Source organism: Candoia aspera, chromosome 3 (assembly GCF_035149785.1).
Source record: "Candoia aspera isolate rCanAsp1 chromosome 3, rCanAsp1.hap2, whole genome shotgun sequence".
In the NCBI taxonomy this organism is placed as follows: domain Eukaryota; kingdom Metazoa; phylum Chordata; class Lepidosauria; order Squamata; family Boidae; genus Candoia; species Candoia aspera.
The window spans coordinates 87027565-87099653 of NC_086155.1; the positions used below are offsets into that span (position 1 = coordinate 87027565).

Consider the following 72089-nt stretch of genomic DNA (forward strand, 5'->3'; position numbering starts at 1 on the left):
TTTATTCTGTAGTATAAAAAGGGGAGTGTTAATAAGTTTTCTACCACAGATTAAGGTTACTATGGTAACTAATCATTTTGGCAGGATGAAGAGGTTGAATTTAATTGTCCTCTTTTCGGATGTTAATTTTTGCACCTGGGGGGAAGAACTTGCCTGGACTTATTTTAGTTTCAGGTTTCCCTTCTGTGTAGGCATGTAGAGAGTTAAGCAGCTCTCACTGAGAGCCTGTAAATATGTTTGCTTTCTGTAAATAAAATTATTTTTATAGAAATGCCTGGTGTGTGACTTTTCTGATCTCTCCTGGGCCAAAGGCTTTCCTAGCAATCTGCCAAAATTTCAATTACTGGAGAGGTTGGAAGTGGCTGGCACATTTATAACACAGATAAGGAAAGAGGCAGTGCTGCAGGGGCCAGGGCATAGTGCTGATGCAGAAAAGCAGCAGCAGAGGAACTGGCTGAAAAACCCATCCTACTCATATTTCTCTGCAAATAACATGCCAGATCTGAGGGAACACATCACTTGTGAAGTTGAGGAGCACTCTCATCCATCATTCAACGTTGCCTGCTGTCAAGGAGTTGTGGGTACTATAAAAGTCCTATATTGTAAAAGCTGCAGCTACTCTGTCACAATCCAAAGAAGTCTGTGGGTAGAGATCAGACTTAATGGAGTAGGCAGGGAGGGGGCTGTAGTCAGATGGGGGACTGTGAGTTGAAAAGCATCAATCACATGCTGCATATTCAGCTTGATCAGACACAAACAGGTTAAACAGCAGGGATACTGAGGTAGATTTTAATCAATTTGAAGGGGGAAAGGGGGAAAAGAATCAAAAGAAACCCCAGTTGGATGCTGCTTTTCCTTTTAACTTAATTACATTCTTGTTTCTACGGTTCACGCCACATCTGAGCACATACAGACAGCTTCATGGTAGAGCCTACAGCTAGTAGCAGACAGGCAGTTGCACAGTCAAGCAGACAACAAAATGAGAAAGTCAAGACTGCTGATAAAATCCCATATTTCAAGATCTGAAATGTTGCTACTGGTATACTGATTATTTCCTGCAGGAGGGTCAAATACAGAAAACATACCTATTATGTTAAAGCACCCATCAGTATTTAGCTCAGAATGGGAAGAACAATTTAACCAAGATGCCTTAATGTATGTAAAAGGTTTCTGAGGTAACCCCATTTGCACTGCTGACTGCAGGTACAGGGAGTTGTGTGCAAATTTTGTACGCTTCCCTGGGGAAAGACAGAACTTCCCACTCCTAGTCAATTAACATGTTGGAGGAGCCTCTCCTATTAACAATGAAATGTCCATCTGTGAAGGCTTTTCACTGGAATGCAGGACGGGGTAGTATTAAAATATGCAAAATCGCACACATCTGGATTGCAATGGTACAAAACTTTTATTACTTACTTCAGCTGATTGCATTAATCAGTCTTAACTATTTAACATTTCCATAAAGTCTCAGGTGTCTGAAAATCCTGTGGGTATCACACCTATTTAAAGCAGGTGTGGCCATCACCTCCCTTTTTGGATCTTTTGAGAAAATAAGGGCCAAAAGGCAAGGAATGCCTCAAACAGACTATTTTTATGTTGGTCTTAAAATCTCCCACTACCCCCTCAAATGGAGGGGGAAAAAAGGGTTCACACACACACTTCCCTGATACCATCAGCCAGGCCCAGTGGTCCTTTGAGTTTTTAAAAATTAAAAACAAAGTCCAGCCCCAACCACAAAAAAGCAGCATGCCACTGATCTAAATGCATTTCTGCCCCAGCATTTCATGGATTGAATCAACTTGTGTTCCCCAACAACATGGTTTGGTTTGTTTTGTTTTGTTTTCTGGTTGTATTTAAAGACTGTAACCCTCCAAATAGGACAATCGAGTTACTCACTTCAGTAACTCGCTAACAGGCTTTCCACTCTGATGTATATCCAGCTCCAGAAAACAGAAACCCTGTTGTCAACATACAACTACTCAGGTCAAAACAAAGCCACTTCTGTTGTAATGTCAGACTGCTTTATACAGGAGCTCACAAGATACCCAGTAATTATAGCAAATAATAATATATCATCTTAAGTTCATTAAATATATACTGTATGGGTGTGTATGGTATCTCAGAGACACAGACACACACACACATATATATACACACACAGTATATATTTGCATGTTATCCTGTTGCCACACCTAACCTGCTTCCACACTATCATGATTAACCTGCTCAAGGTTGTATAAAGTGCCTTGCCCTCAGGATTTCAAGATTGGTATCTACCATAATTACAAAAATCCACACTATTTTAAATCTTTGCAAGCACAGAGACACAAACCATCGTGGCAATCATGCCAGTTTGATTACTAACTGGTTCCACCTAAGTCCATGAGTAGTTTATCGAATAAATTATACAGATAGTAAATTACAGCATTTTTTAAAATGGCGGACTTGTTTTAAATACATGTTTTTTGTAAGTAACTAGTGTGGGAGAGAAACTTGACTGCTTAATTTTGATGCTGTATTTGCGTTCTGCCTTAAGTCAGCATCTTGGAATGTATATTTGAATAAATGCTTAGGACTGCATTATGTACGCATATACACTTATATACTGGCATAGTTAAGTTTATTATAAAACCCCCAGCTGTGGTGGATTTCAGTGCTGCCCTGATTCTCAGGAAGGAGGCAGCATATGCCAAGGAGATAAGAGGACTCACAGTCTGGACAGTGTTTGTATCAATAGGTGGAACTAAGTGGTAGAATCAGGAGGACAAAGTTGTTAACACAGAGAAAGGACTGAGATTGAGGAAGCACACCCTCTGCTGGGAAGTACATCCTTTGGCCCTGGAAGTAGTTCATTTTATTCAACAAGTAGTTTGAACAGGCGGCTTGTATGTGGGAGTTGTTAGCTAATGAAGACCTTTAGTATAAATGGACCTCTGACTCATTATTATTGGAAGAGACTTTGAAACAGTGTTGGTGGGAAAGTGAAGAAGTTCAGGGTGGCCCTGCTCTAGTGTCTCCCCAGTTATTTCCCCTTAGATTAGTTAGGGTAGCAAGATTCTGTCTGTATAGTGAAAGCAAATAAAGAACAGGAGTTTGGAATACACTGACCCATCATTGTTCTTGGGCTGGGCCTGACACCAGTGAACTGGATTGTTAATTATTGGTCTTTATTTAGAAGAGTATATGAAATTTATTGTGGCATAGTTTTGACATATTTTGATTTGAGACTTTTTGGATAACAATAATCAAACATAAATAGAATATGCAGCCAGCTTAATTCCTTTGATGTACACTCTTAACATATTCTTACATAATACAACACTTCTATAAAAATTGAGCCCATCCATGGTTACTCTTACTATAGTTAATAGAATTTTAATGTAGTCTGCAGTCCAAAGCATACAAATACAGAGTTATTGACTTATAATTTATATAGAATAAGATATGAGATCATAAATACTCGATACTATACATATCAAAATGTATGTTATTATATTGTATTGTTTTTAATCCTTGTAAGCCCAGAGTCATCAATGAGTAGGTGACCCTAGAAATTTAAATTATATTAAAATAAACAAATAATTCATGCCTCTTCAAAAAGACTGAATAGCCTCCCCAGCCTGGTGCCCTGTTGATGTGTTGGATTACAACTCCTGGAATTCTCAATCAATCTTTGACCATATTGGCTAGCCATTACAGAAGCTTTAATTCAACACATCTGTAGACTACTAGATATGGAAGGAAGACAATTCAACAATTTCAGCTTGGGGAAAATAATAGACATGGAAGCCCTAGAAAAACACAGAACAGTGATTTGAAAGCAACAACTTACAGATGCCCTGCAACAAATGAGTGAAGCTCAGAGTCCCTCCTTGCAGGGAGAGGGGCGGTAGTACAAATTTGAGACATAAATAAATAAGCATTATATCCAGTCCAAACCAATATCTCCATGACATCTATATTTTAAATGCAATTGCATTTTTAGATAATTGATTTTTACCACTTATATTAATTTTGTGCATAAAATCAACTGATCTTTGCTTACTGTCAAATTTCACCCTTAAACATCATGCAGGCAGGCAAAAGTATCTTCTTTTGGCAGCTGCAGTTTGTGCTACACCGTCAGAAACAGAAACTTAAAGTCAGCCTAAAAGCCTACTTCTAATTTTCTGGTTTCTGTTTATCAAGAATATTGAGAGGGAATACAAATTAAACCTCACCCAGCACTTCAGACTAAGTTAAGGAATTACAAAGGTTTTGAAATGGGAAGTATAAATTACAGGTTTAGGAAAAGGGTGTGTAAGTTGTTCAGAGCCAAGGATTGCCCTTGGCCTTGGCATAGAAAACTGAGGCAAAAAGTGGAGCAGCCCAAACAAAAGCTGGGCTTAATTAAGACAATATTTAAATTAATTAATTACAATGGAATGTATTTAATTTAAATCTATTTAATTTAAAATATTTAATCCCCACATATTTAATAATTTCTATATTTTGTAAAGTTAAAATAACAATTCAACAGCAAGTTTGGGAGAGCTCTGGGGCTATACCTGAGGCTTTCAAGAGGAAACTATGGGCCCCTGGTACAGAGCTTAGAATTCTGTACTAAGGTAAATCATTACATGGTTATGGAAGATACCATAGCATCTTTCTGTCTGTCTGTTTCTCTATATATCTGATTACAGGTCCTCTCACTGGCAATGCTGGCTAGGGGGCAATAAATGTCTAACACAACAAAAGGAGGATGAAGTGCACTTCAGGCATACAGCTTCCAATTAGTTTATTTCAAACGTTCACATGTCTAGCCAAAGCTTTCACTGATCAGCTATTACGATGCATTAAAATGTCTGTTTTCATAAGTGTGTTTGGGTATGTGTGTAGGTTGTGAATTTTTGTGAGGAAGAGGTATTGAGTAGAGATGTTCTAAACACCACAAACCATTTCCTGTTCTAGAGCATTGCTGGCGCTCAATGAAGGATGAACTTGACCAAACATGGGTCAGAGCGCTATTAAGGCCTACCTTGTGGCAATAAGGGCAGGAAAGCATCAGTACATCTTTGCCCTTATCACGTCCACGGATTACTGTCCCACAGCCCTGTTTCGGGTGACACATGCTTTCTTGGTAGAGGGGGCTTGGAGAACCTGTTGCAGGTGCGTGCAGAAGAATTTGTTCAGCATCTATTGGACAAAGTTGCTCAAATTTGCTCAGAGTTGAACGCCAGCTTTGTTGCAGGTCCAGAGGAGATGCCTGGTGAGAAGTCTTGCCTAGTTATCTGGGATTGGTTTGAATGTGTTGGGCCTGAGGAAGTGGACAGGGTCCTTAGGACTGTGAGCTCAGCTACCTGATCTTTAGATCCATGCCCCTCCTGTCATGTGAATGGGTTCTAGTGGTGTTGTATGAGTCGGTTTTAGCAGTGGTGAACTTCTCCTTGAGTGAGGCGGGTGTTCCTTTACTTCTTAAGGATGCCTTGGTTTGCCTCCTCCTCAAGAAGCCATCGCTGGACTCCATTATACTGGACAATTTTCATCCAGTATCTAAACTTCCCTTTCTGGGGAAGTTGGTGGAGAAGATGGTCACACAGCAGCTTCAGAGGACCTTGGATGAAGCGGATTATTTGAATCCCTTTCAGTCAGAATTCAGACCTGGGTATGGGACACAAACAGCATTGGTTGTGCTTTTTGATGATCTCTGGCAAGGGTGGGATGGGGGTTGTGCATCCATTCTTGCCCTACTTGACCTCTCTGAAGCTTTCAGTACCATCAACCATGGTATCCTTCTGGATCAGCTTAGGGGATTGAGGGAGGCGTGGCACCATGTTGTGCTGGTTCACTTCCTTTCATCAGGGTTGGTTCCAGTTGGTGGTGATTGGGGAGGAGAGATCCTGGCCCCTACCATGTGGGCTGCTGCAGGGTTCAGTGCTCTCTCCATTCTTATTCAACATCTACATGAGGCCACTGGGTGAGATCATCTGTCACCATGGGGTGAGGTATCCAATTATACATCTCTGCCCCTGGCGAATTAAGTGATGCTGTGGATGTCTTAGCCCAGCATCTGGAGACTGTGAGGGTCTGGATGGGGAACAACAGGCTTCAGCTGAATCCTGGCAAGACTGAGTAGCTTTGGGTTTTGGGTCCTGCCGGTTCCTGGACTATGCCATCTTTGGTGCTGGATGGGGTTGCACAGCCCCAGACAGACCCGGTATGCAATCTGGGGGTTCTCCTAGACTTGTGACTCCTGTTCAAAGAGCAAGTGGCAGTCAAAGCTAAGAGGGCCTTTGCACAGCTTCATGCTGTGTGCCAGTTGCACCCATTCCTGCATTGGGAGGCTCTGCTCACAGTCACTCATGCCCTAGTCACCTCCTGATTGGATTACTGTAATGCACTCTACATGGGGCTGCCCTTGAAGAGTATCCAGAAGCTTCAGCTGGTGCAAAATGCAGCAGCGCGGGCAGTTATATGTGCTTCTAGAACTGCTCATGTTACATTTCTGCTCTGCAAGCTGCATTGGTTGCCAGTCTGCTTCAGGTCCAATTCAAGGGGCTATTTTTGACCTTTAAAGCCCTTCATGGCATGGGGCTGGGTTATTTGAGGGACCGCCTTTCTCTGATTACTTCTAACCATCCCATCAGATCTGGCAAGAGAGGCACGCTACAGGTCTCATCAATCAGGGAACTACACTTTTTGGGCCCAAGGAGGCGGGCCTTCCCTGCAGTGGTGCCCGACTTATGGAACATTTCCCCCCCCAAAGTGAGGTCATCTCCATCTATAGTTATTTTCCAGAGGTCCCTCAAAACCTGGTTATGTCATCTGGCCTGGGGATCTCAGGGGACCGGTGAAATCTTGAGGTGGCTTCCGTTGCTGATCTAATCTCTTGTGTGTTTTATGCTTTTTAAAAACTTTTTAATTTGACTGCTTTTGAAATGTTCATTGTTTTTATATTTTTTGCTGTACACTGCCCAGAGTCACTTCTTGTGAGATGGGGAGCCATATACAGTAAATTTGATAGATAAATAAATAAATAAATACTTTTGTAATTGCATGTAGCGCTGCTGGAACATTTGAAGTGGACAGTTCCAGGGAAAAACAAAATGTTTGGGAAAAAAACGTTCTGGTGTTGGATTGCTCTGTTTCACACATTCAAAAGAAGGCTGCTCCTTAAATAGATATGAATTTATTACTGATTGATTTTAATGTCTAAACAAAGAGAAGAAAAACATTAACCAGAAGCAAACATTAAAACATTTTTTAAAAAAACTGATAAGCAAAAATGAACTCTCTCTCTCTCTCTCCCCCTATATATATATATATATATATATATATATGTTGTTGTTTATTCATTTAGTTGCCTCCGACTCTTCATGACTTCATGGACCAGCCCACGCCAGAGCTTCCTGTCGGTCGTCAACACCCCCAACTCCCCCAGGGACGAGTCCGTCACCTCTAGAATATCATCCATCCATCTTGCCCTTGGTCGGCCCCTCTTCCTTTTGCCCTCCAATCTCCCTAGCATCAGCATCTTCTCCAGGGTGTCCTGTCTTCTCATTATGTGGCCAGAGTATTTCAGTTTTGCCTTTAATATCATTCCCTCAAGTGAGCAGTCTGGCTTTATTTCCTGGAGGATGGACTGGTTTGATCTTCTTGCAGTCCGAGGCACTCTCAGAATTTTCCTCCAACACCACAGTTCAAAAGCATCGATCTTCCTTCTCTCAGCCTTCCTTATGGTCCAGCTCTCACAGCCATATGTTACTACAGGGAACACCATTGCTTTCACTACGCAGACCTATGTTGCCAGTGTGATGTCTCTGCTCTTAACTATTTTATCGAGATTTGTCATTGCTCTTCTCCCAAGGATTAAACGTCTTCTGATTTCCTATCTGCAGTCAGCATCTGCAGTAATCTTTGCACCTAGAAATACAAAGTCTTTCACTGCCTCTACATTTTCTCCCTCTATTTGCCAGTTATCAATCAAGCTGGTTGCCATAATCTTGGTTTTTTTGAGGTTTAGCTGCAAGCCAGCTTTTGCACTTTCTTCTTTCACCTTCATCATAAGGCTCCTCAGTTCCTCTTCGCTTTCAGACATCAAAGTGGTATCACCTGCATATCTGAGATTCTTAATGTTTCTTCCAGCGATTTTAACTCCAGCCTTGGGTTCCTCAAGCCCAGCATGTCGCATGATGTGTTCTGCGTACAAGTTGAATAGGCAGGGTGAGAGTATACAACCCTGCTGTACTCCTTTCCCAATCTTAAACCAGTCCGTTGTTCCATGGTCAGTTCTTACTGTTGCTACTTGGTCATTATACAGATTCCTCAGGAGGCAGACAAGTTGACTTGGTATCCCCATACCGCTAAGAACTTGCCACAATTTGTTATGGTCCACACAGTCAAAGGCTTTAGAATAGTCAATAAAACAGAAATAGATGTTTTTCTGAAACTCCCTGGCTTTTTCCATTATCCAGCGGATATTGGCAATTTGGTCCCTAGCTCCTCTGCCTTTTCTAAACCCAGCTTGTACATCTGGCAATTCTCGCTCCATGAATTGCTGAAGTCTACCTTGCAGGATCTTGAGCATTACCTTACTGGCATGTGAAATGAGTGCCACTGTTCGATAGTTTGAACATTCTTTAGTGTTTCCCTTTTTTGGTATGGGGATATAAGTTGATTTTTTCCAATCCGATGGCCATTCTTGTGTTTTCCAAATTTGCTGGCATATAGCATGCATTACCTTGACAGCATCATCTTGCAAGATCTTGAGCAGTTCAGCTGGGATGCCGTCGTCTCCTGCTGCCTTGTTATTAGCAATGCTTCTTAAGGCCCATTCAACCTCACACTTCAGGATGTCTGGCTCTAGCTCACTGACCACACCGTCAAAGCTATCCCCGATATTGTTATCCTTCCTGTACAGGTCTCCCATATATTCTTGACACCTTTTCTTGATCTCTTCTTCTTCTGTTAGGTCCTTGTCATCTTTGTTTTTGATCATACCCATTTTGGCCTGGAATTTACCTCCGAAGTTTCTAATTTTCTGGAAGAGGTCTCTTGTCCTTCCTATTCTATTGTCTTCTTCCACATCCACACATTGCTTGTTTAAAAATAAGTCCTTGTCTCTTCTGGCTAACCTCTGGAATTTTGCATTTAATTGGGCATATCTCCCCCTATCACTGTTGCCTTTTGCTTTCCTTCTTTCTTGGGCTACTTCTAGTGTCTCAGCAGACAGCCATTTTGCCTTCTTGGTTTTCTCTTTCTTTGGGATGTATTTTGTTGCCGCCTCCTGAACAATGTTGCGAACTTCTGTCCATAATTCTTCCGGGACCCTATCTACTGAGTCCAGTCCCTTAAATCTATTCTTCACCTCCACTGCATATTCCTTAGGAATATTAGTGAGCTCATATCTAGCTGATCCATGGTCTTCCCTAATCTCTTTAGTCTGATCCTAAATTGTGCAATAAGAAGTTCGTGATCTGAACTACAGTCAGCTCCAGGTCTTGTTTTTACCGACTGTATAGATGTCCGCCACCTTTGGCTGCAAAGGATGTAGTCAATCTGATTTCGGTGTTGTCCATCTGGGGAAGTCCATGTATAAAGCCGTCTCTTCGGTTGTTGGAAGAGTGTGTTTTTTACTATTGAAAGTTCTTCAATATCTATTGAAAGTTCTTCAATAGATTCCAGAATACAGAAATTGAAAACTAAACTTTATGGCACATGTTTTGGAGTGCCTAATACAAAAAAAGGATTACTTGTTAACTTAATTTTATCTTAAGATCATAGGACACTAATATTCTGTAACATTCCAGCCTACTGATTTATTAAAACAGGTAATTCCAATTCGTTGTTCCAAATCACCTGCAGGTTTTCAGTGTCTGTTTTACCACTACTTTTCAGTTGTACATACCAATTAACTGTACACTTGGGAGCCTCCAAAATATTTTCCAATAGTATCAGGAATTTCAGGCACTGCTAATGCATAAAACTTAAACTATAAAATCAAAAGATGGTTTAAATATAAGTATTGCCATTTAGCAGTTTTAGACAATCCAAATTCTTTTTGCAAAACATCACAGGTTTTAAATGAACTGATCCAAAGTATTGGATAACGGACAATGAGCTGATCCAAAATATTAATAACTCTTTTTTGCTCATGAATTCCAGATTTACCAGCAATTTTGGGATTATCCCATAACATCAATCAATCAATCCCATAAGAATTAGAATTGAATTGAATTTCCTTCCCAATATTATCCATATATGTCTTGCAGACTTTAGCACAGGAAAAACATCCAACCTATAAACTAAAACAGGAATCAAGTCTCTTCGAAGACTCTAAGGGGGTCAAATAATAAGTTTCTACTTGTGTTCATAATGGTACTTCAGAAACATTATGTGAAGACCTAGCTCTCCAGAGAAAGTTCTAATGCTGGGAAAGGTGGAAGGAAAGAGAAGAAGAGGATGATCAGCAGCAAGGTGGATGGACTTAGTTAACAGTGATGATGGGTGCACCATTGGAAGACCTGAAAGACCAGGTTAGGGACAGATTGTCATGGAGAAAATGTATCTATGTAGTCTCTAGGCATTGAAAAAAACTTGATGGCACATAATCAATCAATCAATCAATCAATCAATCAAAATGATATAGCTGGAAACAGGGAAATAAACCAGGTCTAGAAAATTTGAACAGACCTGATCCAGGAAAAAACAGAATGTTCTGGAGAGACAATGGAACTTTGGAGTTGGATCACTCTGTTTTACACATCTGAAAAAGAACAGTTTTTTAACAGACATAGATTCTCTACTTTTTTCAGTTGTTTTTAAAAAACGGAACATTTGCAAGCTCTAAGATCACTTTTTCAGGAGCAAATTTCCTCAATTACTACAGAACTGTCTACTGTAACAGTGTACTTTAGGGCTCATCCTTATGGCCAGGTTAACCTGCTAGCCATTAAACTGAGCCAGCAGAAAATCATGCTGGCCCCACTAGCAATCCCTGTCTTGCCACAGGTACAATGGTAGCAAATACTGCTGCTTTTACAGCTAGTCCTTGTTTAGCAACTGACTTGTTTTGCAACCATTTGTAGTTACAACAGTGATGAAAAAGTAACTTTGCAACCAGTCCTCACATTTATGATCTTCACAGGTCTGTAAAACAAAGGAAAGCTGAAGTAAGATCATAAGCACAGTTGCAGTTTCACTTAGCAACTGCTTCGCTTAATGACCAAGTTGCCAGTCCCAATTGTGGTCACTAAACAAGGACTATCTGTATTTACAGTATACAAGGTGTCATGCGCTGCCTACCTCCGAGTAACACACAGACACTGATTCCGTTGAAGCAGGCTCTGGTTTATTCGTAGTGTAGATACAGTGGTAGAAAAAAGCTGAGAGTGACAGGAGCGCGCCGGTGCGGGGTTTAAATACCCCGCGCCGGTCAGCGCCCCCTCACTCGAGGTTACGTCACCCCCCCTTTGTCCAACATGCTGTCTTGCCGGTAGGTGAGGGGTTGCGAGGCCCCGCTGGCGCTCCGGGATCGCCCATCATCGGTTTCCCTATTCCTCCGGTGATTGCTGTCAGCTGGGCGATCTCCGTTGCGCTAGCGCTAACAGCTTGGGTGTGCCTCGCGATCCGTTTAGCCATTGTATCTTGTTCTTTCGTCTTTGTGAGTTGATGGCTGCTTATCTTGAGCCCCTTCCCCTGTTTCCTTGTTATTGTCATGTGTGCCATTGCGCTGATGTCTTCAGCTCAACGGCACTCATGACACAAGGTATGTTATGGACAGGGATTGGTGGATTTCTCCAGCTTTTTTTCCCATCCATCCCAACAAATGGTTCTCAGATGACAGATAAAATACCTATCAAACACTCTTTTTATTGTGGGATTAGTCTAGGATTCAAGGAGAAGGCAAGTTCTGACATGTGTCTAGATAGGCAGGGTAAGCACCTTTCAAAACTTACTGTGGTTTTTCCCAGTACTTTGCATAGGTGTATACAAAGGATGGATCTGGGGTATCTTTTGGGTGCCTAGGAAAGATTAAGGATGGGAATGGGAGGAAGAGCTTCTTAGAGACAAGCTACTCCATATTCCTCTGATCCTCAAAGAGATCTAAAATTGCACTTTCAAAATTTGGCTATTTGCTTCTGAGGTGGCACAATTTGGGGGTTTGTAGGTGACGAATTTTAAAAGTGGAAATGCAAGCAGCTTGCCTCCCAGAGGCTTTCTACTTCCATTCCCACCATTTAGCTACCAGAGTGGTAAGAGGTAGCGTTAGACCCATAGGCTGTTCATCTGGCCTCAGGAAACCATGATTCAGTAACAGGGAAACATACTGGAAAGTCCAAGACTTTAGATAGTACCAAATCATAGATAATTTTCCTGGAGAAAACTCAGGTTTTATTTGGGTAACACAAGAAATCTCAGCAGAGAAATCTTTTTCATAGCTTCAACAAAACTTGTGGGCTGCTCTGTCTAGATGGCACGCCAATTTAGGGGATAAAGAAACTCCAGTGACTCATTAACCCACTTGTGTGGAAAGACTCTCAGTTCAAATCTTCAGTCTGCTGTTGATCTTGGAGGGTAGTCATGATGTCTGTCATTGCTGGGTCCATATGTCACACTATCCCATGCTTGTTTAAATAAGGCCTTGTTCTCTATAATTCTAAACTACAATGGCTGGTTCACCTATAGTGCTAAGCCAGGAGCAGACACCCTGAAGTCCCAGAGCTACAGGTAGCCCACAAGTACCTTTTATGGCCTTCACAATCTCCTTTATACTGCTTCCTCTACTTCGTGGTGAAAAATAGATAAAGATCATAATGTAAGCCAAAAGCAGGTACATCACAGTTGCAAATAAAAAAAAAAATGCCCCAAAATCCATCCCCCTCCAACTGTGATGATGTGCCTTAACAAATCTAGGGCCCTCATCTACATCCCTTTTAAGTGCAGCCTGTAGCCTTCAAAAGGTGACTCATCACTGTGCTAGGTCTTAAAAAATAGGACTTGGTTTAGGGCCATTCATTATTCCCCAGCATAACCTATGTTTCAAGATTCTTTTAAAGGTAAACTAGAGGAAGGAAGGAAGGAAGGAAGGAAGGAAGGAAGGAAGGAAGGAAGGAAGGAAGGAAGGAAGGAAGGAAGGAAGGTTTATGCTGTCCTGATCTTCTGGGGGAAGGACAGGATAAAAATAGAGTAACAACAAGCTATCATAAAATAGGTTTGGGTTTAATCCCAGCAAGCAAAATGGCTGTGGCTACAGAAGCCTGCCAATACCAGAATCTTTGGTTTTGTTTGGGGTTGCAGCACTTGAGGTAGAGCTAGGTCATAATCTGTGAGTCCTCCTGGACTCTCAGCTCCTGCTTAAAGGGCAGGTGGCAGCTGTGTCTAGGAAGGCTTTCACATAATTACATCTTGAGCATCAATTATGGCCTTACCTAGACTGGAAGACATGCCTTAGTCCTTTCATTTTTACTATTGTGGCTTGACACCATCAGAAGGGACACTGGAATGACTTTGATGGAACTAAAGGAAGCTGTAAGAGATAGAAAGGCATGGAAAGCATCGATCCACAAAGTGACCGAGAGTTGGACACAACTGAACGGACAGACCAAAAACAAAATGTGTTTTACATGTGGCTGGCCTTGAAGACTGCAAAGGCCAGAATGCAGCAGTCTGAATAGACATTCCCATGTAACACCTCTGCTTTGAGATCTGCATGGTGCACCAGCTATTTTCAGTGTAATTCAAGGTGTTGACTGTCATCTAAAAAGTCCAAGGTGCCTTGGAGCCTGGATATCACTGGGGCTACCCATTCCCACTAGTTTCTGCCCATCCAAAAGATCTGGAAAAGTAGGTCCCTTCTTTAAGAGAATGCCATCTCCAGGGATCCCAGGGATCTTCTTTGGAACAGCATCTCCCCCCTCTCCCCCAAGATGAGATTAGCTCCTTCCCTCTAAACATTCCAGGAAGCAGACAAAGTTTATTGTAATTTGTTGTTTCATTTTGTTATTCCTTTTATTATTTTGATGCATTGTTTGTAATCATCTTACTGGAGAGGGTCCTGTGAACTATCCTAAAGCTCTGGGGATTGCAGAGACATTAAATCCTAATGAATAAATGAATAATAAATAAAAAGAAATTTGGAAGGCTGAAATGAAGAACAGCAAATCAGATTAAGATGTAGCATTATGCATAGTTAGGCATACTGAGTTTACACATGCAGTAAAACCATTAGGTAGTTTATTTGCTTATAGTTTAGTATAATACTGTATTCCCTCTTTAATTTAAAGACACTTTTTAGGGAAGTTTGGCTCCTGATAACTGCATTCATGCTGTTTTCTTGGCAGCACAAGGAAAGAAGCATTGCTCTTTTGTTTTTTTAAATGACCCTGAAATTCCCAGGTGGTCCACCATACAAGACATAACCAGAATTAATCCTGCTTAGCTTTGGAGATCAGCCAAGCTCAGCTAAGTGCTGCCCAGGCTGGGGCATTTCCTCTTTATTTTAGCACATTATTGCCTTAACAAAATATGGCTATTCTTTGCTCATCATACACTGTATTTTTACATATGACATGGAGTGATTGTGAGAATGGAATTAGGACAGCACTGATAACATTTTACATTTAATATACATAATTATAGAGAGCAAGTTTGGTGTGGTGGTTAAAGCATCACCTAGAAACTGGGAGACCATGAGTTCCAGTCCCACCTTAGGCACGAAGCCAGCTGGGTGACTTTGGGCCAGTCCCTCTCTCTCAGCCTGAGGAAGAAGGCAATAGCAAACTACTTCTGAAACACCTTCCAAGAAAACTGCAGGGACTTGTCCAGGCAGTCTCTGAGAATCGGACACAATTGAATGGATTTTAAAAAATGTAATTATAGATGATCTCTGTATAAGAACCAGGGAAGATAAAATCCAGGAGAGTAACTTGTTAATTTTTATAACAAATCCGAGAGACTCGTGAAGCCCAAACCTATGTCTGTTTACATTAGAAAGGGAAGAAATTATACTGTATTCAAAGGAATTCACTGTAAGCATGCCTGGAAGTGTAATCATCTACCTCTTTAATCATATATAAGCTAATTGAGGTTAATTTCTGGTAACTATATAAACCTCCTCCATGTAGTCTTTTTGGCTACCATGCAAAAATGGTTTTCTATTTTTTTCTGGGACTATATTTTATAACATCTGGATGGATTAGATGATCTGGGGATATCAAAAGTTTGCAGAGTTGCCTTAATAAAACCCATGCCTTCATATGAATTAACTAACAAGTATGAGTCAGTATTACAACCCTATAGCCACTTTATCTCCCATAGAAAAGAGTCTACTTCTTGATTTCTGGGGCAAAGTAAAGACAGCTCTGCAAAAGCAGAGCTGACAACTGCAGCAAAGACCAAGGAACTGGTGAGTAGACTGGTTCCTTGGAACCTCTTTGGATAAAAAGAGGGTGGGAGATCACCCACATGTGCTCCAGACTGCTGCTCCCCATAAGGATACCACAGGACAGCATTTTTCCGCAGATTTGAGTGCCGGAAGATGACAGGATCAGCCATCTTGTTTGAAATTGTGGCAGAGCCTTTTAAAGGACACTAAATTTGCAAACCTCACTTTCTTATCACTTTTGGAAATTGCCTATTAACCATCTTAAAGCTATTAGAGACCTTCAGAATGACAGGTTTGAAAAGTCTTCATCGAGTGAGTTTATCTTCAACTTTGAACAAAAGAAAAATTAATAACAAGCTTAAGAACTTAAATAATTTGAAGTAAACAGCAGAAAGCTAAATAAGATTATAAATGGATTAAGGGTCCAGATAAATTTGGAATATTGGCTTTTACTATAAGATTTTTGAAATAACTATAAAAAATAAACAACTTCTCAGAGACTGCTTGAACAAGTCCTTGCAGTTTTTTTGGCAGGTTTTTCAGACTTATTTTGGTTATCCTGGCAATTATAAGTCATAAAAAAGTTAAGTGATGATTTTAGAAACTGGACACTAGAGGAGACTAAAGATTTTTAGCAGAAGAAAAAAAAAATACAAGCCTGTCGTCAGTTAATACTGGAACTTACAGAATGATACAAAAGATTATAACATTGGAAATATTAAAGATCTTTGAAGAATGGAGCCAGAAGTTAGTAACTACAATATCAACACTGTCAGTAATGATGTCTGCTTCTATGGATAGATTATGTCTAAAAAATGTTAATGAAGGAATGACAGATGTGGAACAAATTTTATCTGATAAGATAAAGTACAGAATATGGAATTACAAATGACATGCCAAGAGAATGATTTGGAGAAGGATGCTTTATTGGATATACAAAAGAAACTGGCTAAAGTTTTAAAAATTAAAAGGGAAATACAAATGATAAACCAAGATAATGACCTGGACAATGTTTTCTTTTTCTTATTGGATCTACAAAAGAGGCTTCTTAAAGCCTTGAAGAAATCTTTGTGATGGAATAAAGAATTGAAATCAAATCCTATGAAAATATTTGATTGAATTAAAGATTAAGACTGTTAGAAGTAAAAGGAAGGAATATAAAGTTTGTTTATTTGTTCAAGTTAAAATACAACTTTTTTTTTTTTTTGCAATGTTCTGGCAACCCTTTATGGACTTTTTGCTGATACCAGGATTGAAAAGTTGATGTTTTATGCATTTGCTTATAGATAAGGGATGGGATATGGGATGAAGAGAAATCTGTTTACCATTATGGGGGAGAAGAGTTATTAAATTTGTTTATACTTGTGATGAAGGTTGAAGTCACTTCTTTATATATTTCTTTTTATTATATTCTTTTTTCTTTTTCTTTTTTCCTGAACTTTTTATTCTTCCTTTCCATTCTCTTCTCTAAGTTTAGTTTGTATTAGTTTTTACTATTGTAATAAAAATTCTTAATAAAAATTATATTAAAAAAAAAGAAGAGTCTACTTCTCCACAGTCCATTTCATACACCTTGTAAAATATGACTTATTTAGAATACAATCATAAATGTTAGTGTTTAACATATGTCAATATTGTGGAGCAAAGAAGTAGCAAAAAAAAAAAAACAGTAGGAAGGTGTGACTCTTCCATTTCTAGTAAATTTACCTTCTTCAGACTTATGCTCATAATAAGGGTTTTTTGTTTCAATTCCACTAAAACACTACAGAAGTACATTGCTATTCTCACCATAGGCTAACAGAAAAGCACACCGGTCTGACACCTGGAAAAACCTAGGCTCTGCTGTCTGCTTATTAATTTCGAGAATATTTTCTTTTTTGAAATAAGTATTGTAGCTATGTATGATCAACGCAACGCTTGAGAAAAACAGGGAACGGTGACGAAAGCATTTTGATGGGATAGGAAGAATGAACAGCAGACGATTCTGCAGTATTTTGAACTGCTTCGGCTCCCATAATCCCCGCCCCCCGCTTCCTACGGTAGATTTTAATTGCGTGATGGCCTGGATATGGAATGGTTGTTCTGGACAAATCTGGGCGTCGCTGTCTTCTTTCTCCCTTTGCTGCTGCTTCTCGTCGTGCGGTTTGTGAAGCCACGTCCTGTCTCTCATAATGGTGCTATCAAACTTCTGGTGGTAGCCGGTTCTGGTAAGACAAAAAACTAGAAACAGTGAACTACATCCGTAGCTGTGGCCATCCGGACTACATTACCCAGAAAGCAAAGCAGCCGCTACAGAAACAAGGCGTTCTTGGTGCTGATTGCTATTCTTGCTAGGCATGCTGGAAATTGTAGTTTTTGTGTAGAGATTTGCGAAATTTTGTTTGGAATTCGGTGATACTTGTCCAGAGAGGAATCGGGTCTTCCGTCGAATATTTTATAGGCAGAATATTACTGTTCTATTCGTAATTTTAATTCTTAATTTCAATCGTAAGGCTTAATTTTTTTTAAGAATAACTGTTAATAGCGTGAGATTGCAGCTCAACGCACAAAGTGTAAATTGTAGAGCGGGTAAAGACTTAGAATTGGGGAAAGGACCCTCAGCCAGGGAGATTTTATTTATCTCAGTTATGTTCTGCTTTTCTCCTAGGAGATCAAAGCTACTGGACCTCAAAGGAGGAAACTAGCTCAGAGTGACCCTGTGAGCTTTGTCACCCAAGGGAACTTGAACCTGGGTGTCCCCAGTTTTAGTCCACTTGGATTCCTTGGTCTAGACTGATACACTACAGTGTACTAAGGTGGAAATGTTGCAATGGCATCTGAGTAGGGGTATCTGTACCTGCTTACCTACAAGTTACATTAAATATGTATTTGGAAAAGGATGTTTAACATTGCTCCTTCTGTTGTAAAGGAAAGCAGAGTAAATTCCAGTCGTTTTTTCCTTTGCCCTGCAGCCAAAATTATAAAACAACAAAACCCCTTAAAACTGCCCCCTCCCACTGCCTTTCTCTTGAGGTTGGGCAGTAGGAAAGTGTGTAAGGAAGAAAAGACAGCCTACCTCTGCTCTCTTGCACTGAAACAGGGAAAATGTCCTGCCTGGAAGCTATGTGCTGGCTGGTATTTGGTCCTCTTTTCTTGCTGGGGAGGAAAAAAAAGCAGCTCTTAATTTGTTACTTGCTGGTAAAGTTCACACATCATACTAAGATATAATGTGGTTTGTTTGATTTTGATTCAGCGTGATGTGTAAACCCAGACTTTGCATTTTGTAAACCATGGTTTTATAGCTTAGTTTGATGTCACCATAGTTTACTCAATAAAGTAAACTATCAAACTGGATAAAAGAAACCATAGCTTAGCACTACATGGGCATTCACTTGCAGTGTCTCTCTGAATTGGCTAGTGTTCCACACCACCTAGTAAGAGCAGTTGATGGCAAGCAAAGGGGAACCTGCTTTGCCACCTCTTGCTTCCTCCCCCCATTTGCTCCTCTTCTTTCTACTACACAGTGAAACAAAACAGGTCGTCCTCTTCATTCCCTTTGGCTAAGTCATTCTGTTCCATTAGCCAAAGAGAAAGTGTTAGCAAACAGTGAGAGAGAATTGGAGTAGAAAAGGACAGGAGAGTAACTGGAGACAGCGGTAACTATTACTAGCATGGTCTTGCTGTTTCATACAACGTAGGGAACCACAAACAAACAAACCACATAGTTTAGCTTGCTGTACAAGCCTGTCTTGTGGTTAGTTTACAGTTCAGTGTCAGGCAAAACAAAGAATTGGGTTAATTAAGGAAACTGTGCTTAAGTTAATCGTGAATAAGCTTGTATGTAAAATCCCGCCAACAAAGGAGTGAGCCTGCTTGGAGGTAAATCAGCAAAATGAAAAAAAAAATCTCATTCTAAAGTCAGTGTAACTTACATAAGCTAATTCTGATTCTGTATTTTTCAGGAGGACACACCACAGAAATCTTAAGGCTGCTTAACAGCCTCTCCCAGAAATACTCTCCCAGGCATTATGTTTTGGCTGATTCAGATAAGATGAGTGAAGAAAAAATCCGCTGTTTTGAACAAAAAAGAGCTGGAAAATACTCTGATTCCTTGGTGAGTTTTTATATCTATCTTTATTAAATAGTAATGTCACATTTCCTGTTAAAATATTGTAAGTTTTCCCAATATGCACTAAATTTTCATATCTAGATTCTTCACTTTTTTCGTTAACCTGGGTTGCCCTTTCCCTGCAGGCCAGAGAAAGCTTCACTAAGCGCCTAACTCCAGAGGAAGGGAGCTGGGTTTGAGACCAACCTCGAAGGATCTGTGCCCTCCAAACACTGTTTAGCTGTCTTTCTAGACCTTTTGGCTCTGTCTTGTAGCTCTAATCCAGTGTTTCTCAACCTTGGCAACTTTAAGTTGTGTGGACTTCAACTCCCAGAATTCCCCAGCCAGCCATTCCCCATGCTGGCTGGGGAATTCTGGGAGTTGAAGTCCACATATCTTAAGTTGCCAAGGCTGAGAAACACTGCTCTAATCCATACTGTTTTGCATGCATCAGTATGGGATATGTCTGATCCCTAGACCAAATGGAGTGAGGTTTCCTATTTAATTGCCAGCTTCTTCCCTGGTTCATGACTATGGAACATTTCCTGAAAAGGTTGTTGCTGGATGAGGCTACTCCTTTTCTCAAGCAAGGATCCCCTTTATGCATCCATCTCCCACTGTGCAATGAAGCTTCCAAACAGCAACAGTCAACACAAATGGGGGCTATGTTAAATACTCCCTGCAGCATAGAAGGTGGGAACATCTTAGAATAAGCTATGAGTGAAACTTCAAACAAACATCTTGGGGTAACATACTTGAACTTGGCTAGTGGTATATAGCCCTATAACATGCCTGCTTGAAACCAATGTGGCTCATTGTCCCTACCCCTGTTCTGAGCTAGACCATTTCTAGCACTGAGCATGGGCCGGGGTAGATGTAGATTTTTTGCTAACACTTCAGGGAGATGTGATGTTGTGTGAGAGTGACCTTGGGAGACAGGAGGAAGACCCACAGCCTAGGCAACGGTCTGATAAGAGGCAGCTCAGTCCGCAGGTGGGAGAGAAGCGTGGGAAGCGTTTCAGAAGGGACCCTCCCTAGTTTTCCAGAGGCTGAGAGGAGAGGAGAGGAGAGGGGAAGGAATTCTTTCAGCCTTGCAAGATTCTGTTTAATGTAACCTTACAATAAAGGTAGTGCTGATGCTCCTGGTTGGGCTTCTTGTCTAGACTACCTCGAAAGGCTAACAGATGTTTAAGTGTCAGCTATCTAGTATAGTAATTACAAAATAAGTAACAAACTTCCATATTAATTATAATACTGAAATGAAGAGAACAAAGGGTAAATTAAAGTTGGTTTTTGTTAGGAGAGAGTTCTATCAGCCCAGCTATTCCCTGGACTTAATACTCCATAGTTCAAGTGTACATCTTTTGTACCAAACTGCTTGGTGGACCTTGGGTTCTTGTTTAAAAAAATAAATAAAAGGTTCACAAGCCTGAGTTCTTCTCACCTTTCTTCTAGCAGTAAAGAAAATTTTAAAAATGGCATAGCCTCAGCATTAGAGGAGATTTGTTAAGCATTGGGGGTTTGTGATGTTGAACTGACTCATGAATAATTTCCACTAATTACTCATTACACATTTGTCACTGTGTATTTAAGATTCTCAAGATAATCCATTAAACATATTCAGATAAATCTTTCTTAAAATTTCTAGGCCACAATAAAACAGAAATGTAAGCGTGCATGGACTTAAATTGCTCCGTGGTTTTTTTTGTGTGTGGGGGAGCTGTAGCCATAGCCTTTTATATGTTGCAATTTGTTTCCCAGTGGTATTTCATTATTCATGGGGAAGTGAAGTGAATTAATGGAAGCATTCCAAGCCACAAGGTTGCAATCCTATACACACTTACTTGGAGTTACATCCCTTTGAACTCAGTGAGTCCAAGTAGACTTCACGTAGGATTACACTCTGGCCCTGTTCACACATCAAGATTAACAAGATAAATTAGCATAATGTGCAAACCCAAAAACAGCACCAGAGCAGGGAGATCAGTTTCCAATCCGAAGCAACCCCAGGTTTGTTTGGGGTTCAGCTATCCTGTTCAGCCATAGCTGTATGACAAAAACATGGGCTAACATAAAGTGAACCCTCTCTTGTGGCTGTTTTACATAGAGATGAGAGCCTAGAGTGCCCTCCTCCAAATTATGCTTTTCTAGCCATTCCAATTTCATTGTTTTGTTTGTTTGGATTACCCACCCTGGTAACATAGAATTTGCCTGCAGCGTGAACAGAATATTACATTTGTGTCATGGCATTGTGATGGTTTTGTACAAGCATTAGGATTGGTAGCCACATTCTAAAATCACTTTCTCCAGACTGATGCTTCTTAGAAGTGCTAGACTTCCATAATCCAGCAACATGACCATTAGCAGATGTTTAGCACAGACTACTATAACCTGATGAGTTCCAGATGAGTTGGACTCCAACTGCTGTAATCCTCTGGGCAGCACGGCCTTTGGCCATACTGGCTGAAGACTACAGAAACTGATCCAACACATTTGAAGAGTAATAGGTTGAGGTGTATATATTTATCTAACAGGCCATTGGAATAGGATGTTACACACACATTTCTAGTTTTGTACCTGATTCAGCACACATCCAAACTTTTTCTCCTTACGGCCTTGCCAGCAATCCTTTTTTTACTTGAATTAATATGGGATATAGGTGATTTCCAATTCGTTGCTACAGTGACGATAAACTGGGAGGCTTGGAAGTGGGTAGATTGAAGATCCACAAAAAAAAAATTCTTCAATCTCTTCCAATGCAGAATTATAGAAAAATATCAAAAAGAGGAGTGGATTTTATCTGGTATATATCTTATTAAATGTATATTAACATACATCTGTTTTAACTAACAAGTTCTATGTAACAAAAATTCAAGAATATGAGAGCTATGTTTCTATTGGATTGACTTCTGAAGTTTCCATACTGTGAAATACTTTTGTTTCTGAGATATCAAAGTTGGAGATTTTGTTCCCTTTGAGGTACTAATTTTTTTTCCCCCTCTCTCTGTTTGGAGACATACTGTGAGTTCTAGTCCCACCTTAGGCACAAAGCCAGTTGGGTGACCTTGGGCCAGTCACCCTCTCTCAGCCCTGGGAAGCAGGCAGTGGCAAACCACTTCTGAAAAACATTGTCAGGAAAACTGCAGGGACTTGTCCAGGCAGTCTCCGAGAATTGGACACAATTGAACAGATTTTTAAAAAAATCCTGTACTGAATCCATAGAAGGTTTACTCTCTCCCTGTCTTCCCACCTTGTCCCTAAAATAGAAAAAAGAATAGTGTCTGAATTACATTAAACAGATGAAGATGTAGGTTTCAGAATATTTAGATATAGCTATATAAGCTGAGGCAAGAGGCAACGTAATCTAGCATTCGGTGTAATCAGCCAGGTCCATTCAGAAAGCCACAAACATGAACAGGTAGGCACTTGTCACTTCCATAGTTGCTCTATAGCAGCTGATACTTAAAGCATAATGCTTGTGATTCTAGAAGCTGTAATCAGTTGTCAAGTTTAGTAGCTGTTCATAGCAATCTAATTCATGGAAACCCAGTTTAGTTCTTTTTTGTGAAAGGAGATGAAATGTGTCTTCTAAAATGGGATTTTCCATGCATGGTGTTTATAAGTACTTGCATTACCAATCATTAACTTTATTTAATCGGCTGCTAGGTTGAATGAGAGCACAAATTGAGTTAATTAAATTGCCTTTGAATCATTTGGCCAATAAAATCAAACAGGGATCTAATATTTGGTGTTCAGGACAGTGGACCACCATTCTAGTGTGTGAAAGGTGTTCCACCAAGTTTGGTGTCTTACTTTTAATCTTTGCTTTGGATCCATATATACATACAAAAGGGATGCTGGACTGGGAGGAGATAACATTTACAGATAAGGATTTTATAGCATTTTCTTTCTCATTAGCATTACTACATTTTCTGTTCATTTTCTCTAGAACAACATTCCAGAGATCGGACATTTTTTAAAATAAGCACAAGGAAAAATGACTTTGGGTATGAATCAGAGCCAACCACCAAGACATCTTGGATTGCTTGGTGACTTTAAAGAAAGATTAGGTCAGATCCCAGAGGATGGGTAAAAACCAATGGGTCCCAGAGTGCAGGATACTATGGGATCTAGTGTGGCCCCTGAATATCCACCTGACAATAAGTCCAAATTTCCCCGCTTTCTTACCTTGTTACACTCCGTACCTATTACTTCTGTTTTTCAGCACTTTGTTTTCTCTGCCTCTTTCTTATCCTGCTTGCACTACCTGTTCCTTGCTTTTGCCTTCCTTTTAATCTTGCTTTTTAAATCTCTCTTTTGCTCCTGAAAGTATATTGTCTCCCCGTTGTTGTTTTTCTTTTATCTTCTCAGCACACAAAATTTGGGGGCCTCTCCCTGAATTTGAGTCTCAGTGCCATGGTGCCCTCTCCTGAACACAAAATAAGCTATTGCTGTAAAAGTGTATATACATCCTGGTTTTAAATCTGAACAGAGTGGAAGCTGTGTATATGTGCAGGGAAGGGGGGTAGAATAGAGATAAAGGTGAAAAGTTCTTGATTCAAGCTTGACTACTGGTAACTACATGTGCATGTAGTTTTTTTGGCAACAGTAAGGAAATAGTTTGCCACTGCATTCTCCTGAAATGTTTTTTCAACTTCCCAGGCTAGCCTTCAGTACTGGTAATATCCAATCCAATCCTGTTTAGCATTTTCAGTCAACTAAAGTGGATGCATGCTGCCACCTGCAGTAAGTTGGGGAAAAGTAAATTACTATTTTTAAATTATGTTTAAACTTAAACAGAACTGGAACAGAAACATGTGAAAACTATTTTATAATATGAATAGAGAAGTGTGTTTGTGTTAGGAATGGGTGAACTATTTAATTTTTTTATTTAATGTAATTGGGTTCTTTTTGGCCTACACCCACTCATTTTTGAGTGTAACCCTTGACCTGCCACAAAAGCTAATGCAGCCTCTTTTCCATGGGAAACAATGTTGAAAGCAATTTAATTAAAAACAGTCAGAATATACAGTAATTGTATAAATTCAACATTTCCCTGATACTATATCTGGAAAGAACAAAACATAATTCAAATAACAATCCAAAAAAGATACATTTTATGCAAGGCTGAATGTCTCCAGAGCAACTCCTGAAATTTGATGGTCCCTAAGTACTCTTGCAGGAAGGACAATTTAATGTAGATTGCACCAGTAGGCATTTCCCTCTGACCAGCTGGAAATGATCCAGACAGAAGACCAGGGACTAGCAACCATGTGGTGGCTTTTCTGTTCCCTTTGGAGCTTCCCTAGGCTAGATTCTGGGCAGTAATGGATTGTTTGGGGGTTTGATCTGACCCAGATCAAACTGCTTGATGTGTTTTAGGCATGATTGCAGAGATACAAAGCCTGCTTTGATGTGGTTTTGTTTTGTACTTGGAGAATCTGCCTGAGACAAATAGAAGATCTTCTACTAAAAATTAATCCCAAGTAATGTTCAAAGCTTGGCAGGTACTTCCAAGAGGAGGCTAGAGCAGGACTCTTAATATGAATTCAGAAGATTTAGTTTCACACCTTTAATCCAGGAGTGGGCTAAAGGTAGGTCAGAACATACAGACAGAGCTATTTGTAATAGCTCAAAAAGCGTCTTAAATTCCCAAACTTGTTTTACAATAAACACTCATAGATTTAGATGGGGAGATGCACAAACATACATGGATGTAAGTTTGTACGGAGGGTGGGGGAGAGAGAGAGAGAAATTAGGTTCAAGAAATAGGTGAAGAAATTTCAAGGTAACCCAGAATGGACTTTTTTTCTGAAAGACTCTGAATTCAGTTCTAGAAAAAATTGCTAAGCTGATACTTTGATTTTAAGTTTGTGCCTTTGGATGATTTGGGGATTACAAGAGGAACATTCTGAAGTCTTGCTAACAGTTGCATCTTATTGTCCACCAGATGGGGCACAAAGCTAAGTCAGTTGATCTAGGGCTGCGTGATACATCTATGCCAGCCTTGTTTAAAAGCACTCAAAAGTTGTTTTTTTTTTAGTAACCTGGGGAGGCTAATAATGTCATACATCCCCATGTTAGTTACAGGAAAGGTCACAGCCTCCATGGCCATACAGAAAATGAAGTAGGCTAGCAAAAAACCAAAAATAGCTTACTGCCAAAGAAGCTGTTGGAGTTACTGTAATATGTTGCTGAGAAATAGAATCACGGAGTTGGAAGGAACTTTGGTGCTGGGTAGACTTTTTTGAACCTGTGGAAATTAAGCAAACAGCAAGAGATGCCAGCCCAGTTACTCCCTGCAGAGACATTGCTGGTAGCTGCAAGTGAGCCGTTAAATACAAGATTGCTCTATGCTGCCTAGCTCTGTATTTTTCCAGGGTTTTACCAAAAGGTTTTTGTTGGATGCTGCTTTGGAGGAAGAAGAGTCTTGGTACAAGAAATTCAGTGTATATTCATGTTTTATTTACCTGAAAGGAAGATTTGTTTCTTTTTCAAAGAATTTATCTTTGAACTGGAAAGGTTGTCTTAAATTAGCTGAGATCCCTTCCATTTTGGTGGGGGGGGAGTACCTTAAATATGAAGTTGGATTTGTTCTCCTTTGAGTTATACAGAATTATCTCCTGTGGTTCATAACAATTCGATACAGGAAAGCAGCAAAAATAAGTAGGAGCCAATTCAAATTGAAATTTCTTCTTTATCTGTCACTGTTTGTGTAGCTGAGAGTTTTACAGGAAGTATGTTTAGTACCCAAATGATACTCATCTGCAAATCTGTCAATTCTTTCATTACTTTCCCAGTTTACCCTCCATCGCATTCCCAGAAGTCGGGAGGTCCATCAGTCCTGGAGCTCTTCAGTGCTAACAACCGTTCGTTCCATATTTTATTCTCTTCCTTTGGCCTTCAGGCTCAAGCCAGATTTGGTACGTAAAGTCGCTACTATAATGAAACAGTAAAGAAGCTAGCCAGTTCCAAAAGACGTAGCTCAGTGTTTGTCAATCTTGGCAACTTGAAGATGTATGGACTTCAATTTCCAGAATTTCCCAGCCAGCCATGCTGGCTGGAGAATTCTGGGAGTTGAAGGCCACACATCTTCAAGGTGCCAAGGCTGAGAAACACTGATGTAGCTACTTGAAAATAACAAGTCTTCAGTACTTCCATGGATGTGTTTAGGGCTGATTTTTTTGCAGGATTTCCTTGATTTCAGGCATTATGAGCCATAGTTTGTCATGACAAGTAATAAACCTATGCAACCTATGGATTCATAGACAGTTGCCGCTGCCACCTTTTTTTTGTTGGCCATGACTGCAAAGAGCAGTTTTCATTTCCCTTTATGTTTTACCACAACTTGTTATTTACCCAAACCAGACAAACTATGGTCAGACTTAATTATAACAACCGCCGGCCCGGTCCGTTGCCGCCCTGCCTGGTCTGGTGCCATGCCGCCGGCCCGGTCTGCTGCCGCCCTGTCCTTTGGGGCTCGCCTTTTTGTCAGGGCCCAACCGAGCTCGCCACACCCTACCGCCCGGTCCACTGCTACCACTCCCATCCGCTCCACTCCGGGGGTTCTACACCCCCCAGTCCATCCAAGGTGGGTGCGGGGAGACCAGAGTGGGGTGGGGGATCAGACACTAGAAAGCTGTTAATATAAAGCATCTCCCACCTAAAGCAGCGACCGGCGTTTGTTCTCGGTTGCCATCTTGGATAATCACCAAAGGACAAAGGTAATGGCAAGTATAGGTAAGAAAACTTTAAACCAGGATATAAATGTTAGCAGATGAGATTAAATTAACAGCAGTCAGATGGAATTCTAAATGGTACAATGATGGTTGGTGTTATTTCGTACTGAGTGGTATATTTATATTTATTTATCATATTTACAAATACACTGTAAAATCCAAGCATCCTGTTTAGGAACATTATCTGTTGTTCTGTGTTTTCTTTTTGAAATTACAGTAAGAGTAATTAAAAAAAACAAATTTAACAAATAAAAGAAACAACAACAAGATTCTATAGATCCCCTTATGAGAACTAGATCTTCATCGCCATCTATTTTAAATTCTTCAAATTTAAAAATGTCTATTCGGTTGTAATTTATGTTTTGGTGACTGGTTGTTAAATTGATAGGAATAGCTAGTAGTATTGCCACAGATGACACATTCTGAAAAAATGGCCACTGCAGGAAATCACTGTATATTTATGAAGCTCGTTTTTTTCAACCGGCCCTTCCCCTCCCCCCAGTCTTCCACAGATCAGCTGTGGAAGGAGAACCCTTAGAAACAGGCTTTAGTATATTACGTTTTATATATCTCCAAATTGTAAATTATCAACAGGACCACCTGCTTCCAGGAGGTGCCATACCTTTTTCCTTCCCTATATATATGCTTGTCCAGTGACATGTAGAAAAGTTGAAGCAAATACAGTGAGATTTGTGGAAATAGCCAGAGCCCTGGCCCATCACTCCCCATGTCTCTTCAGAATTGCTTGCTCAACTCAGTGACTGCAAAGCAAAGGAGCGGTTTTTTGAAATCACCTCTGTTCTATTTCTTTCCTCTCTATATATTGATTTTTTTCCTGTTCATTAAAGAGGAAGTAAAATACCTTAATTCTGATTAAAAAGATAGGCTTTATGAGGGAAGTACATTACAGCACTGGCTTGTTACAGAGATGATTTCATTTAATTATTGACTCTATTGAGCTTTCATCATAGGAGAAATTGTCTGGAAAATCAAATAGAGGGCATTACTGAGATGTGTGGTAAAGTCCAAAGGGAGGTAATTCAACTTTTTCTTAAAACAATCAATCTTTTGCTTACAGGAGAATACTGTTGTGACAGATGCAAGGAATAGTGATAAAGCTTGCTCTGGCAATAGTTTAACTTTTATGCATCTTTTTCATTTGAAATAACAGTGCCAAAAAAACCACAAAACCTCAGAGCAGTTGCCAAATGTCACATGGACTTTGCACAGGAACCTTTTTTATGATTTTTAAGAGGTGTATAGCCACACAGTAAATCTGTATCTGTCATTGTGGTAAATTATGGCTTTATCAAATTTATTTTCACTCTGCGTTTAGCAGCTGTAGGTGAAGCAATCACACTCGGGGACCTGGATTTCACTGGAAACCGCACTGGTTTGTGAGCTGGATGTGTGATGGCCTGAAGTCAGTATGAACTGCAGTTCATAATCCCCAATTTAAATCTCTCCTCAACTACAAACTTTCAGGAGTGGGGAACCTATAGTTCTCCAGATGTTATTGCACTGTTGTTTCTAACATCCCTCACTATTAGCCACATTGGCTGGGACTGCTAAGAGCTGCAGTTGAGACATATCAGAAGAATGCAGGCCAACCACTCCATAGGAGATAGTCTAGGTGGTAATTGTTGAGGATGGGAAGACAAACAGCGAAGACAATCCAAAAGAAATCCTTTTTGTCCGTGAAAACTCTTCCTTTTGCCATTAGATCAGGAAATCCTGAGTAGTGTTGTCGTACGTGAAATGGGCAGCAAAGAAATTTAACGAATGAATGAATGAATAAATAAATAAAATGCTGCATTTGCCTCATGTTCCAGAAAGCCATATCCTTCAGCTAAAGATCTTTGATTTAAAAAAAATAGTGAATTTGAAAGGAGAAACCCCTACTTCCATTTCTGGTCAACTGATTTGCCTCATGAGAGACGTTAGCCACTTCCTTTGCATGAAGTCCAATGGAATGAGAGAGTTATGTAACATTTGATCATACTTTCCCCAAACATTTGCTGCATTAAATCTGTTGTTTTCTTTAATCTCATTATTATATAGTTTAACATTTTATCAGAATCAGACTACAGTACTAGCTTTGATCTTGAAAATCGCCTCAACAGCCTCACATATTAATCTGCCTTTGGGTGAGAGTGTGTTTACAGAACCACTAAGCACCACATTCTTGGCAGACCACCAGGTCCCGTAGGTTTACAAGCCTTTGGAGGAGAGGAACAAAAAGTTGGTGCTGAATTGACAACATTTGTCAGAGATGTCTGCCAGAGAATTCAGAAATTAAATGTTTAAAATAGGAAGTACCAAGAAAACCAACAAATGAACCCAAAATTACATAGTTGCCAATGATGGAATTTATGGAGAGTTCAGGCATTAATCAGCGTAGGCAGGATTATTTTCCCGTTTGTGTTTCTACTGTATTGTTAACAGAGACCGATGTAGGATTTTGGAATGCTTTTAAGGAGTCCTTTTATAGATTAACAACTGATCATGCAAATTCTTGTGCCCTCCCAAACCTCTCTTAACTACAGCTGAGAAATCCTAGGAATTTGAGGAATGTAAGAAAGAGATAATAGATTAACTTCTACATTGCTTTCACCTTGTAGGAATTGGGGACAGAAAGCTTAACCCACTAGTTTGAGCTCTGCTGGTGGGCTAAGATAATCAGCTACTAGAGTGAGCTGTTGCACAGCCATGTTTATGTCCCAACCACCATAGATTAATAAAACTTAATGCTCTTAAGAAGATTGGTGCACATAAGTGTTTATTCATGTATTATTTTTGTATTTGGGCTCATTTGTCATTCTAAGCCAAAGCCAAGTAATCACATTATGGCTTGGTACATTGTATGAGCCCAACCAATGGCTGCCCAAAAGTCACCCTTGATTGCTTACCTCTGTATCACAACATGGTGGCTCATGCCTTTACGTAACTGTTTGTTCTTTCTTGTGTCAACAAAGTAACGAGTCAAACAAGGCTGCTAAAGTAATCTACTAAACTGTTTTACTATCCCATGCTTCCCCTTGTTCCATTCTTAGACATATGTAGTTTAATAAAAAGGAGGGAGGGAGTAAAAGAAGGAAGGGAAGGGAAGGGAGAAAACAAACATTTCTGTTTTGCTGCCTGATCACCAAGAGATCATTTACAAACTGTCTCAAGAATTGGGATGAATGGACCATGGTAGATCTAAGGTTTTTTATTCTTATTAAAAACCTCTAGAAAAATCCACCAGAATTTTACCAGAACTAAGATTGGACTTACTTTTTAAATAATTTCTGGGGTGGCTAAAGGGTCTTTTCTCTTCATTCATTCCTGGAAGCACCAGGATGAAGCTTCTGCTTTTCAATGAGGCAGGTGCTGCTGTAAGTGCAGAGAGGTTTTTTTTTAAGCTTAAAAAGATAAAAAAGATCACCTCAGCCGCTTTATATGTATTAGAAGATAAATACCATCTCCATCTGTTCCTACCACTTTTTTTTTTCTGGGAATGGCAAATACTAGGTGGATTTCATTTTGGCCTAGGGTTCATCCTGCCATGGATATGCTGGCAGCAAATGTCCCAGTTCTTTCCAGAAATGATCTGGAATAGAATTACTTTTAAATTCTATTCTGGAGCCAGAATTAGGCTCTAGAGAGTAGAGGAAGAAGTGGAAGAGCCAGTGCTGTAAGAAAGATGGTGTGCTTAAAACCTTGGCTCTTTCTGTGCTTTGGTGGAATTTCTAAGCAGCCCAAGGGATCAATTCCACTTCTGTTCTCTTCTGCTAATTCTTCCTGCTCCATTACTATGCCTGAGCAACAGGTTGGGCATGCATGGTGAGAGACAGAAGTGCCCAGAAGCCAGGTTGATGATGATGAGATGATGATGATAATCATGAGATGATGAGGCTGATGATTATTATGATGGTATAATCCTTATACTTAATGCATTTTAAAAGGTTTCCTAAATGTTGAGTCAACTATGTTATGACAGCCTTGGAAGCTAGGCCAAACTGTAATCCCCACAATGGAGTAGAGAGAGTTGGATTCAGTGACACTGTCAGAGGAAAAGGCACTTGCCTGTAGGCCTCCATGTTGGTTTGTGGTTTAGACAAGATTTAACTTCAGGGCTTTCTAACTCATACTCCTCATGGGCTTAATTTTTTAAATATTTTTAAAGAAATTCCTTCCATTTACTAAAAGCTTTCTCTTCCCCCTCCCCATACACAGAGAGCTCTTATTTCCCCTTTTCATCAAAGATGCTTTTCAAATGGGGCATGTGTATGTTTGCAACCCAATCTGCTAAAGTACAAGAAAAGTTGTTCTACTTGATTCTGGTTGATTGCTATGAGGCTCTTCAAGTTTTCCTGCCTTTTGTATCAGAAAAAGTCTGGTAGCACCTTTTCAGAATAACACAATTATGTCTTTTTTGTTAGTCTGAAAAGGTGCTATAGATTCCTTCTAATTTTTGGCTACTATAGACTGACACAGCCCTGCTCCTACAGTGTTTGCCTTCTGTAAGTGAAAGAGTGATATAGTAAGGATTACATCTGGTCCTCTGAACTTCATGGGTTTCAGACTTGTTTACAACTAGATGGGTAGAAAATAGCCCTCTGACTTGAGTCTGACAACAATAATGATGATCAAGGATGCAGCCAAGTCTTTCAGGCCACATGATTACCATATCTTTTAAAGATGTCAGATTAAGTACTGTAAAATGGAAAGATGAAGGAGGTATCCCCCTGTTTTTATATCCTACTTTTGGAGGTAAGCTACGTGCCAAATTCATGTGCTTATAATCACCGTAACAGCTACATTTTGTTACAGAAGCACTCAGACAGCAGAACTATATTAAAAGCGTCTTTATTTCACTTAGCTAAGACTTTCCGTTCTCTTTCCAGCTTTCAAAATGTCTTAAGTTCATGGCACTCAAATAGCATGCTAGAACGGATAATGTGGCATTGTTCCTTTATATTATAATTCCTATTAGACGGTCTTTTCTCTTCAGTGGTAGAGTCAGACCAGTATTCTAAGTCGTGTTCCAATATAGTCTTACTTTCTTGTGTCACATTTCTGGGTTGTTTTTTCATATACAGATACCTTAGATAAGCTGATTTTTTTAATTAAAAAAGCATAAGTAGACTATATTTATTGGAAGGAATCCCTTGTATGGGTTTTTTCCCCAGAACAATACTTAGATTTTATACTTATTTTCTAGATTGGAGAATGGGCATGTTACACTTCTGTTGAGAATATGCATTTGATATGTACAATTAAATCATTTTGTATTTATAAATCTTGTAACTGTAATTTTGGTCATATTTTTACATAATGCTTGGATTTTTCCTGACATACATGGATACTTTTTCCCTTAACAAAAGAAGTATATTTTTATTTTCACTAACACATAATATTTTGGGCAGTAGTAGCTCAAGAGTTAAATGGTGGACTCACCATTGGCAAGGAGAACCTTCTTCCATTCCCACCTGCTGTTTCTCTCTATGCCCCTCTTTCCCATCGGCAGACGCATCACTATTTTGCCTGGGTCAGGCCAGCCTTATCCATGTCACTAGAGAATATCCTCAAAATAACTCATTGTGAGGTTGTTGTACTCTGCACAAAGTGGATTGCAATTTCTAACAATTGTTGCTCTGAAATCCTCTCAGTGATACATATTGTGTGATCTGCTGTGGTAGCAAGCCAATCAGGAGTTCTCCATTCTTGAGGAACAAAAGCACCTGTTCCAGATGTCTTCAGGAAGTTAGCAATTAAATGTTTGGCTGGAATCCACTTGTTCCATTGCCTGAAGTTGGGAGTCTACTATGTTAATTGTCAGGAATCTACTATGAGATTATGGCATATAACAAAATGAGAAATAAGTAAGCGGGTGCTTCATTCCACCTACTTACAGAAATGATCCTATTTTTATAAGCAACTTTTGACCACAGAATTGCAGAATTCAGAAATAAAAGTATGGAAAAAATACATCCCAGGATCCTTTGCAATGTTAGAGAATTATGGATAAATCAGTAGGTTCCTGCTTAGGTCAAAAAACGGGCAAGATATAACATACTTTCAGCAAAGTATCAGCCAGCATGAGAGGGTTGGTCTTTTATTCTCCACATAGAAATTCCTTCAAATATATTGGGCACATGTTCGTGGCAATGATAAGAAATGGGTAATGTTAACAAAGTGTTCCTATAGACTAGAGGAAATGGCGAAGTACTCAGTTAATTATTTTTATTTATTTAGTGGATTTATAAGTTTATTGACTTTTCTGCCAATAAACGATCCTCAAATCCTTTAGCATAAAAATGAAATCAGTATAATAAGAATCACAAGACATGATTAAAACCCCAGTGGTAAAACTAACCCTCCATTAAGTAGGCAAAGCCTTCTATAGCAACTTAAATAAAGCATTTTTGCCTGCTGATATAAGGATAACAGTGGAAGCTACTAGTTTACGTTCCCTTATCAGGGAGTTCTGAAGCCTATAACCAATGTTGAGCATTACTTAGGACTACATGTGGAGTTCTGTATATGCTCGCACTCCTTTCTTCTCTACTCACACACTCTGACAGTCTGCTCTTGTGAATCTTGTAATCCGGCACAGCAAATTTGGGAGCCAAAAAATCCATTGGTGGATGGAGACAATTGGGTACAATTCCCATTTTAAATGAGCATAATTTAAAGGGGTTAAACTTTCCCATTGAAATCAGTGAAATGTCAACATATTTAACTTTCACTGATTTATTTTAAAATACCAACTAGATTGCTGAGTCAAAATCAATTAGATAACCTGTAATAATTTGAGTTGCAATATCAAACAATCCAGTACTGCACAACAATCCAATAAAACCCTAGGTGAAAAATACAGTAGCTAATGCAGAAAAATATAAATACCCAATCACCCATTTCCTCCTGGAGAAAATCTATCTCTATAGTCATTAAGAGTCAACTCTGACTTGGTGGCACATAATCAATCACAAGTCATCTCTATCTTCAGGTTAAAGCTCTGATATTTAATACTGAAAAATACAACCAGTTCACAGTCATTCTTAGATCTTAGTTTATTAGTAATAATAATTTGTATATTGTTACTATTTTGGGCAGGGACTAGGACTGAATTTTTAGTTGACTGTATTTTAATGGTGAAGTTCTTCTGAACCATTGAACCCAGTGCTACCATTTCAGCTACCACTTCAGCAAAGACAAACATTTGACTTACTGCTGTTCTATGTATGGTTTTGGCTCATTACCTTCCAGTACCTCCCTGCAGTCCCATGCAGTTTCAACTGGTTTTGTACAGTGCTGTCCTGAAATACAGGGAAGGAGAGGGAATGATACAATCTCCAGAATTCAGAAAGTACACAGTGTGGCTGACAGTTATCTAAGCAAGGATATCTGATAATGTAAGAGAGAGCTGTATGTTCTTTGTTTTGTCAATAATAGAGATTGCATTCTTTGGAATGTTTGCTTTGGAAATATTTAGGCTTTCTTTGGGTAGATATTTTTTTTAAGGGGAGGAGAGAGCAAGCAATATTTAATTTTCCTAAGTATGGCCATAGTGCACACAATAATTGTGAATGTCTATCCAAAGAGCAGCTGAATATAGCAGTAGGGTACCCTTCTATCCCCACCGTGCTCCTTTGGTGTCTGGGGCACTGCACTCTGCCTAGTATTCTGCAGTGTGGCAGATCTAGTTTTTGAAGGGAGAGTCTCTTACAATGTCACTTTCTAAAATCCAGCCAGTCCCTCTTCTTAGGCTTGCACCAAGTATCTCTCCTGTTTCTACTGATAGGCCCTTGGACTAGCATGGACTCCTAGAGGAGGAATGGAACACTGTGAGTACTGTAGCATATTTTTTGGCTTCAAGTACTCAGGCTTGGCAATGGTAACATGCATGGCTGAAAAGAAAAGATTAGACTAAAACAGCCTTAATTTGATTTATTTGACCATCCCCAGAGAACATGATCCTTGCTGGCTAAGAGCAAACTGTAGTTTAACACATGTGGAAGGTCCCAGCTTTGGGAAGGGTGCAACAAAGCCTTCTGATGAGCTTTCTCTATATATAGCATGGAAGTTTTGATTGAAGTATTAAAGCTTTATTTTCCCCATCTGACCTATACCAACATTTGCTCTGACCTTCAAACAGCTATTGAATTTTGCCCTAAGTAATCTAAGTCTTTATAGCCAGGGAAATCCAGTATCCATCTTGCTTCTCTTTACTATGTATGCCCTATGTTTTATTATCCACCTGATGATGACATGAATGGGTAAACAACATTCTGAGCAGGGTCTTTCTGGTGCCAGAACAATATTCTTGGCCATTGCTCAATATGTATATTTATGACATCTGGAATATTTATTCAGAACTTACCCCAACATATTAGTCTGTTCATTAATACTCATGTAGAAAATGTAACATTAGTTGTGACTTGACTTGCATATTGTCACTCTAATCATCTGTATGCTTCCTGTTTGTTTCTGTAAGCATTTATATAAAGTTCCCACTCCTGCAGTTTTAGGCCATCTTTCATGAAAAATAATATATTAAGACAAGCAACAAAATATTCCCATAGAAAAGGCAGGATATTTACATATACCTAGTCTATTCATTGCTCCTTCAATTACTCTTAAAAATTGGTCCAGAATTTGGATACTAATAATAGGAATATGGTATTATAGTTTGCAATTGCAGAGAAGTGCTTAAGGAAGCTAAACATTTGAATGGCATCCTGATTTCTTGATCTTTCAGCATTCCTGACTTCCTTTTTATGACTTTTTCTCTCTCTTGTTTTTGAAGAGATGTACTGTAATTCAGTGGTTCAGTTCAAAAGGTCCTTCATTTCAAGGCACTTGCAGCAGCAGGTCCAAGAAAGATTTTTGCCTGAGATGCTTTGTAGCCAGCTCTGAGAAATGTTTTTGCCAGTGAGTAGATAAAAAGTATAATAAATATTATTTATTAAGTATAAATATTATACTTAATATAATAAATATTAAGCATAATTTAGCCTTAGATACTGGTGTTAAAAGGGATAGTACTGGACATGATGGATCCACTGGCCTGACCAGATACAAAACAGCTTCATATTTTTATACAGCTTTTATTGTGAATATTTTAACAATGAAGAGGATCAGCAAGTGGCTGCAACTTACATTGAAGGCCTCCTGTTAATCTAAATAGGGTAGATTATATAATAACCATCATGCAATGGGTTTAAAACTGGCTTACAAATGACTCTTGCCTGTGGTAAGGTAACATAGAGCCACAGATGATGACCCAGAATTCTTTGCCATTTTTTCCAGGATAAGTTTGGACCTAGTATGTTAATTAAGTGTATGATCTTTATATGTGAAACTGATAGTTTATAATTTTATCACACAATATACAGTGCTATTACTGTATGCTTTCACTGGTTCTTCAAATATATTGGGCCATAAGTGCTGTCTACCTGTTACAATGGTAATTGGAGTTGTAGACTAATACATGCAGTTGGGAAGGGGCATCTTCTTAGAGAAGGCTGTTGTAGAGACTGCCTTTTATTCTGTTCTGTACCTGTGTATGTGTGTGTGGGTGGATTATGAACATATAACAGTGCACATCTTTCAGGGTGAGCAATGTTATGCAAAGCACAGAAAAAGTATGAAACAGTGAGCTAAAGAAATTAAAAGCATGAAACAAGAAAAAGGAAAGGAAGCACAGTCAAAATCAGTTCACACCAACACCATTCACTATACCTCTTTGAATCCTTCTAAGCCATCCTTTGCTTCTATCATATCCATACACTGATTCGTATGTTGCCTTCAGTTCATTAAACTTCTCTTTTTCAAGAACTTCATCAACTCCATCCAGTGACAGTTTTCTTGGACTTCCCCTTTTTTTCAACCATTCACTCTTCCTTCATATATTTGTTTTGTACTTTGATCCTAATTTACATTCTATATGACCAAACCACCTCAACCTACTTCTTTCCTCTCATTTCTGTATAGCATCCACATTCTTTCAGCACCCATTCATCCTTGACCATATCTCCTTATTTTACTACACACAATTCTTAAGTACCCCATTCCTACTGAATTCAACTTTGCTTGATGTTTCTTCTAATATATCCAACTCTCACTTCCACATAACAAAGTGGGCAGAAGCACATTCTTAGTCATTTTCATATGTTTCCACAAATATGCAGCAAATAACATAAACATTTATGTAATGTAAAACATAACATAAAACTTTTCATCAGCATGCACATTTTAAAAATGTCTCCATCCTTTTTCTCACTTTTGGTAAACATTTTGCCAAGATACATACTATAGTTTTTCACCATTGTGCATATGATTTGCTATTGTTCATTCCTGATTTCTTGTGAAACACCCCACAACCTTGGTCTTTGAACTCTTCATTATGTCATGGTCTGTTTAACATTTGCTGCAAATCATTTAAATTCTGAGCCATAGTATCATCTGCATACCAAAAGCCAGTTTGGTCTAGTGATTAAGACTCCAGGCTAGAAACCAGGAGACGGTGAGTTCTAGTCCCACCTGAGGCATGAAAGCCGGCTGGGTGACTTTGGGCCAGTCCCTCTCTCTCAGCCCAACTCATCTCACAGGGTTGTTGTTATGGGGAAAATAGGAGGAGGAAGGAGTATTAGGTATGTTCCCCGCCTTGAGTTATTTATAAAAATAATAACAGCAGGATAAAAAATCTAAAAAAAAAAAGATTTATATTTACATCCCCAACCAATACATCACCACAAATACTATCTATACATTTATCCATAAAAACATGAAAAGCCAGGGGGACATTTCATATCCTGGTCTTATTTTCTGCTCTATATTGAAGCATTAAACATCTATTTCTGTTTTATTGACTATTCTAAAGCCTTTGACTGTGTGGACCATAACAAATTGTGGCAAGTTCTTAGTGGTATGGGGATACCAAGTCATCTTGTATGCCTCCTGAAGAATCTGTATAACGACCAAGTAGCAACAGTAAGAACAGACCACGGAACAACGGACTGGTTTAAGATTGGGAAAGGAGTACGGCAGGGCTGTATACTCTCACCCTACCTATTCAACTTGTACGCAGAACACATCATGCGACATGCTGGGCTTGAGGAATCCACGGCTGGAGTTAAAATCGCTGGAAGAAACATTAAGAATCTCAGATATGCAGATGATACCACTTTGATGTCTGAAAGCGAAGAGGAACTGAGGAGCCTTATGATGAAGGTGAAAGAAGAAAGTGCAAAAGCTGGCTTGCAGCTAAACCTCAAAAAAACCAAGATTATGGCAACCAGCTTGATTGATAACTGGCAAAGAAAGGGAGAAAATGTAGAAGCAGTGAAAGACTTTGTATTCCTAGGTGTGAAGATTACTGCAGATGCTGACTGCAGTCAGGAAATCAGAAGACGCTTAATCCTTGGGAGAGGAGCAATGACAAATCTTGATAAAATAGTTAAGAGCAGAGACATCACACTGACAACAAAGGTCTGCAGAGTTAAAGCAATGGTATTCCCAGTAGTAACATATGGCTGTGAGAGCTGGACCATAAGGAAGGCTGAGAGAAGGAAGATCGATGCTTTTGAACTGTGGTGTTGGAGGAAAATTCTAAGAGTGCCTTGGACTGCAAGAAGATCAAACCAGTCCATCCTCCAGGAAATCAAGCCAGACTGCTCACTTGAGGGAAAGATATTAAAGGCAAAACTGAAATACTTTGGCCACATAATGAGAAGACAGGACACCCTGGAGAAGATGCTGATGCTAGGGAGAGTGGAAGGCAAAAGGAAGAGGGGCCAACCAAGGGCAAGATGGATGGATGATATTCTAGAGGTGACGGACTCGTCCCTGGGGGAGCTGGGGGTGTTGATGACCGACAGGAAGCTCTGGCGTGGGCTGGTCCATGAAGTCACGAAGTGTCGGAAGCGACTGAACAAATAAACAGCAACAATTGAAGCATTGCACTGAGACTCATGTATGTTTTATTTCCATCATATACTGCTCTAACTGCATTCAGCAGCTGACCTTCAACTGTATATCACACAAAGGTTCCATAATATAGAAATATACATTTTGTCATATGCTTTCTCTAAATCAACTAACATACAGTAACATTTCTTTCTGTTACACATTTCTCAGTAACCTTCTGAAAGTATAAATCTAATGTGCACATCCACTACCCTCCATAGAGCTGCACTGTGCTTCCCAATGTTTGCTCATTGTCATCTCTTAAACCCTTGCAATGAGGATTCTACCAAAGATCTTTCCAGGGATGCTTAACAAACTCTTCCCTCCCAGGTTTCATTTTCACAGTTGACTGTAAATTGCAGCCCAATCCTAAATGTGTTTATTTTGAACGAAGTTTCTTTAAAATCAATGGAATTTATTTTTAATGTGTTTAGAATTTTAATGTCAACTGCTACTGCAGACTTGAAATATGACCCATTCTTTTTACCTGAGCTTACCTGATTGTAAACCTGACACTGCTCTTACCTGTAATAAGCTTCAATTTGCACAGTAGGACTTGTTTTTCAAGTAAGCATATTTGTGGTTGAGCTCTGTGTATCAGTCCAGGCAAAAAAAGGAAGATGTCTGTCTATTTAATGTTTATCTTTCGAAGAAAGAAAGGGAGCATTTCTTTTCTGAAGTTATCAAAAGGCAGAAATGTAACAGCTATTCCTTTGTTTCTTCATCAGAAGATCTGCTATTAAGGATATGAAAAGAAAGGACTCGTTTTAATTTGTAAAACCTTTTTTTAAAAAATTAAAATAGTCCACAGATGTGCAGGCAAATTTGCTACTAAAACTGTGGGCTGATATCCACTGTGAAATTATTTTCCAAGCTTGGATTAGAAATAGTTAGTCTACAGTCATCCAAGGAGGCAAACTATTCTTTTATCACAAACTGCTGAAAAAGATTCAAACAACTTCCTAAATTCTACCATCTTCCAGGGGAGAGAGAAGAATGTGCAGTCACTAAAAAGTAGCAAAGAAACAAAAAAAAAAATCATTTAAAAAACAAGCTCAACCAGAGTACAGTCCAAGCATAATCAAAATTAACCAATTAAAAATTAACATTTAAAATTACAGAAAAGCAGTAGTCAGTTATACACCATGATATATTTACAGTTACAGTAAAAATATCACTTATACAGGGTAGAAGTATCAGCTAGTATTAATATTGATCATCATGGCTGTATTTGCCCAGAATATTTACCTGTGGCTTACTGAATTCAACCTAATTGCCTCGGCTCACTTGGTACATACACTAACTACATGGGTTGTGTTCCTATAGAATACTAGATGAAAATATGGTTGGTTAGTTTGTCACTCAGCCAAAATGCAGTGAATAAAAGAGATTAATATGTGCTTTCCTCTTTGCAAGCCATTTTGAAAGTTTATCTTTATTATGACAAAGTAATCTTCATCTCCTTAGATAGCAATTCCAGAAGAGTAAGGATGGCAGAATTATCTTTCACCAGAACTCTGCTGGTAGTGATACTGCTTCTGGGTGGTGAGGTCCACTGTTGCACTATTCCACAAATGTAAATTACAGATCTGTTGCTGGAGCCCAAACAAAGAGAGTTGGTAGTAAAACTTTGGAGCCACTCAATCTGTGGCCCCTGCCTTATTTGAGTGGCCCTGGAATTTAGGCCCCCTCTGTGCCAGTTTTCTTTTTGCCCTTCCCCCACAAAGCAGCAAAGGTGAAAATTAAAACAATACTGCTTGGGCAGGTTACAGTAAATCTGGTCTAAATGATTAAATTGGTGAGGGTGGAATTGGGAGGGTAGGTGCACAACTCTCCTGGTTTCCAATTTTCTTCCATGTCCTTGCAAATACCCTTCAGAGGCTCTGGGATTCAGAGCATGGGCAATTTGTGGTCTCATTTCTGCTCTGTGATATCCACATCCTCCCCACCACTTCCCATGTTATCAATGCAGTCAAGGACATTTGGATCTGTGTAAGACTGTATGGTACCCCTAAGGACATTTTCGAGTGGCTGTTCATATGATCAATGTGGGGAAAGTCTTCAGTGACCTTAGCATAGCCACTGGCAACCTGTGGCTATAGCTGCTTGCAAGCACTGTTTACATAAATGGAGACAGGATTTCACCAGTAAGTCATGAGCAAAGAGAGATTATTGGTCCTGCTACTTTCATTTTTTTAGTCCTCTTCAGTACAAGGATCAGATGTTAAATAAACAGATATTATTCAACTTCGTTGGCAGCTGAGCCATAACACTTGCCAGTGCAAGGCAAGTTTTGATGAGTCTCATCTTCATCCAAGTATCATCACACATCCCTTAAAATACAAAAATACCTGTCTGTCTATCTGCTGGGGAATCTTTGCAAGGCTGCTAGAAAAACTCGTTTTTCTGCATCACTGAATAGAGTGAGACTCTTATCTTTGACTTCTCTATAGTTGCTATGACACCCCTTGTTATTATAAATCGATTACCTCTCTGTTGCTGGCACGCCAGCTCTGTAGGCAATAGAAGCAGACTATCCTGTTCCTCTCCTCCTTCCTGAAGCTGCCAAAACCCTCCAGAGTTTAGAAGAGGGCACAGCATTGCTAACAGGCTTCTGGGAAAAGGAGAATGTGAGGCAGTGGGGTTTACGTAGAGAGACCCAGAGACCAGTTGAGCTGCTGGTGCTCAGGCTAACTGGTATAGGACAGGATGGAGGGATCAGTACCCTGGGCTAGCACTCCTGATTTCTAGTCACATCAGAAGGTTAGTGTGACAGAAATTATGGGTTGGGACCCTCTTACCTGTTATCCTTATTTTCTGATTTTTCTTAATGAGTTAATTTGGTCTCTTTTAGCCTGTTTTTTACCATATTGCATCAGCTCACCAGTGCAAAAATGTCTGTGCCACATCCAGCAATTTTGTGCATAGTCCTATTACTGTCTGTATGTTCTGCCTTTTGTTTTTTCCAGATCTTGTTGTGGGTGGTTTGGCTTCCACCCAACCATGTGTGTATAGATACAGCACCTCTCTCAGGATAATATTGTGACTAGCAAAGTGGCCTGTAGTCACTGACAGCACACAGCTAGAGCTTTGCCCTGCTTTGAATTCAAAGTGCTTTGGGGCCTGCGGAGTTGCAAGTGAAGCACATGCTTGCAAGCCACGCCTTTCCCCAGGATTACACAGCTGCCTTGTGAGTCCAAGAAAAGATGCACCTGGGTAAGGCATTGCAGACAGGTGCTACCCACATACCTCTACGCACTCCAAAGCACATTTTTCCTTCATATTTGCATTTAAATTTAATTTGCATATCCCTACAAATATTATGTGTTTATGTTCAATACCTCTTAAGGACATTAAGAACAATTTTAATTAACAGGGTTAACACACACACAGACACACGCACACGGCAGAACATCTTCAGTGAGAGCTAGTGAGGATTCTGGGTACAGCAAAAGCAGGAAACAAGTCAGCAGAAAGTCACAGATAATGGAACATTCTCTACCAAAGATACCAGCTTGAGCCTTACTTTGTTGCACAGACCTATGTTTGCTAACTGGGGATTATAGCCAGTGGTGATTTTGCTTTTTACGCTGAGGTACTTGATTCTTGCCTGTATACTGATTTAAAAGCATGTTACACCACATTGAACTGTTCAGCTTAAATGCAGCTTAATAAATCTTAAGCTGCTATCATGGGGTTTTAAAAAATATCAAATACCATAGGACACATACAAACACACTCCTTTCCTAAAGTCCAAGAATAATTTGGCCAGACTCTTTAAACATCCTATGTCCCACTAAAACTAGACATGCGTAACTAATGGCAGGACTGCATTTTAAGCAACCGAGCTGCACACACACCCAGCATTGTAGTTATTTTGCCATGCTGATTCCTTCTGGGAGGGGAAAAAAACTTGTAAATTGAGCTGTGTCCTGTAGGCAATGAGGGAATACAGAGATGTTTGTTAGGTGCCTTTGTGACTTGCTGCCAAACTTCAGGCAATTAGTGGGCTACAAAGAGGCTTTGGCACAGAATGTGGAAATAGATTGTTGCGCTACCAGGATTTAGCTCACAAAGACCAGCCTCTCTTAATAGGTCTCTGCTCCAATGAAGACCTCAAGGCTTCCTTCAGCAAAATGGCACTACATTCAAGACAAGCATTTGCTCTAAGGATCTGGGAACAATGTCATTTTTTGGTTTCATTTAACTTGGGAATATCTAGAGATCTTCAATTTGTAATTAAAACACACTGGATTTTTTTTCATCACATGAGATGTCTGAAAACTAGTGTTCTCCATGTTTAGCCTACTTGGCTGACATTTAATCCCTGCAAGGCTGGAAGCTCTGATTTCTTTACTAGAACCAGTAAATGTCAGTTGAATGCATTTGCTACGTTCAATACACTGAAGTGGCTTTCATCTGGAGACTGTCAAAGTTCATAATGTGCCATGGTTGGGGGCAAGGAGTGAGGAAGGAAAAATGATTTTTGCTACTTTTCTCCAGTCTTCCGGGCAAGGATTAATATACATTAAACAGCTGTTTTGTCTTTTAGTTTTTAGGAATCACATTAGATGTGTGTCTATGTGTACAAAATTGTGCTCTATCTATGGGGAGGTTGGTACCCGTAGTTAATTATTTGGAGTTTTAGGTAGCTTATCCCTTGTGCATGTTTTTTTCTGAGATAAGTTCCCCTGTATTCACCAGGGCATACTAATGTTTTGGATTGTAATTTTGTATGTTCACGCCTGTGGTCTATGCTGTGCATTGCAAAGAACGTAGGGCTTCAAGAGAAGACATATTGGTAAAGTGTAATGCAGTATACTCTTTGTGCAGATGTTTTCATGATTTGTGCATTGTCCATGCACACCTAGTCAGCAGCATGTGCCTTAAAATGCATCTTAAATCAGGATCTGAAATTCAGAATGTGGATCTGAATATAGTCAATGTAGTCACCAACAGTCAAGCACAGCTTGAGGGAAACATACCATTGTTATGTGTAAAGGGCTACAGAAGTTTAATAAAAATAGGACCATTGCCTGTGAAATTTAATCCAATGAATTTAAATTTGCATCAGTCTTCAAACTAGTTATTCTGAAGATCAAAGGATATTCTTTTAGTATTTAAACACTCCTTGGACTTGTCACTGAGCATTATGAGAAGGATTCCTTTCTGTGTGAGAACGACAGGAGAATACTTTTTCCCTGGTAGCCCTGCCAGCTGCAGTTTCTACAGGTATCTATGTTTAAAATGTGTTGGTTGATTACTTGGGGTGCCTTCTTGGTTAATTTAAAAGATTTTAAGCTTTGACTGAAAGAAGAAAATCCTAGTTGTTTGGAAGAATACTTGGACAAGGTCCTCAAGAGTGGCAGTGGATTTCTGTAACACAAATTGCTGGAGCCGGTATTTTTTCTGTGCATTTTTTTTGCTTATAGGCTGGCAACTGGAGATGGGGGAGGAATGGTTGGTACAATTGCAGAGCAAGATTTGGCTCATGTTTTGTGAGATTTGGCCCAGGGACTGCCAGTTCCTGTTTCTTACGATAGATTGTGAAAGTCATTCTATGGTAAGTTATACTTAGGAGAAAATGTAATTTAGAATGGGTAAATAGCACAAAGAATTCTGAGATAATGCTCTATTGAATTAAAAATCATTTTCAGTTCACCCTACAGAATAACAATTAATATTGTGGAATTCAAGATACTTTTCCCATTTATTTCAATTGGAGATTGTCATGCGAGAGACTAAGGTAGACTTAAACCAGACCACTGCTGTTTCTTTTTCTTTCTAGCTATTTATCCCCCATGACCTATGAATGTGATTTTCTAAAGCCGAATTATAACAAATTCATGGATGACTCATGCTAACCACATTCACAACTCCTCTTCTTCCCACAGAAATCTTGGATGGTTCCAATGCACCCTGTCCTTTCCCCTGCTTTTGTCTGGAGACATTGTAGGAGGAGAGACGTGTTAGGCGGTGGTGGCAAAAATCAGGAGTAGTCTGGGAGTACCTTTCCCAGCTAAAAAAGTGTATTAAAAGCCATAAGCTTTTGTGAGCTGCAGCATCTGATGAAATGAGCTGGACCTCACAAAAGCTTATGCCTTTCAATACAGTTGGAAAAGGTGCTACCAGACTCCTCCTGTGTTCTGTTTTTGACTGGTAATTTTCTCAGAAATTCACACGCGTTAGGCTCATATTGAGGGATACATTCTTATTTGATACTTTCATGCTAAGAGTTTTAGGAAGGCCTGGGTTAAAAAAATAGATGGGGAAACATGCCCTCCATCGTATCTTCAGAATTTATGACAGAACTAACTGCATATTAAGGGAAGTGGAGCTAACAGCAGACACTGCATTCCATATTAAGCTGTTCTCCCCCACTTCCCCCAAATCTCGTCGTTGAGTATGTAATAACCTTTACCATCTGCCATGAAATCATGCAGTGTTATTAGAAAAGACTGGTCACAGCCCTCTTAAGTTTATCTTTCCACAGCACTAAATCGTTTGAAGTGATTTTGTTATAGTTTTATTATGTGCCCCCACCCACCTCCCTTTTTCCACATACAATACCTTCCTCCTTTCAGATGCTTTTCTTTCTATAAGGGAGCAGAATTAGATTTCTTTGCCTATCTCAAATTCCTTACACTATTTCACATTCTGTTTCTTTCCGCAAAGATGGGGCATCTCCCTTTTAAATCTTTTTTTTTTTTAAGGGGACGTATACTCAGGAACTATTCATCAGGGACCAGAACACAACTGAGATCTTTTAACTGAGAAGGATTTAAATATGACATGTCCTAGAGTAAATATGAACCTCAGAAATGGCAATCACACATGCCTCAGAGAGAAGGGTTGAATTTACTGAGGGAGAAGACAACCATCATACGTAAAAACATTCATGAAGAACTTAGTGGGAATGTAATAGTAGGTGGGAAAGAGCAGTAAAAGAGGAGGTAACATTCATTGGAGAAGTGTTTAATGGGGGAAACGGCATTCAAAAGAAGCAGTACTGAGGGACAACACAATGAAAACATGAAGACATTCACAAAGCACTCAGGGGAACTAACAGTCCGTGGGAAATAACAATGAAAGGAAACGCAGCTGTCATTGGGAAATAGCATTTAAAACAATAAGCAGTATTGAGGGGATAGAAGTGAACAGGCCCTGGGGGGTAATAGTGGAACAGCCTGTACAATGCAGTTTTAGGAGGGAGAGACAGTGCAATATATGCTCTGTATTGCTACAGAGAGAGAAGGAGAGAGTAAGTGTGAGTTCTGGAAAAGCCAGAGAAAGGAGAGGTATGGATGTCTTGACGTGGGGGATTGGGAGTTGAGAGAAAGAGGGAAAAAGAAATGAGGACTGAGGACCTAGTTGTATGTAACAGGTCACGGGTAGGAGGAGAAGACAACCATAAGTAAGGGCAGATAATACATTAGAAAGGAGGGAGGAAGAGAAAGGACAATTGTTCCTTTTATGGTATGAGGATTTTGAGGATTAGTGATGGACATAGCCTACAGACATTTGCAAGAGGAGGAGAAGGAAGGGGGTTTCTATCATTAAGTACTCATCTTTTTGCCTGAGTCAATCAGTACTCTCCTTGGCTTCCTGAACACAGGAGCTGTGAACTTGGATTAATTCAGGGAGTAGGCATTGGAACACCGCTCCCTTGTCTAATCTGGGTCCAGCTGATGAGACAAAATCAGCTACGTCTTCCAGACTGTGAAGTCCAATTAAGCAGGACCTGCTCTAGGAATCTGGAAAGGTTGTACTTCTGAGATGTGAGGAAGCAGCATGCTAAAAGGAGGAAGTTCTTTGGAGAGCCCAGTGACCACCTTGAAGATGAAACTACTTGTCCAACTCACTGGAAGATCCAGCAGACCTCTGCCCACTTTGTGATTGCACTGACCATTCTCAAGTCCAGTCCATTAAGGAGGGTGGACCTCAGGCTGCTCAGAGAGGTTCCCTGGAATAAGCCAAGGAGGGAAAAAAAACTCAAGAGCTGGCCATCCAGCTGCTACAGTTCATCTCAAGTAACTTCAACTAAAGATGAAGATCTCAGCATGAAGTTTCTCTGCCTGGTTGTCCAAAAAGTTGGGTTTTTTAAACTGTGTTTTCCCAGTGTGAGTTATTCAGAGGGGCAGTGAATCACCTCCTCACTTAGGCCAAAGTACATAAAAGTCTTCCCAGTTCTGATTGGCTTACAAATACACTTGGGACTGCTTATTCAAGACGATCAACGCTGATTAAATATTTAATCCAGTCACCTTTTGAATATAATGCTAAAGTGCATCTTCCCAATATGGAAGCTTTATTCCTATGTCATCATTACCTTTTTATCTTTTCAGTAATTATTTTGTGTTAAATCTGAGTTTTACAGTCCTATTGAATGTATTGTGCATATCTATTGTATGTACATGCTGCTAATACATTTTTAAGATTTCTGGAGGGCTTGATCAACTCTTTTTTTTCTTTTTAGGTGCTGTGCAATGGCCCAGGAACATGTGTCCCCATATGTGTGTCTGCCTTTTTACTCAAGATACTGGGACTAAAGAAAATAACCACTGTGTATGTCGAGAGCATCTGCCGTGTTGAAAACCTATCCCTATCAGGAAAGATTCTTTACCATTTTTCAGATTACTTCATTGTCCAGTGGCCTGCTCTAAAAGAAAAATATCCCAAGTCTCTCTATCTTGGGAGAATAGTGTGACTTGCTAAGAACAAACACAACTAGTGCCAGTATGACCTCAAACATTTTTAGGACTCTGAATTTCTTTCCAGTATTTCCTGATTCATTAGTTCATGGAAATCAAGCTAGACCTGATAATGGTAAATGAAACAGACTGTATGCATGTGCCATCCAAGGTCATATAGTTGGCACCCTGGGAATATCACTACTCTGTTGCTCATTCCTACTTGAAACCTGTCCTAAATCTGTGATCTAATTTTTTTTTTACTTTTCCCCTTGGTTCTACTCCCCCCCCCCAAAAAATAAATAAGGTGAATTGATTAATATGACACCAGTGGAATAGTACTGATGTGTATGAAATGGCATTAAAATATGAAAATGCTTGGCATTTCATGTGAACTGAACTAGCATCTCAGAATTGGGAAATTACTTCCCCATTTCTTATGCTTAGCTAAACTTTTTTTCCACATACAACTGCAAGGGTTTGACAACAATCATTAAAACGGTGATATACTGTCCCATTGAGCTTTATGTGGAAAAAGTCAATTGAGAAAATGCTAGTTGGAGCAAGTACAGCAGTGTTTCTCAACCTTGGCAACTTGAAGATGTGTGGACTTCAACTCCCAGAATTCCCTAGTCAGCCATGCATTCTGGGAGTTGCAGTCCACACATCTTCAAGTTGCCAAGGTTGAGAAACACTGAAGTAGAGGTTCTCCCTGCCAATTGTCCCTCATACCTTCCAGAATAGGTTGGTGTTTTAGATTCAGATTGTACAACCTCATTTCAGATACCAATGATATGTTGGTTTGTGGGTGTGTGTGTATATATATACACACACACACACATACACACATATATACATGCATACATACATATATATTCTTCTTCTAGTATAACAATTCTTGTTTCTTGTGCACAAGCAATAAAATATCTGCTGAATATTTTAAGCATAAAGGGAACAGTCAAATTAACTTGGCTGCGTGACAGTTTTCATTCTGCAGATTTTCCGGAAGCCCAAACTATCCGGTATCCTTTTCAATTTTCCTTTTGGCCTGTCAGAGTAGCCCTGTGATTTAAAGTGCACTTTTTAAAGCCTTGTCTTTAACTGTTAAGAAATAAAAAGGTAGTGGATGTCACAAACAGATGCATCATTTGTTCTCAAGAGAGGCAGATTTTCCAAGCTAAGCATTAAATCTTTTTAACAGCGTTAAATTTCAGAGAACATACTTCCATTAGATAAGCAGCGAGATTCTTTTAGTGTGCTTGGCAGCCCCATGTGTAAATATTTAAATGACGGTTAACAATTCCAGAAGGGGAGTGGGGATGAGAAAGAAATGAAAGAAAAATACCACTTGCTCAGCAAACATGTGTTTTGTATATTTAGGTTTTGTGTATTTAATACTTCCAGACACATTGGGTTAGTACTTGAAATCCTTTCCCTTAAATCAGAAATGGCATTTAATATCAAACACTATTAAAAATAATAGATTTCAGAGAAGACTGAATTTTCTGAAATTTATTGTAGCTCTTTTGAGATTGTCAAGCAAATCCTAATCCAAGATTATTCTGTGTATAAAGCACTGTAAACATTTCAGTCATCGGCATACAGCATTACATAAGTGAACAGATTTGGACTGCAGAAACAAAAACATTGGAGAAAATAATAGAAAGTAAAAACAAATGTGTTATGTGATCCATCCACGAAGCCAAACATTAGCCTAAAATCTATTCTTTTGACAGAGCTAGGAAGACAGTTTCAAAGAGGTTATAGTATCTGCAGTTTACCCACGTGACAAAATCAAGATGTATACTAAAAAAAAAATCTGCTTTTCTAGCATGCCAACTTGATGCTGTTGAATGTTAGTGCAAATTTGGCAAGGGAAAGAACATTTTCTGAAGGCATTCCTTAATTTGGTTGCAAAGTAAATATAATATCCCATGAGATCTGGTTCAGTTTTTTTTTAACAACTTGATTTTCATTTTAACAGAGAAACTGGAAATTGGCATAATTATGATGGCACCATAATAACCAGATTTGGCTTGGCAAAGCCTTCTGATGACACTGGCTTTTTAAAAGAAAAAATAACAGTAATACACCTCTGAATCTTTTAGAGAAGGAACAAGGCAGTTTTGCTGAACAGCTCAAAATTCAGCTAGGGGCCAATGGTGTAATTGAATCTCTCTTTCAAAGTGTCTCTTGTAGAGTATTAAGACTAAAGCAAGCAACTCAGTGTTCTCCAGATGTTGTGGACTTCAACTCCCATCAGTTCTCCACTAGCATGGTCAGTGGACTGTTTGATTTGTAGTTCAGTCTGGACTGCACTGTGTTGCATATCCCTAGGATAAACAGATAAATTATATCCAGTAATGCATAAGATAATGCCATCGGATTAGACAAACGATTTTTTTTAAACCTCAGCATCACAGTTTAGAATTAGCATCCTACTTTACAGGTTGTTGTAAAGACTGCTTCAATCATAAATATGAAGTATTTTGAGCACTTGGAAATACATCATTCAACTACTAAATATTATATACTCATATTCTTTGATTCCCATCCCTTCTTCCAGTGATTCTCATTTCTTCTTCAAGTAATTTCATCAGCTGAGTCCATAATCAACAAAGATATCAATCCTAAGAATATCTATTTGAAGTCATATCCACTTCAGCTAATAAGTTTTAGTTTAAAAAGAAGAATGTGCAACTGCATGCTTTTGGTTAGGCAGCTGTTACCATGGGCTGGTCTTGGTAAAAGCTAAGCAGGGTTGGACCTATACTTGGATGGGACACCACCAGGGAATCTCAGAGTTACATACTATGCTGGGAATTTTTTTTTTTTAGGTTTATTTTATGGCATACGTATCCCATTCCAATGCATACTTCTATGAAAATATCTTTCCTCTGGCTTAAGTAGAATGTATTGTCAAATATGTGTATCTAGGACTTCATTTTTATTCTAATAACAGATTCTAAAAATTTGGAATTAGCATTGAATTGTACAGGATCCTATGTTGCTTTGATAATTTTAAAAAATATATTTGAGCATTTATCCCACCTTTCCTTCAAGGTTTTTAAGTTATGGTACATACTTTTCTTTCATTCTCAAATTTATCTTCACAACAATCCTGTGAGGTGGGTAAGGCAAAAGGATGGTAACTAAGTGTCAGGAATGAGCCAGGATTTAAATCTCTCCTAGCATCAATCTAATCCTCAAACACAAATGATTAATAACAAGAGTTATTTGCAGAGCTGTAAATCTAGGTAACATCTCTAAAGCTTATCTCTCCAATAAATATTCCTATCCAAGCTAAGTTTTCTTCATTGCCAGTTCTTGGTTTTGGTATGCAGGTTGCTCAGGTATGAAATAACTATACATCAATCAATAGTTTAGCTGGACCAGAACTACTTCTGCAGTGTGCCTCACTAATTAATTCTGTGTGAAAGCTTTATAAAGTGCTTTCTTGGGAGCAATTCTGCACAATATCTGCAACAGGATAAATAACCCTGGAAATGACCTGACCCCTAATTTTGACTCATGTTCTAGCTTTTTGCCTAGTGACTCAAATGGAGGTTACATTATCAGGACTTTCTGTAGAACGCTATATTGTTTAATAAATGAGGAAGATGGTGTACTGATTGTTATGACTAAAGCTCTTTCAGTTCCTAGGAACATTCATTAATGAAGCCCATATACTGTACTTAATTGATTCTGCCGTCTAAAAAATTCCTTTCCCATGTTTGCTACATGTGTAAGGATGTCCATACCATGGCTTTTTTCTGCCCAATGCCCCCCAGGTCAGTTGGAACAATATTTTCATCATGCCAAATCAGCATGGCAATTGGATATAATAAGCATTTTAACCCAGTCCATTTAGAGGGCATTGGGTTGAGGAAGGCTACCATAGTATATAGATACAGGTTGGAGAATGTGGTCCTCTGGATGCTGCTAAACTACACCAAACTCAGCATGACCAATGCAGAGGGATATTGGGAATTGAAAGTCAGCAACATCAGGAAGGCAACAGGTATCCCATGTCTGACATAGAGGACTGAATGATTTTGGCTTAGTTTTTCTTGTTTCAACTAAAGCATCTTAGTCACAAGACCAAGAGCTCTACTTGACATACTGGAGAGGGTCTGTACATTTAAAGTATCAACACAAGAAAGATGTAAACTAAGGATATATCCACATGTCCCACTAACATCAGTTTGAAGATTTATAGAATCATAAAATCATAGGGTTGGAAGGGACCTTGGATATCTTCTAGTCCAACCCCTGCCCAGGACAGGAATCTTCAGGCCATCCCAGACAAATGGCTGTCCAACTTTTGGTTGAAAATCTCCAGTGATTGAGCACCCACAATTCCAGGAGGCAGGGTGTTCTCACTATCAGGAAATATTTCAAGCTTGGATCCCTTTCTGTGAAGCTCCTACTCATTGATTCTTATCCTACCCTTGGGCACTACAGAGAATAAATCCACAACCTCTTCCCTATGATAGCCCTTCAAATATTGGAAGATGGCTATAATGTTTCCCCTTGATGTCTCTCCCCTAGCCTTAGGGTTAGGGTTAGGCTAAACCTATCCAGTTCTTTTAACTATTCCTCATAAAATTTTGCCTCCGGGCCCACCACCATCATTGTTGCTCCTCTCTGCATTATTTCCAGGTCCTCAGCATCCTTCTTCTATTATAGCAACCAAAACTGGACACTAATCCAGGTGCAATCTGACCAGTGCAGCATAGAGCAGAATTATCACTTTCTGTGATCTTGGATTTTACACCTCTGTTAATGCAGCCCAAGTTTGTGTTGGCTCTTTTGACAGCTGTAATACACTGCTGTCTCATCTGTGGTCTACCAGGGCACCCATATCCTTCTCACAAGTGCAACTGCTGAGCAAGATATCATATATCTTGTACCTGTACATCTGATTTTTCCTACCTAATTGTAGGACCCTGCCTTTCTCGCCACTGAATGCATTTTTTTGGGAATGTTCAAACCCAATATTCAAGTCTTTCAAGTTCCTTTTGAACCTTGGTCCTGTCTTCTGAAGTTTTAGCAGTCTCCCCCAGCTTTGTGCCATCTGCAAATTGCTGAGCATCCCTTCTATCTGCTCCTAGCCAACCATTCTTGAAAAACACATCCCTCCTTTCATTCCCAGCCTATAACCAAGGCCAGCTGACCTTTGTTTTTTCTGATCCAATGCAGAAGACATGCTTTCTATCTTTTCCTGACACAATGCTTTCTATATGCATGGCCTGTGTCACTCTGGCAGCAACCATGGCAAGGCTGAGATCTTAGCTACTATTTTCTGCTTTTGGTGCAGTTTCCTTTCCAGCTGCTTGCTTACTTATTTCAATTTATATGGCTACCCATCTCAAATTCATGACTCTGGACAGTTAACAATATTTTAAAACAGCATAAAAGCATAAAATCAATGAAAAATAACATCATAGCTATAATCCACATGTGAGGAGGCAAAAGCCACCAGTCAGCCTTCCCAGGTAGACCAGACAGGAAACATGACCAGATGAGCTAATTCTATTTTATTGTATTGTAGGCTACATTAACAGAATCTTGCAAGTCTGAAAGTACAATTTCCCCCCCATCTCCTTTACAGCCCAAGAAGCTTGGGAGGGTCCCTTCTGAGCCTCTTGCTCCACCCACTATCCAGCCGTGGGCTATGCCCTCTTTTATCTGTCTCCCAAGTCTTTCCCACATACCATTACAACACGAACACAAATCAGCACAACCATTGGACAGACTTTGACACACATCTGGATCCTGAGGCCCAATGACTTCCCTCCATGGCCACTTTGGTTTATCCTGCTAGGCTGATTTGACAGAAGAGGAGCAGAAACACCATATTGGTAGGGAAAGTGGTAGAACAGGGCCACTAAATCAAACTAAACATTCTGATAGATGGCTAAACCCACTGCTTAGCTATCGTCAAAACTTGCTTCCTCCCGCCCACCCCGGTCCCACTCCCATTAAGGGAGTGATTGATAAGATGTTTTTGCCAGCAGCTGGGAATTCCACCAATCCCTGCACCATAACTTGTCCTGCAAGTTAACTTGCTGCCCTCATTACCAAAGCAAAATAGAGACAGAGCGAATTTAGGCTGACATCCCTTGTGTTATCTCATGGACTGAAACAAACCATATTAATTGGCTGTCTGAATGTGATCTAAGTCAGGTGGTTTCTTTTTCCTCCTCTTTTTTTAACAAAGTAAATGGATCAGAAAGAAAGGACTGCACATTTCCAACAAGGCAGTGAATAAAGACTGGACTGGGCACAACTGCTCTGAACAGAAAAGAATGAACCAACACATCTTGAACTGTTGAATGAGACACAGTTGGGCAGGTTCACATATAAACCCTGATGTGCAAGGAACAATGACAAGAGTTCCCAGAACACATTAAAGGCACCTTCACATCAGGGCTTGTTTGAAATCTGTTACTGATTTACCTGATTGCAGAATGTTATCTTGTTTGGAACGCTAGTCAGTGTTTCCTGGCTCTGCACCAGCTGATCTGCACCACTTTGTCTGACTAGAGCCGGTATTTCAGGGGTTTTGCAAGCCTGGAGTCTGTGGGCAGTCTTGTTCAATTGGCAGGAATTCTGACCTAATGCCACCCTCAGGGCTTCTGAACTAAAGCCAGTATTTTCTCCCCCATCTCTAAGGCTTCAGCACCCTGGTCCTATTTTCAATGGTTTAGAATGGGTCTCCTCCTCTAGTTGCGCAGTCATGCCTGCAGCTACTGAGAAAGAAAAGAGTTTTGTTGCAGAAAATGCTGATGTTGTATTATTTCACCACCATAGCTCAGGGTGAATTTTACATACCATGGAGTAGTGGTGGTTTTCAGCCCATATGAACTGCTCTGATTTTTCAGCCAATGGCCAAACGAATGCACAACGTTTGTCCTGAAAGTACAGATGGAACCATTTACAGTATATCAGTCCCTTTTGTGTGGACAATATGGTTATTCTAGGATCGGACTGACTAGGCAAGGCAGCCTTTAATCTTTAGGCTTTCCCAGCTCCCTCCAGTGAGCTGGAGGGAGCAGCAACTGGTTCAAGATATTTTCTACCTAATCTTAGTATTTCATGGCCACAGAAGTGAATATGATGGCTGGTCAGTTGCATGCTGTTGAGGAGGGACTGAGGAATGCTAGGGTGGATTAGCCCAAAGTAAAGCAAAACCATGAGGTGTGAATTCTGCAATTCACAGAATTTCCAAGGTGATAATGTTTTTGTTATTGTTAGCCACCCAGAGTAACTGGTCTGAGATGGACGGCTATATGAATTGAATTGAATTTAAATAAATAAATAAATAAATCCACAAGTCCCACGTGGGTGGAGGTGAGTTGTGGGGAAGTGGTTGGGACTACAGCTCTAAACTTTCCAGCCTTATTTTCCCCACTTCATTAGTAGATTAAAGTCGTGGGGATCCTTTCCTGCTTCCTTGCATCTTCCTTCATTGCAAAGGAAAGGTTGGGAACCAGACACACATGCATCTCACAGTTGCCACAAGAAGTGTGTGAGGAGGAGGTGGAGATTACATAAAAATTCAGATCCACCTCCTTGAACAACTTGGAGGCAGGGTGGTATAGAAATACAGTGCAGGTGTGAGACATTGGCTTAGTAAAGGATGCGGCAATGTATATTTTTCAGCTTCTGTAATCATGCTCCATCAACGGGTATGCTATAGACAACCTTATTGTCCCTAGCACGACTGCCCAGGGCAAGTTGCAGGCTGGGCTTCTGAGAAGTTTTTAATTTACAAAGTCAAAGGCAGACTTTGATCAGCCCTTCAGTTTCATAGGCAGGTATCTTACCCACTATTTTTTAAATGGGTTTTTGGAATTGAAGGAAATGACTTGGACTTGTTCCAACATGTTTAACATTTGCTGTTGAAGATCTCTGATATTTCAGCACATTAACATTTTACCTAAAACTGAGAAAATAATTATCAGTGAGATAACTAAGCTTTATGAATGGAACAAGCTGTTTCACATCAAGAAGTGGCCAGGGCCATTAATAAACTAAAGTAATAGCTGTGCAAATGTTACAGATTTGTAATTTAGAAGGGAATTTTCTTAACCTAACCTTGATTAGGACGACCCAGTTGCTGCCCAAACCACAAATCACAAGAGGACTTCTGGCTTTGGACCAATAAAAGGTCATGATGTTAATTTCCTTTCAAATTGGAGTGGGGGATCTGGTAGTACTCCAGATATTGCTGAACTAGAACTCTTGGCATCTCACCATTAGCTGTACTGCCTGACTGTTATTGGGAGGTATAATCAGCAACAAGTGATAAACCCCAACTGTTCAAGATGTATAAAATGTCTCTGTCACTGCTTTTGAATCTTCTGGCACAGAGGAGGTAAAATTAGCATTCATCCCATTATTTTCCAATTATGGCTCTGGTCTTCGTCATAGAATACAAAGAAGCTATGGCCATTGTAATTGAAAATGCATTCCTTTGCTGAAATCAATACCAAAAAGAATATAGCTATTGTGATATATGATAGGAATAGTCAACGAAGTGAAGTGGTTAGCATGGTAGAATTGAACTTGGGAAAAAATGGGTTCACCTCTGAAATTAACTGGATGGCCTTAGATTTAATTAGCAAACTCACAAAAATAGCCTCTTATTAGCCTGGTCAACCAACCATTTGCCAAACAAGCCATTTTGTTTTTGATTGTTGCCTTTCTTGTAGCAACACCCAGTTGTTCTGTATTTGCTATTACAACTGATAGCAAATACAACGATCTAATAGAGTTCAAGGCAGAAGCAAGCTAACATCAATAAAAAATAACAACCCCACCACCACCTTCCTTCTGGTTTGCTGCCTAAAAATCCCTGTGTCTGGCTCCCTCTGCAACTCCCCACTTCCCAGTGCAGGTATGACACAACTTGGTCATTATTTATTTATTCATGTCAGAAGCATCACAATTAAAATAAGGCATACTGTAAAACATAGAATTTAAAATATAAAATATAAAAGTTAAAATATATAAAAAGTTAAACAGATCTTGCCCAGAAACTGGCAACATTAATTGCGTTCTGTCACGCTGTCATGAGGTCAAGTGTGCATAGATCAGGGCACAGAGGACAAGTATACTCATGTGTTGTTGTCTGCATGTCTCCACATTCACAAAGGGCAGAGGCCACTGGATAGTCCCATTTGTTCAGAGTATCTCTGGATCTTGTTATGCCCATGCGCAGTCCATTCAGCTATTTTTATACTTCCCAACTTTCGCCAGACCCAGGTGCCAGCTCCTCTGCTGGTTCCATCCAGTGTTGGTTCTTTGTAGCTTTCCATAGGTCCACTCTACTTTTAAATTCATCGAAATCTTCCGTTGACCTAAGGAAACTTTTCCTGGATTTTAATCTCTGAGGAGCTGGTTGTAGGCCATAAAGAGGGTGTTGTTTGGATGTTGATGATTTAAGCCTCTCTCTATATGCTGCTGCTTCTCTACGGACAGCAGGTGGGGCAATGCCAGCTAGGTGGTAGATCTTATCTAGAGGGGTAGGTTTCAGACATCCGGTAATATTTCTGCTAGTTTCATTCAAAGCAATGTCTACTTTCCCAGCACGTGCTGATTTATACCAAACTGGGCAGGCATATTCGCCTGCCAAATAGCAAAGGGCTAATGCTGTTGTTTTAAGGACCCTTGGTTTGGCACCCCAAGTAGAGCTTGTTAGTTTCCTGAGAATGTTGTTTCTTCCACTGACCTTCAATTTAGTATTGAAAATGTCGCAAAAGTGACATTCCCTCCAAAGGGTCAGACATGACTCGGTGCTTGCACAGGGGACCTTTCACCTTCACGGTGCTGTTTGTATGTTAGGGCCCTGTCTAAAGTAACCCCTAAGTATTTATGGTTGTAGCAATGCTCCAATAACACTCCTTTCCTTGTAATTTGCAGCTTCCTAGCAGTCTGCTTATTGCGAAGATGGAAGGCACATACCTGAGTTTTTGCTGGGTTTGGCCTTAACTGGTTATCACGATAGTATCGATCCAGCTCTTCCAGGGCTTCAGTTAGGCATTGTTCTACCTCCTCAAATGTTTCTTCTTGTACAGCCATTGCTTGATCATCAACGTATATATAGTTGTTAGTACCTGCAGGAAGCAGCTGATCATTGGTGTAAATATTGAAAAGGGTTGGGGCCAATACACTACCCTGTGGTAAGCCATTCCTGTGATTCCTCCACCTACTTCGTCTTCCCTGGAACTAGACAAAAAGCATATGGTTCTGAAGCAGGTTCCTGATGATGTTTGTAAGTTTAAAATCTTTAGTCATGTCATATACTTTCTGCTTCAGTCTTCTGAGATTGATGGTATCGTATGTGGCCATAAGATCTATAAATACAGTTCCTGTTACGCTGCCCTTTTGAAATCCATCTTCGATGTACTGAGTTAAGGATTTGTGCGGTACAGCTTTTTTCGGGGCAAAATCCAGCCTGCTGCGGTATGAGCAAGGGTTCTACAGCTACAGTGAGGCTATTTTGTATCATTCTTTCAAAGATTTTATAGGTATGGTGCAGGAGAGAAATTGGATGGTAGTTTCTAGGACCGTTGGCTACTTTACCTGGTTTTAGAACTGCTATAACCTTAGCCTTTCACCAGACACCAGGAATCTTACATTGTTCCAAACAATAATTAAACATTTCTAGTAGCCACTGTCTTGTTTTCAGCCCAAAATGTTTTATCTGCTTGATAAGGATATCATCCAAACTTGGTCATTAACAAACCAGTTCAAGAAGTTCTGCTTGAAACTTCATTTTTCTCTGTCTTGTTCACAGAGGTAGAACTAGGTAATTCTAGATCATGGATTTAATATTCTCACTGCAGAAGAGAGGGGATTTAGATAATCAGATATATTGCTTCAACCATGGAAACTCTTCTCTCTGTGAGTTACAACTGCTTCTTTAAAAACAATGTTAGAAGCACAACAGAAAATAAAAATGCCAGGAAGGAAGGGCCTGAGATAGTACAATTTTTGGATTTAAAACCCACTAAAATCTTAGTAACATTATAATCTCGAGAACAAAATAATTTACTTCTGCTGATCTGATAACACATAGCTAGTTTTTTCATAGATCACTAAGCAAGGATGACTTCTAAACAATCTTGAACAAACTGTCCTGTCCTGGTTTTCATCTAGCAATAAAATATAGTTGGTAACCACTCTTGGCCCTAGCATGCCCATGCAGGCTATGAGATGATGCTGTTTGCTAATTCTTTTGTCATTTCCTATTGTCAAGGTAGTCATTTGGGCGACATGACTTGCAGTGGGAACCCTAGACTTTGGCTCTGAGATCCAGCCCCAAATGCACCAACTCTGCTGACTCCAGACAATAAACAATATCAGCAACTAGCTTCCATTCCCAACCAGAAGCTCAATCCAGTAAACTGGGGTTTGTTCTTGTTTACAGCGCAAATAAGAGACTGCTCTGCAGCAACCATGGGATTGCTTGTTCTATGCCATTTCTTTCTCCACCTTAATGGAAACATCACATGTGCTAAACTATCTCAGCTTCAAAGTAATTGATAGTGAAAAGTCTTCAGGATCTTCCTGCTGTGTTAATAGCGAAGTAATAGAGCTGTTTCCAGCTAAATATGCCAACAAAGCCAAATTTGGTCTTCCAGGGCTTTTGTTGAAAGTTGATTCAGAGAGGAAAGATACAGCATATTAGAAAACTGGGTGCTTTTAGGTGAGGCTTTTATGGTGCAACTACCCTGCCTTAGCCACATAATGTTCTGAGGGACCCAAATGATGTCATATCATCCTCCACTGATATGGCACCTCTCTCAACTTTTCCATCATTTTTGCTGTCATTTTTCTTTCCAGGAAAAAAAAAAGGTAGAAAAGATTGATTAACTACAGATCGTCTTCGACTAGTGTTATGAGCTATGACGCAACTACCACCATCTTAATGCAACAAGCCATGTTTTCACTAGTGACTTATAGTGTCTCATGGTGTCTTAAAGCATCTCCTCATCATCATCGTGGCAATATTAGTTATATATACATTAGCAATATTGATTAGTGATTTATTGGCCTTACAAAAGCTAGGGGAAATTATAAAACATTACTGGTGAGGCAATAGCCAAATGGTGGAATGCTGGCTATTTTAACCTAGACTTTTTATCATCGCTGACCCTAATTTTGATATTTCCATGACTTCTTAAGTGCTCAAAACATTTTCTCATTCATGCTAGATTAATTGACCAATACATGTCTTTATTTTCTTTCAGGGGACTTACTTCTGAGTCAAAACATGTAAGACTGAACTCTAAAGAAATTAAAATAGGATTATGTAGATGAAGACTATCCACATCCATTGCCTTGAAATACAGGAAATACTAAGAGACACAACTCCTTCACAAGGCTCTATTTGGGTTTTGCCCAGATAAACTAACTGTATCAAGACAGATAACAAAAAGACTCTAAATTATATTTTAAGAGCAGCTTTCTCAATAAAACGTTCAAGGACTTGAACAAGGGCTGTTGCACAGTCTCTTCACAACAATCAAAGTATTGCCAGCAATGTTCAGGTGAGGATCCAACCCCAATCTTGTCCTGAAAATCTTAAATTCCACACTGCATCTGAGTGGCATTAAATGACTGCAAGATTCTAATCTGCTTAGTGACAAGCTGCCTACAGCAAATAGAGATCCAAGAGAACTTTCTTACCACCTTCCTCTCTGATATTGTCTTTAACATGTTCTGAATAGATTTTCATCCTTCTCTTGTTTTACTGTTAATTTCTTAATAGAAATATATTGGGATGAATGCACAGGTGCATGTATAGAACCAATTAATTAAATGACAACTGGATGGAGAACATTTAACAAAACATGTGTGGTGTAAGTTTAATCATTTCTCAATGAATTAATATTACAAACTTATTGCTTTCTCTGTAATATCTCTAGAGCCATTTCAGTAGCCCAGTAAGCTGAAACATAACTTAATTTCTCCCCCAGAGGGAGAAAAACTCAACACCAAGAGGTTTTTTTTCTTTAGAATAGAGCTCAGATTTTACTTCATACATTAAAATAATGATTGTTCCAATGCACTTAAGAACTAGTAAGAAATAAGTCATTAAAAAACTGCCATAAGTAGCATCCAAACTTCTGAATCTCAGTCAAAACCAGTGTTCCAAGTAAAAGGTGGATAGTAATTTTAAAAAAGCTATAGTATCTTCTAAGCAGACACAGCTCAGCTTTTTTTTTAATTACTATCCACCTTTTACTTGGAACATTGGTTTTGATTGAGACTCAGAAGTTCGTATGCTACTTAAAGCAGTTTTTTAATAACTTATTTTTCAAGCCTAAAACAACTATTCATTATAAGCAGATATAACAGGAAAACCAAGCCACTTTCAGTTGGTTTTTTAATAGTTCATTTTTTGTTGTCCATGCATCAACATGCTTTTTCAAAACATTCTTATCAACCTTTTGCTCTTCCATCCTAAAGGACTGGTAACAGAAATTATTAGATTGTTTTAAGTAATGATTTTCAGAGAAGCTAGCACTGCAGAATTTGCATTCTGCTGTAAATTAATCCAGGAATTGTGGCAAACAGTGGCTGACCCTGGTATTTAAGATAAATCAAGGTTAATCACTGGATTATCTGATTTTGACAAAAACCACAAAACAAACCTGATTAGTATACTGAAACAGCCTGTAGCCTATCAATCTGTGAAACACTATTAGTCCCTAATTATAGTGAAAGTAGAAGTAATTTTTTGTTTATTCATTCAGTCGCTTCCGACTCTTCGTGACTTCATGGACCAGCCCACACCTGTCAGTCATTGCCAACCCCAGCTCCCCCAAGGACGAGTCTGTCACCTCTAGAATATCATCCATCCATCATGCCCTTGGTTGGCCCCTCTTCCTTTTGCCCTCCACTCTCCCTAGCATCAGCATCTTCTCCAGGGTGTCCTGTCTTCTCATTATGTGGTAGCCTAAAAGTGTAGAACTGAAATTTTCCGTTTTTATTTAAGTAGAAATTTGGATAGGAAAGGCTTATTCAGTATGAATAGTGGCATGTAGTCTAGTCTGGTTAACTAAATAATAGGACCAAACTATTGTTGGTTGGCAATGATTTCTAATTTAGCATCCAGAAATATGTTAATTCATTTTGCATTTGGCCCCATTTGACTGAAATAGGTTCCAGTCACAAATTAACCCAGGAAAAGAAACTACTAGTAGAGAGTAAGCAACTATAGTCCAATACACACATACTTGAGAAAAAGCCTCACTGAACTCAGTTGGACTTAATTAGGAAAAATGCCTGTAGGGGTCCCATCCTGTTTGCAGAACTGAGGACCGAAGCAAAGGAAGACTATCATTGGCTGCTGGTTATGATGCCTATACGTGGTCTCTGAGAGGAATAAGTATCTCAGAATTAGCTGCTGGGAACATGAGCTGTATTTTATGCTGATATCCCTATTATGGATTTCCTAGTCATTTAATTGCCTGCTGGGGGACCAGAAGTAATGAATAAGCAATTGGTCTGATGCAACGTGATTCTTCTTAGATTTTTAATTGTAAATTATTTGTGGGACCACCTCTGTCTCAACTGTCTCTGCATGTCCCACCAGAACCAGTAGGGTAGGCATTCTCCAGGTAGTGTCATCTTGTAGGATCTAAGAGCATTATATAACATTATGCATTAGTATGATTTTTGGTTTAAGTGTTGTATAAATCTAGCTAACTGTGGCTTATTCTATAACTTATAGTTAATCAACACATAACTTAGCATTTGGTATGAATATAGTTACACAATTTATAAACTACAATGGTTGGATTAACACATCTCTTTCTTGGGTTTTCACACAGCTGCCATCCATGACAAGAGCAGTCACTATTTTTTTTGCAGAATGAGATGCAATATCAAAATATGAATATTGTTGTGGTACATAATCAGCAGTCTCACATTTCCTCAAGTTATAAACTCAATTTGATTTTATGTTAAAGGAAAACAAAATAATTTCATAATGGTTAAAGTGCCCTCAATGTCTACTCTTATGTGTATTGTTTGCTGACATCACCCAGTTGTGACTCACCTGGGAGGTGGCTGCAGCATCTATCTCTGAAAGACAAAACAGGAAATCCTTCCAAACCAAATTAATTAGAATTCTTTTAAGTGGATTTTTTATTGGTTTAGTAATTAATATTTCATGCTCTATCATAACACTATCCAAATAATGTTTGGTGTCATGCATGGTAACTGCTTGCAAACTAGACTAGTAATTAAATTGGATGAAATCCTAATCTTCATGTTATTCTGCACTACAAAATTAACTTGTCCATTGTGCTATAGGAAAAAGAAATGATCCAGTGCAATCATGGTTAAACAGGAACTCAGCAATAGAACAGATCCAGCTTATAACTGACTAGCCACCTTAGGTAGGTGCAGCACAATCAGCAATGATTATTGTGGCATCTTTAACAAACTGATTACAGCATAAACCTTCATGGACTAAAGTGGAGTATGTTGCCGAGATCACCCTATGTGTTAACTATTTTGCTTTGGCAGCCTTAAAACTACCAACCAAACATTTGAAAGCCAGAGCAATTGACTGTAAATGGGAATCTCTCACATTATGGTAAATATTCTGTATGAACTTCATGAAGATGTGATAGAGCAGATAGTTTTGTTTTGTACTTTGCATAAAAAATGCCTGTGGCTACAGACATAATAAAATTACTTGACGTGTCTACAGTCAATTTAGTCTATTATCCTGAGATCTGTTTTGTAGCAGAGAAAGAGATTTGGACTGATTTGTTCTATGAACCATTTGTTTGTTTTCTTGACTCCATAGTATTCTCTGGAGTCTTTCCCAACACCAAAGTTCAGAATCATCAATATTTTTTCTACCATGAAAAAAGGAAAAGAGAAAGTAGTTGCTTTTTAGTGATACATTCTCCCTTTTCCTTCCATTTCTATCCCCAAACACTAGCCACAGTTTAGATATTTGAACTTCGCATCAAGCATTAGTAATTGTTATTTCTATTTGAGTCCTAGAAACCATTCCCTGGATGTCTAAATCAGGAATAGCTCCCTGCTTGCATTAGGCTTCTATTGTGGATATATACCGTCAATGTTGCCATTGTAGCATATTCTCCCATTTTAGACTCCCAGTCAGATATTGTAGGTAGGTATCTCTTTTCCAATGTTGTGCTAGGTTTATTCTTGCTGCAGCCAACATATATCTTAGTTAATTGTAACATTTTTCACTCATGTTTTCTGGAATTATACCTAATAGAAATGTTTGTAGTTTCAGTTCAAATTTTATTTTTATAATTTTTTTGGATTTTTTGATATTTTTCTTTCCAATACTTTTGGATAATTTTTGCGTGACCACCACGTGTGGTAAAATGTTCCTTCATTTTTATGGCATTTCCGACATTTGTTGTTATATGCTTTATCTACCTTAGCAATCATAGAGGGAGTTATATACCATCTGTAGAACATTTTATACTAATTTTCCCTAAAATTGTAGCTAGAGTAAATTTTATTTTTTTGCATATCCTTTCTGATTGGTGCACTATAATTACTTCTCTCAAATTTTGCATCACTTCTATCATACAGTTTTTAATTTGTTCTGTCTCTGTGTCACATTTCAGCAACAATTTATAAATATATCCTAGTAAATTATATTGGTTCGATATATAAATGTTTCAAATTCTGTTACCTTTCTCAAATTCCCTCCTTCTTTTTTGAGATCACTTTTTATTTTTCCAGTTATTTGTCAATTTAATAACCATGGTAAATTACTTCCTTCATTGTGCAGTTCCTGTTGTGTCTTTAATCTGTTTCTTGAATTCAGATATATCATACTGGCATATGTAATTGAACCTTTTTTACTGAAATTATCCTTAAAAAGCATTTGACGGTATGGCTAATGGTAAAACTGTCGGACTTATTTTTGCTTCTTCATACTGTAGTACCTATGAAGTCCATTAGCTTGACCTGCTCCTTCCATTATTGGTGTTCAGTTCTTTGGAGATCTTATCTATTCTGTTTTCCATGGTAGATGGTACTATTCTATATTCTATAGTACAATCTTGGATTGGAGAATGATAGTCCACTTCTTTCTTTTTAATCTTGTAGAATTTTAAGTCTTACTCTTGGTTTTTTTCCTTCTTCATATGACTCTGTTGCTTGTTCTTTGCCAATCCTGCATGTTTTTGTTTGTAATTGGCATTGGTCCCATTTGGAATAGAAAGTTCATTTGGGGTAATATATTCATTTTTATTATTGCATTAAGTCCTAGCCAGGAAAGTTTCAGACTTCTCCATCTTTTAAGATCTTCCTTTATTTCTTTCCACAATTTGTTGTACTTGTTTTGAAATATATCTTTATTGCTTCCTGTCAGATGCAGTCCTAGTTAACTGAGTCTTTTGTTATCTCACAACCAGTCTGTTTTTTCACAACATTTTCTTCATCAGAGGTTGCCTTAGTTTTCTTTTCATTAATTTTGAATCCAGAAAAGCAACCAGTCATTAATTACTTGCATTTGCTGTCGTGCAGAGCTTTGTGATTGCATAATTGTTAATACTATATCATCTGCATAATATTTCACCTTATATTCTTCTCCTTGAATTTTAATCACAGTTGTTTGTTTTTTGGATCTTGTTTGCTAGGACTTGCAAAACAATTACAAATAGTAAGGGAGAGAGAGGACATCCTTGCCTTGTACTTTTCCATATTGGGAAACTTGCAAAGAATATCCCATTCACTATCATCTTTCCTGTTTGTTGTGGATATATACTCTCCTCCTGGGTTTTCAATTCTTCTCTGGTTTCCTTTTGTTTAAGACCTTCAGTAAAAATAACTATTCCAAGTTGTCAAAAGCTTTTTTCGTGTCTAACAATATTACTGCTGCCTTGTTTTTCTTAGTACTGATATATTCTAATGAGTTTATAATACATCTACTCTTGCCAATCAGCTTTCTCTTTGGAATACTTCCTTTTTTTCACTATTTTTAAAAAATTCACATATAGCGCTTCTATTCTTTATTTATTTTGCTTTTTTAAAAAACTTGCCTTGTATTTCCTAACCCTAACCCAATCCTGATCTTTGTAGGCATAGACACAACATGGCATTTGAATATGTTTTCAAAGGCCTTCATTGCTACTCTACCAAGTGCTAGTCTGTGGTGTATTTCTTGATTGCTGGTTCCTTTTTCATAGGTAGTTAATCCTAAAAGGCAGAAGCTATTCACCACTTCAATATCTTCACTGTCAATTCTAAGGCTGGTTGCCATACCCGTTGTCATTACTTTGATATTTAATCTCAGTCTCATTTTTTCACTGTGTTCATTGACTGTAATTACTAGAGCCTGCAGATCATTGGTATTTTCAGCTATCAGAGTAGTGGGATCAGCATAGTGTAGGATATTGTTATTTCTTCCTCCAATTTTAAAACCATACTCATCTTCTTCCAATCCATCTTCCCTCAATATATATTCTGCATATACTGTAGGTTGAACAAATAAGGAGAGAGTATACAGACTTAATTTACTTCTTTGTTGACCTGGAGCCAGTCTGTTTTGCCATGTTCCATCTGGACTGAGGCTTCTTAACTTGTATATAGGTTTTGCATGAGGTCAATGAGATGTTCTGGGATTCTGATTTTCCTAAGTACATTCCACAGCTTGACATGGTCAACCCAATCAAGAAATTTCTAATCAATGAAACACATATTGACTTATTTTTGGAATTCTTTGGCTTTCTCAAATATCTAGTGTTCCTCAGTCTTTTCTAAAGCTTGCATGAACTTCTGCTATCTCCCTTTTCAAGTGGGGTTCTAATCTATGTTAGATAACCTGTTAGTTTGCTAGCATGTCAAATTAAGGATACCGTACAATAGTTTGCACACACTGTTAAATCTCCTTTCTTTGGTATTTCTATGTAGATTGACCACTTCCAATCTGTTGGCTGCTGTGTCCAGATTCTCCAGATTTTCTGGCATAGTTTAGGCAGAACATTTAGAGATTTGTCTTCTGTTGCTTGCCATATTTCTGTAGATATTATTTCAATTCCTGTAGCTTTGACTTGGTAACGATCAGAGTACTGACCTAACTTCATCTTCTAGTACTAGTAGTTCTTTTAAGTAGGGAATATCATCTAAGGTATCTTGGATATTGACATCTCTACAGTACAGAATTTCAGTATACTCTGCATCTTTGTTTGATCTTCTTGGAATCAGTTTACCGAAGCGACTTGCAAACGTCCCTGCGAACTTCCCCATTGACTTTGCTTGTGGGAAGCTGGCAGGGAAGGTTGTAAATGGTGATCGCATGACTATGGGATTGTCCTAACAGTCAGGAACCACGCTGAGACAAGGAATAGGTCTCTAGTGTTTTATTACTGCTACATTAAACAGAAAATCCTAACAAACTGAAGAAGCGTGGGAAAACTCAGACAGATAAACCCCAGAAGTCAAGGCGGGTCTGTTCTGTGTCTCTTTGAATGGCTGCTCAACTCCTCGCTACTATGCATGTGTTTTCCCCCCTGGATAGGGGCCCCCTCCTGCTCACCATCAGTGCTCATGACAGGGATGCTGCAACAGTCATAAATGTGAGTCAGTTGCTAAGCACCTGAATCACAATCACATGACTATGGGGGTGCTGCGATGGCCAGAACTTCAAGGACCAGTCATAAGTACCACTCGTTTAGCCCTGTCATAACTTTGGTTGCTGAATGAGTGGTCGTAACCCAAGGACTACCTGAACTGATTCTTGTCTCTTTTAACAGCTCTCTGAAACTCTTGTTAAATTCCTTCTTGAGATCTTTTTATTTCTTGGCTTTGGCTTATCTTCTCTTCTTGGCAATTTCCACCATTTTTTCTGGCATCCAGTTTGCTTTCTTCTGTTTTTTTTCCCCCATCTTTGGCAATCTATTTTCACATTCATCCTTAACAACTTATTTGATTTCATTCCACAGTTTCTCTGGTACCCTATCAGTGATGTTCAGGACTAGAAACCAATTCCTGATGTTCTCCTTGAAAATGGTGGGTATATGCTCAAGATGATATAATGGAAAATGGTTGGCTTTCTTCTTTCACTTTAGCTTGACTTGGAATTTGCACATGAGCAATTCATGATCTGTTCCACAGTCAACCCCTGGCCATAACTTTGCTGTTATAACTGAATTCTTCCACTGCTTTGTACCAATAATATAATCAATTTTATTTCTGTGTACTCCATCTGATGATGTCCTTGTACCTAAGTGTTGGTCTGGTTGTTGGAAAACTGTGCTAGCCATAAAGAAATAATTGGATTGGCAGAAATTGGTAAGTCATTCTCCTGCTTCATTTTGGTTTCCTAGGCCGTAGAATTCAACTAAGTATTTCTCCTTAAGACTGCCAACTTGCTTGTCTGTTCTGTCAATTTCAAATTGTACTTAACCATAAAACATGTTAGCATCAGTGGGTGGAGCATAAACCTGGATACTCATCATATTAAAAGGTTGTCCATGAAGTCTAATTGATATTATTTAGCCATTAACTGCACTGTACAAAAGTACTGTCCTTGCTATATACTTCCTATGAAAGCAATGCCATTCCTTGTTTTTCATGTCTTGAGTAGTAAACAGTATGATCTTCTGACTGAAAATTCCATTCCTTTTAAATTTGCTGACACCTAAAATGTCAATGTGTAGTCAATTCATTTCATTTTTCACCGTGTTGAGCTTTCCCATGTACATGCTTCTTATGCTCCATGTTCCCACTGTAATTCTGTCTTTGCTGGTTCAGATTTTTTTTTCCTTGCAGGTCAACTAGATGTCACAAAGGCTTTAATCTATCCATCTCATAAACACCATTAATATTCTGAAAGATCCTTAGCTTTTCCTCAGTAGTACATTGAGTGCCATATGACCTGAGGGGCCTATCATCTGGCATTATATAATTGATTACTTTGTCTTGTCTGTCCATGTGGTTTTTTTGGTCAAACACAGGAGTGGTTTACCATTGCCTTCTCCTGCACAGTATGAAACATTACTTTTGCCATTGTCATGAAAGTGATCATTTACTTCCAGCTTATTCTTATACTACTGCTGCCAATTTAGGTGCAGGATTGCTTTAGTTGGGCAGTTGCTTCAAACCTTGAGTGACCCTCCTGCGATTATATACTCTGTGCATAAACTGGCATTCTTTGCTCATCCCTATCAGGAACATCCCCCCATCATGATAAGGCAGCACAACAGGAGTTGAGGGGACAAGTTCAATCTAGCACCCTTTAATGACCATATATCCACATACAATACTCCACAGCACCTCTCTTTGTGCCTACCAATCTCCATGCCCCACATGATTTTCTTCTTTTAGAAGATCTAAAGGATGAAAAGAAAGAAATGGGAAGTAGTATGTTTCAAAACCAAGTGCCATGGTTAAGCACAATCTTTATTTTCAAGAATGTTTCTGGGCCTGCAAATTTATTCTAAAAGCATTCTTAGAAAACAAAAATGATAGGGAGCTGCAGTTTAGGTCTCTGTTTAAAAGTATGCCTAAGTACAGGTAGCAGAAATTATACAAGAAGATAATGGATGATGGTAAGCAGTAATCTCCTTAGTTCTGGTGCTTAGTAATTCACCATATCTACTATGGTAGCCATTTTGTGTGGGTTGTGTGCTCTCAGAAGTTAAAATGCATCCTAAAAATTGTGGACTCTTGGCTTAGTATGACTTGCAAACCCAACCATTCAACTTAAAGAGCCTAGGTTATATCACTTTCATTTTTTAGTTTGGCATTTTAAGTTTAAGAGTTTTATAAGTGGAAAGAATCCAAAACAAACAGGGTGGTGGTGTCTAAAATTATACCAACTGAACACATTGCAATACCAGAGTCCAAGTAAAAATGCCTCTATATCAGTGTTTCTCAACCTTGGCAATTTGAAGACATGTGGACTTCAACTCCCAGAATTCCCATCCAGCCCTGCAATTTGCACTGCTCGATTACATTTGTGAAGGATTAAATAAATTATCAAAAGACTGTTCATTCTCCTCCATCTCTCTGGCATCCAGGTGAAAAAGACTTCACATACTATAGGGTAACACTGCTGATCTAATATTTTCAGATGTGATGGAAGCAAAAAAGTTAACATTTATCACTGCAGTCTTCTATGTTCTAGACTGAGTCTATCCTGGGCCTTCCTTGATTAAACAGGAAAGTGAAATAAGAGAAAAGACAACAAATGATCTTCAGCCCTTTTTCTGCAACAGTAAGTTCAATTCACTCATCATCTCTTTCCCTGAATGGTCATTCCCCACCATATTCCCTGTTTCCCAATCACATTTCAAAAGACTCCAAAATAACAATAAGAACATTTCCTAAAATGTTTTATAACATAAAGGCCCGGCCAATCACAAAACCAAATTCAAATAAATTTAGCATTCCATATAAACACCCACACCCCCCAGAACAAGACAGGGAGACATTTTCAGCCTTGAGTTTTTTTCTAATAGGTTGTATGTAAATTCTATTCACATACAAGACATATTATGGCAGTCGTCACACAGACATCATCAGAACTTTTTTTTTAATTTTGACAAGCAAAAATCCAATAAACTACATTTATCTAAATTATACGTATCTAAGAGATGCAGCGGCAGACAGTTGTGTGGTGGATTTCTGTCTGTCAAAAGCACAGGAACCCTGCTAAAAGAACAACAAAAAAAGTAGCAATCCTATTTATAAAATCATAATTCCTGTGATCCCGGCAAAGGATAACACAAGCACAGATTAAATAATTGGAAGTATTCATATTTATTGTGTATGCTTAGTTTATATACAAATACTGTAGAAGTTGGAAAAAAAAAACCTAACCAACTATTGATCTAGTCAAGAAACTTTAAAAAAGCATCTGTCGCTTCTGTAGCATGTGTTAGAAATTAGGGACAATTTCAGATTCTTAAAACAAAGTTTCCTGCATGTTATTTTTCCATAATGTTGCTACAAAATTCTGAACAGCAAGCAGGTCTTTCCTGCTTCTCTCTTCCTCAGCAGAAGTGATAAGCAAACTCCTTTCCAGTCATTAACAACGGCCAATTCTCCCTCCAACTATCCCGAGGCTCCATATTGCTCTCAATACGTTTTCATAACAACTTTTTCCACATCATCTATTCAACTGCACCTCTTTCTCCTAGCAGTATCCCAAAATTTCCAACAGCCCTGTCATCCACAATACAACCTCTGTTAAATGTATATGGCTTTAGATTATCATATGAATTTGGGGGAGGAAGAATTGCTCCAATATATACAGTACTGTGCAAAAGTTTTAGGTGGGTGTGAAAAAATGCTGTAAAGTAAGAATGCTTTCAAAAATATATATTGTAATTGTTTATGTTTATCAATTTACCAAATGCAAAGTGAGCAAACAGAAAAGAAATCTAAATCAAATCAGTATTTGGTGTGACCACCCTTTGGCTTCAAAACAGCATCAGTTCTTACACTTGCACACTTTGTACACTTGCACAAAGTCAGGGATCTTGTAGGATTGGAGTCAGGTGTATGATTACCAAATTATACCAAGTAGGTGCTAATGATCATCAATTCCATATGTAGGTTGAAACACAGTCATTTACTGAAACAGAAACAGCTGTGTAGGTGGCTTAAAACTGGGTGAGGAACAGCCAAACTCTGCTACTAAGGTGAGGTTGTGGAAGACAGTTTCATGTCACAGGTCATACACCATGGCAAGACTGAGCACAGCAACAAGACACAAGGTAGCTATGCTGCATCAGCAAGGTCTGTCCCAGGCAAAAATTTCAAAGCAGACTGGGGTTTCAAGATGTGCTGTTCAAGCTCTTTTGAAGAAGCACAAAGAAACGGGCAACGCTGAGGACCATAGACGCAGTGGTCGGCCAAGGAAACTTAATGCAGCAGATGAAAGACACATCATGCTTACTTCCCTTCAATATCAGAAGAAGTCCAGCACTACCATCAGCACAGAACTGGCAGAAACCAGTGGGACCCAGGTACAACCTTCTACTGTCTGGAGAAGTCTGGCCAGAAGTGGTCTTCATGGAAGAATTGCAGCCAAAAAGCCATACCTCTGACGTGGAAGCAAGGCTAAGCAACTCAACTATGCACAAAAACATAGGAACTGGGGTGCAGAAAAATGGCTCTGGACTGATGTGTCAAACTTTGAAATATTTGGCTGCTGCAGGAGGCAGTTTGTTTGCGGAAGGGCTGGAGAACAGTATAACAATGAATGTCTGCAGGCAACTGTG

General features: G+C 39.1%; 1 protein-coding gene across 3 annotated transcripts; it reads left to right on the plus strand.

The window, feature by feature from the left end:
• The first annotated feature begins 17406 nt into the window (after positions 1-17406).
• On the plus strand, positions 17407-51463 carry ALG14 (ALG14 UDP-N-acetylglucosaminyltransferase subunit). Of its 3 annotated transcripts, XM_063298285.1 has the most exons (5): positions 17407-17571; positions 19306-19457; positions 26252-26374; positions 44578-44708; positions 47622-47705. In XM_063298285.1, exons 1-4 carry the CDS (start codon positions 17433-17435, stop codon positions 44686-44688), a joined length of 525 nt encoding a protein of 174 aa, XP_063154355.1. In that variant the 5' UTR covers positions 17407-17432; the 3' UTR covers positions 44689-44708; positions 47622-47705. The 3 variants fall into 3 exon arrangements, with proteins under 3 accessions (XP_063154355.1, XP_063154354.1, XP_063154356.1); XM_063298284.1 differs by lacking the exon at positions 44578-44708 and having other exon boundaries at positions 47622-51137; XM_063298286.1 differs by lacking the exons at positions 26252-26374; positions 44578-44708 and having other exon boundaries at positions 47622-51463.
• Positions 51464-72089: the final 20626 nt, after the last annotated feature.

Excerpts from the sequence above, each read along its gene's own strand:
- ALG14 (XM_063298284.1), top strand. The coding sequence starts at position 17,433 with ATGGAATGGTTGTTCTGGACAAATCTGGGCGTCGCTGTCTTCTTTCTC. Across the intron at positions 19,458-26,251 it reads GAAAATACTCTGATTCCTTG|TTTACCCTCCATCGCATTCC; the intron begins GTGAGTTTTTAT and ends TTACTTTCCCAG. Across the intron at positions 26,375-47,621 it reads TCAGGCTCAAGCCAGATTTG|GTGCTGTGCAATGGCCCAGG; the intron begins GTACGTAAAGTC and ends TTTTCTTTTTAG.